The sequence below is a fragment of the Miscanthus floridulus genome, chromosome 14 (genome assembly GCF_019320115.1).
Source record: "Miscanthus floridulus cultivar M001 chromosome 14, ASM1932011v1, whole genome shotgun sequence".
Taxonomy (NCBI): Eukaryota; Viridiplantae; Streptophyta; class Magnoliopsida; order Poales; family Poaceae; genus Miscanthus; species Miscanthus floridulus.
In genome coordinates, this window is record NC_089593.1 from 65894240 (window position 1) to 65958720 (window position 64481).

The 64481-nt window shown below is 45.8% G+C and overlaps 3 protein-coding genes across 4 annotated transcripts; 1 reads left to right on the plus strand and 2 right to left on the minus strand.

Moving 5' to 3' along the window:
- The first annotated feature begins 17696 nt into the window (after nt 1–17696).
- On the plus strand, nt 17697–20522 carry LOC136504222 (uncharacterized). Its single transcript, XM_066499069.1, has 8 exons — nt 17697–18082; nt 18182–18454; nt 18738–18864; nt 19174–19235; nt 19325–19555; nt 19724–19845; nt 19933–20071; nt 20221–20522. The coding sequence occupies exons 1-8, from the start codon at nt 17777–17779 to the stop codon at nt 20380–20382; spliced, it is 1422 nt and encodes a 473-aa protein (XP_066355166.1). The 5' UTR covers nt 17697–17776; the 3' UTR covers nt 20383–20522.
- A 320-nt stretch (nt 20523–20842) lies between these two features.
- LOC136504221 (uncharacterized) lies at nt 20843–23898 on the minus strand. The gene is made up of 2 exons (XM_066499068.1): nt 23472–23898; nt 20843–23367 (listed from the first exon to the last, which is right to left on the minus strand). Exon 2 carries the CDS (start codon nt 23332–23334, stop codon nt 21046–21048), a length of 2289 nt encoding a protein of 762 aa, XP_066355165.1. The 5' UTR covers nt 23335–23367; nt 23472–23898; the 3' UTR covers nt 20843–21045.
- Nucleotides 23899–26926: 3028 nt separating this feature from the next.
- LOC136504247 (TNF receptor-associated factor homolog 1a-like) lies at nt 26927–35286 on the minus strand. 2 transcript variants are annotated; one of them, XM_066499105.1, is made up of 13 exons: nt 35140–35286; nt 34395–34629; nt 33157–33268; nt 31942–32030; nt 31786–31854; nt 31552–31681; nt 31282–31440; nt 30825–31188; nt 30109–30221; nt 29623–29770; nt 28946–29388; nt 28743–28878; nt 26927–28559 (listed from the first exon to the last, which is right to left on the minus strand). In XM_066499105.1, the coding sequence occupies exons 1-13, from the start codon at nt 35149–35151 to the stop codon at nt 27135–27137; spliced, it is 3435 nt and encodes a 1144-aa protein (XP_066355202.1). In that variant the 5' UTR covers nt 35152–35286; the 3' UTR covers nt 26927–27134. The 2 variants fall into 2 exon arrangements, with proteins under 2 accessions (XP_066355202.1, XP_066355203.1); XM_066499106.1 differs by lacking the exons at nt 31942–32030; nt 33157–33268; nt 34395–34629; nt 35140–35286 and having other exon boundaries at nt 31552–31689; nt 31786–31826.
- Between the last annotated feature and the right edge of the window lie 29195 nt (nt 35287–64481).

Genomic DNA, 64481 nt, shown 5'->3' on the forward strand with positions numbered 1-64481 from the left:
TACAATTAAGACGTCCGGAGGGTCAGGACGTCTCCCTCCACTCACTCCCGCACGTGCCGCTCGTCCAACGACCCTATCCGCTCGTCCCGTTCGCGCGCCTTGATGCTCGTTGCGCCGTTTCCTCCTACGTTGTTGTGCCCATCCGCCCATCCTACTCCGCCTCGCCGCCGCCGCGCCCCATCCCTTGCGGCCTCCTCCGCGTCACATTCCCCATCGGGCCCAGTATGCCTCACCCGCCTCCACCGCGCTGCCTCCTCGCCACGGCTGGCCCACCCGCCACGACCACCTCCACCGAGCCGGCGAGCCTCCACGGCGGATGCTCCAGCAAGTAGGCGAAGGGGACAAGATTCGTGCGACGCCGCGCCCGCCGGCGAGTTGCCCGTGCCGCTGCCGCACAGCGAGGTCCATGCGCCGCTGTCGACCCCCGCACCGGCATGCCTCCATTCGTCCAAGCAAAGCCATGTTGTAAGAGTATGTTTCAAGTGTTTCAGATGTTTTATCTGGATGGTGCAATTGTTTCATCTTGATGTTGCAAAAGTAGATCGGAATGTTGCACATGTTGTAGTGGCTATATACGTATGTTTTTAGTGTATGTTCTAAATGTTTCGTCTCGTTTTCTATATGAACGTTTGCAGGTGTTTCATTTGGATGTTGCATATGTTTTCACACATATGAAGTGTTTTCAGGTGTTTTTTTTGCAAATATTTAATACGCATGTTTCGAGTGTTTCAGTGGTTTCGTATGTATGTTGCAAGTGTTTTATCTGGATGTTTCAAAAGTAGATCTGGTGTTGCAGCTAGTATTTCAGATGCATGATTCATTTATTTCATGTGCCTTCAGATGTATATTGCAAGTGTTTCATCTTGATGTTTCAAAAGTAGATATGTCTTCGCTTTTCTGCTGCCTCACCTTCGCCTCGGTGTCTCCTCCCGGCGTCAGCTAAGCATCCGTTGTCCCTCCCTCTCTTCTGGATGTTGGCGTAGCCACCGGCTGCATGCATGCACATGAGAAGTGGAGGGAGGGGGAGCAGAGACTCCCCACGTGCCGCCACTGCCACCTGTATGCGGTAAAAATATATTGTGATGTGACGCATGCAACAATGATGTCACTACCACCTTATGGCATTTTTTTAATTTTAACACTTTTTTAAAACTAATTTTAAATCTAACACGATCGGGTTTTTTTAATCTAACTTTTGGCCGCGCCTATTTCCCTAGTGCGGCCAAATGCCTGTGCCGCGCCATGTATGGTGGCGCGATAGAGGGCTGACGTGGCGGCGACCGGAATCGCTGACCGCTGACGGGACAGGGCCTGCCACGCCACCGATCTTGGTGCGGCACTGCCACGCCTTGATACGTGGCGCGACAGAGCCGAATAAAACCGACTGTCGCTGCCCGCGTCCGCCAGCGGCCGAGCAGCCGTCGTTGCTCGAGCAGCGTAGCAAGGCCGCCTGGCTGCTGCGGCCGCGTCCACCCGCCACCAAGCACGGCATGGCCGCCGGCCGCCCGGTGCGGCCGCCGAGCCCCCACGCCGGCATGCCACCCCCTCCGACCACACACGGCGGCTGCCCGCCGAGGACTGCGCCCGTGCCTCCTGGCTCGGTCTAGCGCGCTGCAGCGAGGTACTCCCCTAATAGGTAGTAAAATTATTAAAGTATAGTTAGTAGAGTTAGTAAAGTTATTTAGTTTAGTTAGTATAGGTAATATAGTAAGTTAGTATAGGTAGTAAAGTTAGGTAGTTTAGTTAGTACAGTTATTGAGTCTAGTTATACATTGGATTTAGTCTAATTAGTTGTTGTAGTTAGCCTTGTATAGATGTTAATATTAGATTAGTTAGTACAGTTATAGTTAGAATATGTATTAATATTACTATGGACACTACGTACGATGATTTCGACGACTTGATGAAGTTTCTTGAAATATTTTTGCAGATGGATTGTTGTGTTAGAGTTTTGTATGGAGGAAGTGTTAGGAGAGAAGATGGTATGTTTGAGGATATGGAAGAAGAATTGGAATGGTTTGATGAACTCCTAGCTTCAACGACCTTTATGTCCATTTGAATGCAAAGATTGACGGTGATTTCACACTGAAGGGGAGGTTTGATACTGGGAAGACTAGGGCACACTATGTCCTCATGTCCTTACGCGACCCTGCTCACTAGTCCCGTTACACTAAGGTTCTCCAAGGTTCCAATGTGGCCATGGCTGAGGTGGTGGTGGAGAATGGGTACATGATGCAGGGTGGTTAGGACGACCTGTCCATTGATGGTGTTGGAGGCAATGAGCAAGAATTGGAGATCAAAGGGGAAGTGTGGGGGATATACCCCCGGGTACCACAAGATGGTACATGGGCCGCACCATCCCGAGGTGGCCCGGCTCGTAAGATCAAGGCGTGTGCATCAAGATTACAAGTTGTACTAGATATTGTAATAGTACCAAATTGGATACTTTACTTGTAACCTTGTCTCTTCGGAGTATATAAGGAGAGACAAGGGTCCCCTAGAGGACAGGTTAATCTGTATACATCTCAATACAATACACCAAAGACACAGGACGTAGGGTATTACGTCGACCAGACAGCCCGAACCTGTCTAAATCGCTGTCTCTGCGCCTTGTGTCACCATCTGGCTCCTGATTACGCGCACCGTCTACCGATAATCTACCACCACGGGCACCCCCCTCGGTGGACTGCCGACCATATTTCGTCGACAGTGGCGCGCCAGGTAGGGGACCCTTTTAGGGGCTCATGCGCGCTGATCCTTCGGTGAACCAGATGGACCTCAAGATCAACATGACGTTGTCCGCAAGATCGTTCTTCGGTCTTGCATGGAAACCATTATCATCTGCAGTGATTCGGCTACCTGCAGAGCACCTCGATTTACGGCGATTCGACTACCCGCAGATTCCAGCGTTCAACTTCTGCTGAATCCACGCCGACTCCGACACGTGGGCAACCTGCCTTGACCGGCTCCAACTCTCCGAGAGAGCCTACAAGCACCCCACGGAACCTAACAGACTTCAGGGTCACGTCGTATCAACAAGATATACGACAAGCCAATAAGGAAGGAGCAAGGCATGCAAGCTAATCATGCATATACGTGTATATGTATCACGTACAGGCTAGCTGTTTTCATCCAATGACTACTCGATCCAGAGGCTACCAGGATGTTTTTGATCAACTTACATGTATATATGCATCACATGCAAGCTTCACGTACTTGCATCTACGTACATGACCACGCAAGCGACTACTCGTCCCTGATCAAGCAGCGACAAGCAAGCAAGAGTTCCGAGTCTGACGAACACGTAACCTACACGGCTGCACCGACTCCAGTTGAAACCTTCAACATCGTGCGCCAACCACCGCGGCCAAGCCGGGAGCATCTCATCTCATGACCACAAGATCTCCGACGGCGACATCATCGCCGAGATGAGATTCCAAGCCATCGAACAAGCTGTCCGAGCCGTTGGCGAGCCGCAGCGAGCCATTAAGCGAGCCACGCCGAGTTCCGACCACGTCGACCACGTCTCGAGCGGCTCTACCAAGCTCCGACCACCTCGACCACAAGACTACGTCGCCATGATGATCGCCGCGAAGAACGGCGCTACGACAATCGCGACCACAGTCATGACGACAGGTTGAAAAGCTCGAGGACCAGACAACTTCATCGCCAACGACACGTCAAGCCATCTCTCGAACATCGCAACACGCCGACTACTCCCACCGGTCGTCAATAAAGCTAAGTATTATTTTTAATTGAAAATTTCTTCGATCATCGTACACCTCCGTCGACCACCCTAAGGGTGCGCTCCGCGTCGAATTTTCTCCATACATACAATCCAAAACATGTATAAGTTTTTATAACGGTTCGCCGATACGTTTTCCTTCCTGCTTGAGAATCCCAGAGCCGGCACTGTCTCCGGCTCCACCCCACGCGTGCATGAGAGTCCGCCCTCTGCGCTACGGGTAGTCGACAGTCGCTCCCTGGTAACACTGGCACTCTACGCGCGGCAGCGTTCCGTACCTCGCGCTACGAGATGTTGGTCAGCCTAGGGCTGGCGCATTCTTCAGGACAGGTTAATACATCGCGCTACGCCTCTACATAACAAAAGGGCTAAAAACAGCTAATGTTATTTTTCGAATATTACACCAAGTATAATTCATCGCCAACCGAACACCAAGTGTTTACTTCACCTCCTATAGAGAGGTCAATATATTTTGTACATCATCATGTACTACCGTTCTCCGTGTTTATTTTTCAGGAACACAGTTCGGTCAGCGAGCTCATGCTTCAGGGTTCGCCAAGACCACTACGGTGCTCGAGGACTCTGGCCAGACCACGCTCGTGCTCGGGGACTCTGGTCAGACCACGCTCGTGCTCGGGGACTCACCAGACCACTCCGTGCTCTGGGACTTCTCGCTAGACCACTCCGAGCTCCGACCACCAGACCACGTCGACCATGTCCCGAGCAGCTCCGCCAAGCTCTGACCACATCGACCACCAGACCACGTCGCAATGATGATCGCCGCGAAGAACGGCGCTACGACAATCGCGACCACAGTCGTGACGATAAGTCGAAAAGCTCGAGGATCGGACAACTTTATCGCCATAGACTAGATTTCTATCCAAAGGTTTATATTGCAGTAATTTCGAGCTATGCTCGGGGACTTCATCGCTCGTTTCTTGACCTACGCTCGGGGACTGCCTCGATCACTCTCCGACCACCGCTCGGGGACTTCGTCGGTCGCTCCTCGACCTGTGCTCGGGGACTTCGTCGCTCGCTCTTCGACCTGTGCTCAGGGACTGCCTCGATCACTCTCCGACCACGGCTCGGGGACTTCGTCGCTCACTCCTCGACCTATGCTCGGGGACTGCCTCGATCACTCTCTGACCACGGCTCGAGGACTTCGTCGCTCGCTCCTCGACCTGTGCTCGGGGACTGCCTCGATCACTCTCCGACCACGGCTCGGGGACTTCGTCGCTCGCTCCTCGACCTGTGCTCGAGGACTGCCTCGATCACTCTCCGACCACGACTCGGGGACTTCGTCGCTCGCTCCTCGACCTATGCTCGGGGACTACCTTGATCACTCTCTGACCATGGCTCGGGGACTTCGTCGCTCGCTCCTCGACCTGTGCTCGGGGACTGCCTCGATCACTCTCCGACCACAGCTTTGGGACTTCATCGCTCGTTTCTCGACCTACGCATGGGGACTGCCTCGACCACTCTCCGACCACGGCTCGGGGACTTTGCGTCTCGGCTACATGCGACTGGCAACTCGCATACAGTTGGGATATTTTTTCGCACTTAGACCTTGCTACAAGGCTCATACCTCGCCTTCCAGCAAGCTCGGGGACTACATCGGTACGATGCACCTGTCGGTGCATCTCGTATCGCCTGTACGACGATTGGGTTCTCAATTTAACTAGGAATTCTTTTTAGACCCTGGCACCACGTGCCTAAGTCACCTACTATCAGGCTCGGGGACTAAGTGGGCACACTTCACCTTGCGGTGAATGTGCTTGTTTTTCGACCACTATGCCTCTGATGATCAAAGATGCTACGCTTCAAGACGCACTTACATTTCTTTTTAGAAATATAAGTGGGCACACTTCCCAGGACGGAAATATTTTTCTTTCTTCTTAAGAGCACCATACATTCTTCAGACAACCTACTTCTCCGGCGACAACGGTGGTCGAAGATGTCAAGAACTCAAGCCTCACTGTTCGGAGAAGGTTGAAACGGCGTGTCGCATCAGAATACATGGCGCTCGGGGACTAGCTGTGGGGGATATACCCCCGGGTACCACAAGATGGTACATGGGCCGCACCATCCCGAGGTGGCCCGGCTCGTAAGATCAAGGCGTGTGCATCAAGATTACAAGTTGTACTAGATATTGTAATAGTACCAAATTGGATACTTTACTTGTAACCTTGTCTCTTCGGAGTATATAAGGAGAGACAAGGGTCCCCTAGAGGACAGGTTAATCTGTATACATCTCAATACAATACACCAAAGACATAGGACGTAGGGTATTACGTCGACCAGACAGCCCGAACCTGTCTAAATCGCTGTCTCTGCGCTTTGTGTCACCATCTGGCTCCTGATTACGCGCACCGTCTACCGATAATCTACCACCACGGGCACCCCCCTTGGTGGACTGCCGACCATATTTCATCGACAGGAAGCAACTCAGGGTAACATGGATTTTGATAGTCAATTGATGCAGGAGCAGTTTCATTCAACTGCAGTAGGTTGTATAAGCAATGACTTCGATGTGAATGATTTTGAACGGGAAAAGGAGGAGCAGGAGGAGAAGGACATGATCGGTGATGTAGTTAGCAGTGATTTAGATGATTCTAATGATGACCAAGGAGGTACAGATGCTACGCCAACATCGGCTGATGCCATGCCAGTACCGGTTCATACTATGTCATTACCAGTACCAATTGAGGTTTTGCATGGTGTCCAGGCTCAGAGTAGACTAGTCACAGATTTGGCTACAGATGATACCCCCTATGATTCATGGGCTAGAATTAGCGAAGCGCAGCAGTATGTTCCACCACCACCTTACACAGCGACTGAGCTTAAGCAACTAAGGTCCAAGAACGTATGTTTTATAGGCGTTTCGAACTATAAGGATGTCAGCATGACGTATATGGTAGTTTGTCACACCGGTCTCCAGTTGTGTAGGAATTCATTGTATAACCATGAGAAAGAAACCCTTAGGAAGGGGATGATATTCAACACAATGTCAGAGATGAAACTCTTCCTTTAGGACTATGCTGTGTACCACCATAGGCCATACACCGTCACTCATTCGGACCAGAAGTTGAGGTACCACGTGATATGCAAAACAGTTGTATGTGGAGGTTAAATGCACGAAAGACACAGAGTGATGGCAAGTGGAGGATAACTAAAGTTGTCGAACCCCACACTTGCCTAGACAATAGGGGAAAGGAAAATCATCAGCAGCTCACTGCACGTTACCTTGCTCGTCGTATATTGGGGCTCGTTGATGATAATAACAACATCTCGGTGTCTTCTTTATAATAGTCCATATCTAGATTCGTTAGGTATGATGTTGAAAGGGTCGAGATGGCGGACTAGAGGGGGGGGTGAATAGTCCTTTCTAAAATTAATCGTGTCGGCTAACCGAAACAAGTGCGGAATTAAAACTATCGGTCTAGCCAAGACTACACCCCTCTATCTATATTCTCTAGCACCTTCCAAAGATACTAATCAAGCAATAAAGGTGCCGGGCTAGCTAAAGCTCACCTAACCAATTCTAGGAGCAAGATCACACAAACCTATGCCACTAGTACTTTAAGCAACAAGGGAGCTCCTACACATGCTAGTAAGCAAAAGCACGAAGCCACCTAATGCTCACTAGCAATGCTCAATAACAAGGCAACCAATACCAAATTAGAGAGCGCAATTACTTAGCTACACAACCTAAGCAATGTGACTAACAAGGTTACACAAACCAAATTAGTCACGCAAGGGAGCTACTTCTATGTTACACAAGCAAGAAGGTAATTAGCAAGCTACACAAGCTAACTAATTACAAAAGCAACAACACAAGCTCAATGTATATGAAAGTAATTGCAAGCTTGTGTAACGGGAATGCAAACCAACGAGAAGAACAAGGTTGACATGATGATTTTTCTCCTGAGGTTCATGTGTTTGCCAACACGCTAGTCCCCGTTGTGTCGACCGCTCACTTGGTGGTTTGGCGGCTAATTGGCATCACCTGCCAAGCCCGCACGTTGGGCGTCGTAAGAACCTACCCCATAAGTGAGGGTAGCTCAATGACATGCTTTACTAAAGTTACTCTTCGCGGCTCCCGTGGGGCGAGCACAATGCCCCTCACAAAGCACTTCTCTAGAGCACCGCACAAGCTTCTTACGGGCTTCGACGGAGACCACCACCAAGCCATCTAGGAGGTGGCAACCTCCAAGAGTAACAAGCACCACCGGCTTGCAACTCGATCACCTAATGCCACTCGATGCAACCTCATGATGCAATCGCACTAGAATCGCTCACTCACACAATCGAATGATCATTATCAAGTATGTGTGAGATAGAGGGCTCCCAAGCACTACCACACAAGCCACCAAGGCTCTAGTGTTCTCTCCTTGTCCAAGCTCTCGGTCAAAGGCTGACCACGGCTTCTATTTATAACCCCACGAACAAATAGAGCCGTTACCCCTTCACTGGGCATTTTTTGGGTCGACCAGACGCAACACCGGACGCACCGATCATGAATACCGGACGTGTCCGATCGCTATACCGGACGTGTGAAAGGTCCTTGTTTGATTTTGGTAATTGAGTGACAACTTAGGTGGACTAATTGTGTTTATGTGAGATACACAGGTGATTAGTCCACATGTACATGTGTGTGAGCAACATATGCCATGGAGGTGAAAATGGGTTGGAGATGTTGCAAAGCTCACACATGTGATAATGAAGGAGCTTATTGCACATGAGACATGACATTGAGTCATGTGATCAAGGTGGAGAAGATCAAGACAAGACTTGGCTTGATGGACTGGTTGCAAGCATGAAGGGCAAGTCGAAGGCTTTAGAGTGATGGACCGCGTGGCGGTGAAGCTTGAGCAAGACTTGGCGCTGATGGACGATGGCAACGGTGAAGAGCAAGTGAAGTCAAGATCGATGAACCAATATGATCACATGATGATATGAAGTGGATCATATCATTGTTGATCATGTTGGTGCATGTGTTGCATCGATGTTGGAGGAGATGGAATGGAATGCGCAAGGCAAAGGTATAACCTAGGGCATTTCATTTCACCGGTCATAGGAGTGTAGAGAAGTTTATGACTAGGTTTAGGATAGATGGCCGTACTATCAAGAGGAGCAAACTTGTTTGCATATCGGTCATCTAAATGTCACTCGAGTAATCTAACTTTACATCGTCGCTAGGATTGAGTGGCGTGGCAAGTTGAGTGGCTAACCCTTTGGGAAATGATTGTGAAAAGCTAACACACATACACATGGTGGTGTACACTTGGTGGTGTTGGCACATTTACAAAGGAGATAAAGTTGGAGTTGATGTGGATCAACTTGGTGAAGAAAAGGAGTGAGTCGCGCTGGTCAGAGAGTGACTGGACGCGTCTGGTATGGTGACCAGACACGTCTGGTATTAACCAGCGAACTCAGCGACCGGTTGCGTCCGGTTGCCACACCGGACGTGTCCGATGTGAATCTGCATGGTCAGTGTTCTGTGAACGGTCGATCAGACATAGGCAGCATCCGGTCAGGGGTGATCGGATGCATTCGATCGGACCTGGGTGCTTATTGGACTCGACCGGATGCAGCGCCTCAGCGTCTGGTCATGTCTGCTTCTACGTCCAGTGTGAGCGTCCGATTGGACATGTCAGAGAGCCGTTGTGGCAACAGCTAGTTTAAATGGGACATGTGGCGATCAGGCGCTACCAGACATGTCTGGTATTGTGACCGGACACGTCCGGTATGTATGTCCGGTGCGTCCGGTGCTGTGTCCGGTGTAGTGTTCGGTCAGCCCGAAAAACGCTCAGTGAAAGCGTAACGGCTAGTTTAGCCCTTGGGGCTATAAATAGAAGTGGCCCTCGGCCATGGCTGTTGTTGAGCACCTAAGGGGACTTAGTGTCCATGCTTGTGAGTGCTTGGGAGCCCTCCATCACAGATATACATGATAGTGATCATTCGATTGTGTGAGCGAGCGATTCTAGTGCGATTGCATCATGAGGTTGCATCGAGTGGAACTAGGTGATCAAGTTGCAAGCCGGTGGTGCTTGTTACTCTTGGAGGTTGCCACCTCCTAGATGGCTTGGTGGTGGTCTCCGTCGAAGCCCGCAAGAAGCTTGTGCGGCGCTCCGGAGAAGTGCTTGTGAGGGACATTGTGCTCGCCCCGCGGGAGCCGCAAAGAGCAACTTTAGTAAAGCGTGTCATCGAGCTACCCTCACTTCCGGGGTAGGTTCTTGCGGCGCCCGATGTGCGGGCTTAGCGGGTGATGCTAATTAGCCGCCGAACCACTAAGTGAGCGGTCGACACAACGGGGACTAGCGTGTTGGCAAACACGTGAACCTCGGGAGAAAAATCATCGTGTCAACCATGTTCTTCCCGTTGGTTTGCATCCCCATTACACAAGCTTGTAATTACTTTTATACATATTAAGCTTGTGTAGTTACTCTTGTAATTAGTTATCTTGTGTAGCTTACTAGTTATCTTCTTGCTTGTGTAGCATAGAAGTAGCTCCCTTGCGTGGCTAGTTTGGTTTGCGTAACCTTGTTAGTCACATTGCTTAGTTTGTGTAGCCAAGTAATTGTGCTCTATAATTTGGCATTGGTTGCCTTGTTATTGAGCATTGCTAGTGAGCTTAGTTGGCTCTGTGCTTTTGCTTACTAGCATATGTAGGAGCTCCCTTGTTGCTTAAAGTACTAGTGGCATATGTTTGTGTGACTTTGCTCCTAGAATTGGTTAGGAGAGCTCTAGCTAGCCCGACACTTTTATTGCTTAATTAGTATCTTTGAAAGGTGCTAGTGAATATAGATAGAGGGGTGTAGTCTTGGCTAGACTAATAGTTTTAATTCCACACTTGTTTCGGTTAGCCAACGTGATTAAGTTTTAGAAAAGACTATTCACCCCCCTCTAGTCATCATCTTGACCCTTTCAACATGTCCGATAGCTACTGGACAGCCACATGTCCCACTGTTGCCTCCAACGGCTCTCTAACAAGACGACCGGACGCACAGTTCGAAATGACTGGATGCTCAGCCGCTGTGTCCGGTCAAGTCCAGTAAGCCTCTAGGGCCGACCGGACGCGTCTATTAGAAACTGACCAGATGCTGAGCCTCATCGTCCGGTCGAGTACAGTAAGCACCCACTGACGACCGGACGCGTCCGGTCACACCGGACCGCCAATCAACTAAACTGCCGAGTACTGCGTTTGCTGATTCACACCGGACATGTCCGGTATGGCGATCGGACGCGTTCGGTCGCACTATGCAGTTCAGTCCTGAGCCACATACCGGACGTGTCTGATCTCCATACCGGACGCGTCCGGTCACTCTGTGACTAGCGCGACTAACTCCTTTTCACCTCTAACTTCTTTACCCTTGCTCAAATGTGCCAACCACCAAGTGTATCACCTTGTGCACATGTGTTAGCATATTTTCACAAACATTTTCAAGGGTGTTAGCCACTCAACTTGCCATGCCACTCGATCCTAGCGATGATGCAAAGTTAGATCACTCGAGTGGCACTAGATGACCGATATGCAAACAAGTTTGCCCCTCTTGATAGTACGGCCATCTATCCTAAACCTGGTCATAAACTTCTCTACACACCTATGACCGGTGAAATGAAATGTCCTAGGTTATACCTTTGCCTTACGCATTCCATTCCATCTCCTCCAATGTCGATGCAACACATGCACCAACACGATCAATAATGATATGATCCACTTCATATCATCACGAGATCATATTGGTTCATCGATCTTGACTTCACATGCTTTTCACCGTTGCCTTTGTCCATCGGCGCCAAGTCTTGCTCAAGCTTCACCGCCACACGGTCCATCACTCCAAAGCCTCTGACTTGCCCTTCATGCTTGCAACCAGTCCATCAAGCAAAGTCTTGTCTTGTCTTGATCTTCTCCACCTTTGATCACATGACTCAATGTCATGTCTCATGTGCAATGAGCTCCTTCATCATCACATGTGTGAGCTTTGCAACATCTCTAAGCCATTTTCACCTTCATGGCATATGTTGCTCACACACTGTACCTGTGGACTAATTACCTATGTATCTCATAGAAACATAATTAGTTCACCTAGGTTGTCACTCAATTACCAAAACCACATAAGGACCTTTCAGATGTGATGTACGGAAAGGCTTGGCGTGCTAAGCAAATTGCTTTGGCGATTTGATGGGGTACTTGGGAGGAAGTGTACAACAGGGTGCCCCGCATCTTATGTGCAATGCATTACTACAACCCTGGCTTGAAATGGTTTGTGGACATCGGAGGGATGTTTTTTCAGGACCCATTGAGGCATGTCCTCCATCATGTGTTCTGGTCGTTCGCGCAAATGGAACATGCATTCCAGTTTTGTCAGTCAGTTGTACTTGTTGATGGCACTTTCCTAATAGGAAAGTATAGGGGCACCTTGATGACGGCTGCTGTTGTTGATCCTGAGGACCAGATAGTATCCATGGCTTTTGCTTTGGCAGAGGAAGAGAACAATGAATCATGGTTCATGCAGCTTCTACGTGTGCAAGTGCTTGGCCCAACTCGCACTATATGTTTGATCTCGGATCGTCACGTAGGGCTTCTTAATGCTACAGCTGAGCATATAGATGGGTTCCCGCCTCTAGTACATAGATGGTGCATGAGACACTTTGTCGCTAATTTCTAGCGACGTCAGCGGAAGTAGGAGGTATGTGACAAGGTAAAGGCTCTATCTTGTGTACATACAGAGCACCAGTTCAAGGAGACAAAGAGAGAACTAGACAAGATGGTAAATACGGTGGGAAAGGCCTGGTTAGAGGCGTAGATGGAACAGAAGGCTCAGTGGGCGTTAGCATATGACGAGGGGGTTTCAGGTATGGCATCATGACCACTAACTCCTCGGAGTCCTTCAACCGTGTATTCACCGGAGTTCGATCGTTGCCTGTGTCTGAAATTGTTGAGTTCTAGTTTCATAAGTGCAACAAATATTTTGTGAAGAGGTGGGAACTTGCGCAGAGGAATATAGCTGAGCAGGGGCGTTTTGGAAAGGCCGGAGCTGAACATTTGAAGGAGGCCAAGGAATTGGCCAAGCAGCACACCACCGAGCCGTATGGACCCCGCCACCATATCTTTAGTGTACGGGGCAAGGGTGGCACAAGCTTAGGCGGCGAACGTTATGGTGGACGAAACTACTGAGTTGATCTTGAAAAGGTAGAGTGTAGTTGCAATGTCCCTCAGATCATGCATGCCCCTTACTCTCATATGATCACGGCCTATAGGGTTCGTGGATACAACTATGAGGATCTGTCATATATGTTACCCTTGTATCTCCGTTCGAACACCGTTAGTATTTGGGAGATGAGCTTCGAGCCATACCTTGACCTGACACAGTGGCCACCTTATAATGGTTATGACTACGTACCGTATCCGGATCTAATGAAGGTAGGAAAGGGTAGGAGGAAGAAGAAGCGACTCAAGGGGAACATGGACACTATGAGAGGGTACAACGAAGACATGTACGGCGGGGGAGACTTCAACGAGACCTGTGGCAGGAATCTTTGCTCCGTTTGCAAATAATCTGGTCACAAGGCTAGTCAGCATAGAAGACAAGGGCAGCAGGTGATTTCATATTGTGTTCGTACTGCATAACAAGTAGTTCAAATTTTACAATGCTACATAATGTTAATCTGAATATTGTTAATTTGAATACTCTAACCCTTTTTTATCAATTTATAACAGGATGGCCCCTCCCATGCCGCACCAGCTGTACCCCCTTCTTGAGGTGGAGTACGACGACCCCCTTCTTCCACTGGACGATGAGGTTTCCAAGAGGCGTTCGAGGGATCCTTACATTCTAGGGACTTAGTTCATTACGTCGAACTTATGTCGAACGAATATTGTCGTCGAAAACTTACAGACTCATAAACCAATGAAAATGTTATGTGGAAACTTGTCATCCATTTATTTGCTTCATATTCGTTTCAACTTGCGCACGGTCGCGGCACTACTTGTAGTTTTGTACAGCACCGACAATAACTCAATTGAAGCTGGATGTTGTCTGTCCGCGTCACTATCGCGCCGTCATCTATGGCGCGGCACTGACGCGCCATTTAGTATGGCACGGCACTGACGCGTCGTGGACTCTGGCGCAGCAGAACCTAGGCTATGGCATGGCCGAATCAGTGGGCTATGGCGCTGTATTCGAGATAATTTCACCCAATTACGTTTATTTTAGAAATTTTGAACGCATGATACAAACAGATATGATCACTTAAGATTGATCATGGGTAATCCGAATACATGATACATGGGTACAATACATCAGTAGTTCAAATGGAATATAAGACAACATAATGGAATTTCTACTACATAGCTACATTGATCATTAATAAAGCATGAAACTAACAGTCAGCGCAATTAAAAACCCTCAGTTAGAAATATACTGAGTAAGCAACTCGTCGTCCAAGTACCAATCCTCAACCACAACCCTGTTGTTGTGGCTAGGCTCACCTGCATTGCTCTGATCTACCTTTCGCCAGTAGTAAGCGACCTCTGCTTCATCTGTGGCATCTGAGACCTGAGTGAAGAACACATCGTCATCCTCCTCTACCTACAAGCCCGCCTCTGCTAGAGCGATGAGCTCGCTCAGTCTGTCAGTGTCGTTCTCAGCCTCCTCCGCCTACAAGCCCGCCTCTGCTAGAGCGATGAGCTCGCTCAGTCTGTCAGTGTTGTCCTCAGCATCCTCTGCCTGCAAGCCCTCCTCTGCTAGAGTGATGAGCTCGCTGAGTCTGGTAGTGTCATCCTCATCCTCGTCCCCCTCATCAGACGACATAATCGATGATTCAACGGTGCGACCAGCTCGCTTCCTGTGCTCATCTAACTTCTTTTTCTCATACCTTGCACGAGCCACCTCTACAACATGATCCTTGCTGCATCCAATCTCTTCATGTATAAAATGCAATTAGTTAGCAACGCGACTATATTACATTTAAAATCAGGCAACGGAAAAAAGGCTTCGAAGTACTCACTGTCACATAATGAAACAACATACTCGTTCAAGATCTGCATCTGTATTCTTATCTCCTTCCTTGCCCTCTCCTCTTCTAATATCATCCGTCTCTCCAATCCCCATTTGACAAGCCCAATGTTGATCGGGTTATAAATACCGCGTTGTCTAACAAACTCACTCATCTTGTCTTTATGATGTTTAACGAAAAGGTTGACGTAGTCAGGTCTATATCCCCTCTTTCGTGCAATTACTTGCTTCCCCTTTAGTTCATCCAAGAACTTAGCTTGACCATCATAACATTCCCACCTGCATTTCCTAGTGCTCTGTTCAAACGATAAATTATATCATATATGTCTTAGTAAAAGAAATAAAATACGATTCTATGGTTACCACAAAAATAATCAACCCCATCATAGTCAATCATATGGCCGCAATAATAGCCTATTCCAAGCTCCGAAGGGACTAGACCGTAGTTGGATTTAACACCACATTCGCACTTAACTGGCGGTGCTTTGTAAATTAACCTTTCTTTCTTCTTTTGCTTTGCTTTTGGAGGTTCTTCGGGCCATTTATTCTTAGGACCATACAACCACTCCTTGAAATGACACTTTGCCATTGAATACACCTAAATAACGTGATATTAGTATACGAAACATATAGCTCAACATTTCAACATATATACTTTGCACTTACTTCATACTTGTTCGGACATACAAACTCAAATGTATTGTCAGGGTTTATCACGGCTCGGTCTCTGCAATGGCACAGAGGAGGTTCCTCGAGTCGTCTAACTGTGGCTAAGTGCTTCTCCTTAGCCGTCATTGGAGGGGGGTTAGGGGGAGGTGGAACCCACCGCTCGAAGTGCTCTCGTGGAGGTCGTCCTCTCCACCAATCGTCGAAAAGAAGGTACCTGGGGTCAAACTTGTCTGCACCATCGATCCACTGAAAGAAAAAGCACCTCTCATGGGCCTACACAATAAAATTCCAACAAAATATTAGTAACCTAGTAATACAATGAAGAAGAAGAAATATACGGAAACAATTACTTACATTAAAACGACTGCACGTGTAGAAGTAACGAGCCGCTGTGTCCGGATGTCTCGATTGAAACACGTCGGCCAGACGACCACAGTCACAATTAGGGACAGGAAGTTCAGGAGGGATGGGGGCATCTTTGCTAGACTCGTCGGGGTATAATTCTCTAGGACGACCCCGTTTTCACCATAACTGCTCCCGAAACATGTTTTCCATCTAATAAAATGGTTCAAATTAAACATCAATCAAAACAATGCAAATTAATGTAAAATATAATCATTTGTAATGTAACTAAAATAATATAACCGACAATTATAACAACAAAAATATACATAGTAAACATACTTCTAACTAAATAATTAACCATAACATTGACAAAATCAAACTAATATCTTCCTTCAAACCGTAGACCATAGTTCCCAAATATATTTTTTCCTCCTAAACTTAGCTCCCATTCATAATATACTATCCACCATTCAAACGAAAATAAAATGTGCGTTATTACCTTGCACAAGGACGAGGAGAGAGGGAGGTGGCCAAGGAATGGAAGGGAAGGGAGGCGGCAATGGAGGGCCGAGCGGGGGTTTTATTCGGCTCTGCCGCACCACATATTAGGGCGTGGCACTGCCGCGCCAAGATCGGTGGCACGGCAGGCCCTGCCTCGTCAGTGGTCAGCGATTCCGGTCGCCGCCACGCCCTCTGTTGCGCCACCATGCATGGCGCGGCACAGGTATTTGGCCGCGCCAGGGCAATAGGCGCGGCCAAAAATGTTAGTTAAAAAAAACCGACCGTGTTAGATTTAAAATTAGTTTCAAAAAAATATTAAAATTAAAAAAAATCCCTATATGCCGAATGTCTAACAAAGATCAAAATACATCAACTTCGTAATCTTCAGAGCCAAAGAGCGAGTACTAGATACTGTATTAAATTAGAGAGGTGTAATCAGATACGCCCTCCGTCCAAAAAGAATATAATTTTAGACAATATTATGTTAAAGTATGATAAGTTTAACTAAAATTTATATTAGAAATTTTTAAATATGTTATCTACTAAATAAATATCATTACATTCGTCATAAAATATGTCGTTTACATAATATACTTATTTGGCGCTATAAAGATTAATATTTGGTCAAACCTCAAGTACTTTGACAAAGAATACATTTAGAATTTTTTTTTCGGACAGATGTAGTACACTGATGGTGCATATCCTCAAGAGGAAAAAATATTCGACATTGCAAAGAAATATTGGTCAAACTAAGAGAAACTATGTGAACTTTTATTGGTTGTAAAAAAGAAATAAGCATCCAAATCAAATTGATGAGAAATTGAACGTGGCACCGATAGGAGTCAGGACCAAAGAAAGCTAGCAAAAATGCTCTCCATCTTAAAACAAATACACTTCTAGGACGTGGGAGAAATATCAATACTACTATGAAATTGAAAATATACCCGTCAATACAGAGAGTAGTAAACCTTACTGGCATTTAGGTGATCTATAAACTAAAAGTACTTTTATTATTTTTTATCTTGAAAGTACTTTTAATGTTAGAAATGTAATTATTTTGGGATCGAGCAATGGATTATATCAGGTATCTGTTACAATCGGATGGTTCACTTCATCCACTGCAATCTGTCATCGGAAGAATAGAAATCCAACCCGTATAAGGCGTCTCGGATAAGAAACCTATATCGACGTCCAAATTTAAAATAGGTAGTAAAAGATCTAAAATTAGATTTTAATAGAGTACGTATATGGGAGAGCTATTTTAAATTGTCTAAGAGACAACTCAAATATGAATATTCTCTTTCATAGAAACCTATTTATAGAAATGATTCTTTTTTTTAAGATCTTGTTATCAAAAAAATGCCGAATCGCTACAAAGGACAAATCGATGCTATGTTTTGGGGGGTTTTGTCGTTGGAGATATAGCCTAATCAACAGATAACGGTCCGGTTCGCCGTTCGCGCAATAGCGCTCCCGCATTTCGTCGAGCAGTGTGATGCCGCCGCCTCCCATCGCCGCCGCTGCCACCGCGCTCCCGGTGGCCCACCTCGCCAGGGTGGTGGCCGCCTCCGGCAGCGGAGGCGCGACTCCGCCGAGGGCGGCCCCTCGGCGGGGGCGGCACGGCAAGCCCGGGTTCTCGCGGCGTTCGGCAATCAAGAAGAGCTTCCACCAGGAGCAGGTCGTGTTCTCCACCCCCGTCCCCGCCGACCCCACCGTTGCCGTCATCGGCGGCGGCGCTTCCGGCCTCTCCTGCGCGTCTGCCCTCGCCGCCCGCGGCGTCCGCTCCGTCGTCTTCGACACGGTTCGTATCGCTCCCGTTTGCCTCCCCTCCCCTGCCTCCACACCATCCACTAGCGCGGGAGGCTCAGTGGCTCACCGCACAGGCTCGCTGCTGATGCAGGGGATGCACGGCCTGGGGGGCAGGATGGCGACTAGGTTCGTCGACGGCGGCGAGCAGCTGGTGTTCGACCACGCGGCGCAGTTCTTCACCGCGAGCGACGAGAGGTTCCAGAGGCTAGTCGACGAGTGGCTCGACAGTGGGCTGGTCCGTGAGTGGAGTGGCTTGGTCGGCGAGCTCGAAGCCGGTGGCCGTTTCAGGCCGATACATTCGTTGACACCGAGGTACATCGGTGTGAATGGGATGCGCCCACTTGCAGATGCAATGCTGCCTGAGGTATATCTGATTAACTCCACCTTATTCAAGCTCCATGGAAGTGTTGTGTAGTAGTATGAAGTGATCCATATTCATTGCTATCCAGTTGCTTTAACCATGAATTCACCAAACATTGCACATCATATCCTCCTCTAGAGACTTGTCCTGATTTTGTTCTCAGAGTTCAATCCAAGTAGCATGAAGTTAAAACTCAATGGTTTGCTGAACCTTTGAGTTATGTTCAGTTCTTCACTTGGCTGATGAATGGTAATCCAATTGCTGAGTCGCATGATGCATTCTGCAGACTGATATGATTAAAGTTTTGAGGCCTTGTTGGATAAGCAAACTTGAGCCGTTCAATGGTTTGTGGCGCTTGTTTGAGAATGAAAAGCCTCGTGGTGAATACGATGCCATTGTGATAGCTCATAATGGTCAGTACAAACTTCTTTCTAATGGGGAAAATACTGTTTCTGTAGCCAAAGCATGGTTACATATTTTTGCTCAGTTTTTTAAAGTTAGGCAGTAAATTTCTGAAGTTCAGACTTTTCAATTATGTTCTTTCTCTATAGCTCCACATGTTTTATGCAACCCCGATGGCCTACATTATTGAATAAAATAGCACAAATGGTAAAAAAATATTGCCTAATTATCACATTGGTATGATAACCTTTTGTTTGGCGACACGTCCATATTTGTACATTCACCCTATCATTCTAAATGACATCTTACACATTGATCAGGGAAATGTGCCAACCGTCTGCTCTCTACATCAGGATTGCCATTACTAACAAAACAAATGAAGGTTTCATTGTTTTACTATTGCAAATAATTTTGAACTCATGAGACATATCCTTCCTATTTCTTACCATGTTTCATTCAATCAATGATCAGAGACTAGAGCTCAGTTCTGTCTGGGCACTCCTTGTGGCATTTGAAGATCCTCTTCCAGTTCCACGTATTGATTCTCATGGAGCATTTGAAGGAGCATTTGTGAGAGATGTCGATTCTCTCTCTTGGATGGGCAACAATACCCGCAAACTTTTTCCAATGCAGACAGGCACACCTGAGTGCTGGACACTTTTCAGTACTGCTGCTTATGGAAAAAGAAACAAAGTCCCACAGGTCTTGTTTGCTGAAAATTTTCAATTTGTCTTGTCATGTCATTTTGTTGCACTTGCACCCCCCCCCCCCCCCCCCCCAGTATTGATTGCTTGACAGACAGAATAAAGATTCCAAGTTATTTCAGCTTTATCAGTTGACGTCTCAAATGGGTTAAGCTGTTAATTTCAGGAAAATATCCCAAAAGTCACGGCAGAAAAGGTGAAGGAAGACATGCTTGGAGGAGTAGAACATGCTTTAGGGTTATCCAAAGGATCTCTTCAGCAACCAATTTACACAAGAGTGCAGTTATGGTATAACAAATCCATTCCTTATATCTTTTATACTTCTACTTCTCCATTAAGTTAAAACACGAGTATGAATTATCGTTGAAATCACAGGGGTGCAGCTCTGCCCATGAACACTCCAGGAGTTTCATGCATATTTGATCCCCTAGGGCGAGCAGGCATCTGCGGTGACTGGCTTACTGGTTCAAGCATAGAAGCGGCTGTTTTAAGCGGGATGTCGCTCGCAAACCATGTAAAATTCAGATATCCTTTGCTATTTTTAGAACATTCTATAGCACATCTTTGTCGCTGATAAGAAGCTTATTATAGTTGACTAAAAGAAAATAAATGTTAGTTCAATTGCTAATGCAGATAGCTTTCTTTTTTGCGATGATAATTCAGATAGCTGACTACTTTGTGAGCAACGGAGATCGACCTGAAGAGTTTGCTATTGGTCTGCACGAGGACCTAAATGCAGTTGAAGGACATGATATCGGCCAGTTTCCCGGGTTAGACACTCAGACACCACAAGTAGCGGAAGCTCAGCTGACCCCGAGCATATGATTGATTTTGTACTGATCGTTGATGTAGTTTGTAAATGGTGAGCTGATTTTGTTCTCTCCTTTTTTTGGTTATTACAAGAAACTTGTGTATTGTAACATGCAGAATGTACATGTATAATCGATGTAGGAATTTTGTCAGAATCTGATGTTGCTGCGCTTACGTTTTGTCTTAAGTTTTCTCGTCAGGGATTAAATACAGCATAACAGTAACCACAGCTATTTGAAAGATCTGAGCAAAAGAAATTTGGTGACAAAATTGGAAGAACAAGCAGCAATTATTTTGACTTATTTATTATTTATACCAGGCCGCAAACGACACGTTGCTCCTCCCCCGGAACCGTTTGCCAAAATTGGGATTTGCTAAACTGAAGACAATGCCATCTTTGGACCAGTATTTTACACAGTTTCTTTTGATGTTATTTAAAAAAAAAGTCATTGCAGATTTCCAGTGCTATGAAACAAACTTGAAATTGACATTATTCAACTACTAATGCTAGAACAACAGCAGCAGCCAAGTATAATAACCAAAGAAGACCATCTGCAAGCAAGAAACTTGCACAAGTAGACACTAACTTGTCACAGGAATACTGCAGCTATAATTAATAATAACAAAGAAGTTCTCAAGTGGTTGCAGTGGTATTTTGCACCATCATCATGCCATTGTTCATATTGGAGCAGCACATGTGGTTCTGAAGTGTCCAGTCTGGTTGCAGCGGCTGCAGTGAACGACCCGCTTGACTCGCCCGCGATCCTCCGCTCGTACCCTCTTCTTCCTCGGCCGTCCTGGGGGCCTCAGCGACTTCGGTGGGTTGATGATCATCTGCGCCTTGATCTCATCAGCCTGTCCTTGATCTGCTGTTTCGTGATCTGCTGTTTCATTCCAGAGGGTCTTGTCTGGGATCGGGTGTATGGTCTGCGAGTATGTCTTGCGGTATGTTGCCACCGTGAAGCAGCTCTCGGTGTAGCGGTGGACGTTCTGCCTACAGGAGAGGAGCGCCGCCACACCATGGGCACACGGCACGCCATAGAGCTGCCACCCCCGGCACAGACAGCACCTGTTGCGGATGTCCACAATGTTTGTTCCCTCGTGAGCTGAGATGACCTCGAATTCCGCCTCGTTGGCCCGGGCCACCTGGTAGCCCCGTGCACGCTTAATGGCCTCTTGCACCCGGCGCTCGGCTGCAGGCACAAGGATTGTGTTCCACTGCATGCTTGCTTCGCGTCGCTCGTTGAACCAAGTCATCAGCTGGCGACGGATGCATTCCATCATCTGAATTAGAGGAAGGCCAGAGGCATCCAGTATCCAGGAATTTAGCGACTCTGTGATATTTGCTGTTAGATGACCGTACCTTGTCCCCTCAAAGTAAGCTGTGGCCCAAAGACGAGGAGGTAAGTGCCTTATCCAAACAACAGCTTCTGGTGACGTGTCCTCTATCTCTAGCAGCTTAGTTTCAAACTCTATCACAGTCAGTGCATGAGCAGCTTCCCAGAGAAGGTTGACAAGCACTGGATTGTTGAACTCCTTTTTGAAGGTTTCACTAACATGACGCATACAATACCCATGGAATGCAGTTGGGAAGTTGAATTCAACTCCATCAGTAATGCCCTTCCGTCTATCTGACAGGATGGTGAGCCTTGGCATGTTCTCTGTGTTCTTCTCCAGCAACTCATGCAACTCAGACAAGAACCACACCCAGTTATCATCAGTTTCCTCATCAACCACGCCAAATGCCAAAGGAAAGAGAGCACCATCCCCATCAAAACCAGTGGCAAGAAACAAGGTACCAAGATACTTGTTTTTCAGAAGGGTCCTATCAAGCCCAATAAGTGGACGGCATGCATTGACGAAACCAAATATTGATGCATTGAATGATATGAAGAGTCGCCGAAAGCAATTGTCATCTGGGTTCCCATAGATTCGAGCTATACTTCCTGGATTTGTTCTTTCCACCTGCCTGCAGTACTCAGGCAGGAGACGGTATCCTTCCTCAAAAGACCCTCGAACCGCAGCCATGATCCGCTCCTTACCTCTCCAAGCTTGCTTGTAGGATAGTGTGATCCCATGGGCCTTGTGGATTTCTTCCAAAATTTCCTTGGGCTTGCATTGTGGGTTCTCACGGAGCCTCTCTTCAACAGTGTTTGCAACCCACTGAACAGATGCCTGCTGATGGCCAAGATGGTTGATCCCCACACAGCTGTGGTTGTCATGTATGGTTCTGATGGAGAAGGTGGGCACACCGGGGAGTTTTGCTGCATGTATACGCCACGGACAGCCCTCAGCAGCACACTTAGCGGTGAAGCGGCTCTTGTCAGACTTCACCGTCTGTATCTCAAAGTGGCAGGCGATGGCAGTGTTGCGGATGGCCCTGCGGCAGCTCATAACATCTGGAAACTCCTGCCCCACTGTGAGCTGAAACTCAGGGCTCACAACCATGGTCCGTGACTGGACAACAGGAGCGACCGCAAGAGGACCCTGGGAGAGATCATGTGGCTGCAGCGCGAGCTCATGAGCCTGCTCGAGTGAGAGCTGGTCAAGATTCTGATCAACGCCCAGGTGGTGCGTCTCGGCAAGCGTCAGCTCGTGGCTCTCCGACAAGTCAAGCTCGTCATGGTGCTGGCCCTGCACTTCCAGTTCCAGTGCCCCAGAGTCCCCCTCATGGCCCTGCCTCAGAGCCAGCTCGCCGGCGTGGTGGCCGTGGTGGTGGTGGTGGTGATGGTCGTGCCCGAGGACGAGCTGGTGGTCGTCATCGTGGTGGTGCCCGAGGACGAGCTGGTGGTCGTGCTCCTGCGACTGGCCCAGGACGAGCTCGTGGTCGTGCGCGTGGCCGCCGAGGTCGAGGTCGTGTGCGTGGCCGAGACCCAGCCCGTGGTCCTGGCCGAAGTCGTGGTGGCTCGACCCCAGCGCCAGCTCCGCGTCCTGCCCGTGCCCAAGGACCAGCTCGTGGCTCGCCATATCTGCGTATCACCGCGCCAAGAAACAGAGTGCCTGACACAGCAAAGAGCATCAACCAAACGAGTCGAATTGAAAGGCGATGAAACCCATGGGGGACAAGATCCAGGAACAAAGGCAGGAGCATCGCGAGAGCTCACCGGAAAGGAAATCGCAGCGGCGCCGGCGGCTATCCAGTCCCAACAGACACAGCAGCAGAGCAATTCGGCTTCTGGAACCTCGCCAAGATCCAATCCCGTCGCCGACAGGAGACAGACCCAATCCAACCTTCACGCAGCCATCGCACCGGGAGTAGCCACAGCCATCAGCAAGCAAGCAATCGGAAATTCGGAATCGCCGCGAGAGCGACGGGACCGACGGGCCAGTCGGTCCCGCCCGAGATCCAAGAAGCAGAGCCCACCCACCGCACGGCGCCGCGGCGCCTGGCGCTCCGGAGCTGCGCGCCAAGGGGAGGGCGGGGAAACAGCGGGTGGATTTGAAGGCCGCGCAGGGGCAGGGAGGGGGAGCGGCTCGAGGGCAAAGAGAGGAAGAGGCGTGGAAAGAAATTGGGGGAAGGCGAGGCGAGGCCGCGAGGGGCAATGGTCGAAGACGGGGGGCGGCGGGGGAGGGGTATTTAGGTCAAAGCCAGGGCGCCTCCGGGCTGCGGATCGCTGGGTCATTTCCCGATTTGCCATCCATGGAGTTGGGCTTTTTGGGTACCCAACTTGTGTTGGGTAACTCCGTGCCAAGTATCAAAATTCTCTTGGTTCTCGATCTCGGCTCAAACAAATATATTATTGTCCTTCTTTAAAATTAAATAAAAGAAATAGAAGTTTGGTTGGTTTATCTATTCTAAATTTTTAGGCATTGGCTAAAAGTTTATTCTTATCTGTCGTCTAATCAATGCCACACTATATGTTAGATTTTAATTTCTTTGACGCCATTGTTAATCATATATTGATAGTCTTGGCTGTACATCAAAAATATCATTTTGTCTTCCAACTAAACGCATGATATAGATTAGTTCACTAATATGCAACCTTAGAAGTTGGAACTTCAGACAAATCTATTCAGAGGCCTAGTTACTCCCTCAGTTCCCTTTTATCTGGCAGGCAACCTTCTTTTTTTTCTTTTTTGGTTTGGCCACAATAACACAACAGGTGCGGGCTGACGTAACGACGGTAGTAGTCATTACTACGCCTAGTCAAAACACGGAGCGTTGCGTGCGTGCATGCATAGCTGTTTTATGCACTCGCTGCTATATTTTAGTAGAGAACAGTACGGAGGAAAAACATCAAAGTGTTAATTGCAACGGACAGTAAATAGTATCTTGGTACCTGAAAACTCTCCTCTCACGCAAGATAAAAGGGAACGAAAGGAGTACGTGTGAGTAGTATCGGGCAGACTTGCCCTTAGTGCTGGAGAAAATAAAAGTGGCCCGTCAATTCGCTCGACTCATGTCCGGCTCGGCTCGCCTCGGTTTGGCTCGTTTTAACTTTTTCATGAGCTAAGCTAGAAATCTAGCTCGCTGTTTTAACGAGCCAGCTCGCGGGCTATTCACAAGCTTAAACGAGCTGAGACCCATCAGCCCACAACCATGAATCCAGAAGATGATGATGCTGACCTAGAAATGTACACTTATTCCATTGATATGTAATCCTTATTTTCAGCCGTTTCATATAAATTTTAATTTTATAATTGTTGTGGTACTTAAATGTTGATTTATGAATTGTTTTCCAGGGAGAAGATGATGATGCTGACATTAAATTTGTGGATTTTTTTAAATATGCGGTGGCAAGCCACTAGTATGTATGCTGGAACTGTATGGATCATGGATGGACCAGCTATGTTGCATGGTTGATATTTTTGATGAAACTGATATGTATTAATCATGTATGGTTGCATAATGGTGGACGTCAACTTCTGAAATTATTATGGCATAAACATTATAAACATGTATGTCCTATTTTTTAAGTAGCTCGCGAGCTAAACAAGCCGAACTGAACTGTCCCTCTAACTCATAATATTAACGAGCCGAGCCGAGCTGACTCGTTAGCATAATAAGCCAGCTCGAGCCAGACCGAGCCAAGCCGAGCTGGCTCCCTGTCCGGCCCTGCACAGCCGTTGCCCCATTCCTAGTCGAGCAGTAGCACGTGTGCAGCCAGCTAGCTCACCAAGCAATACCAGCCAGCAACCACGCAATCCACATCACCCACACACAGAGCAACACACACAGCAGACTGCATGCACCATCCGTTTCTCGATCAAAGATCCATCGCCGCCACCTTCTTCCTCGCCGAGCCTCCCATTCGCTTATTGTTGATCACCTCTATGATTTGAGAATAACTAGTAGAACAATACTAACATCTCGATGTTCATATGCTTACTCAATCAATTACCTATGGAAAGGATTACAGTTTAGCACAAAATAGTATCTATGGGAATAACGTTTTTTTAGGTGGTCAATAAGGGATTTAAGTTCATGCCAATTGCATGTAAAGAATTTTTACTATAGAAAAATTTCCATTGGATATTATTGTGCTCAAGTACAATGCCAGGCCCTCATTGCCAATGAGTCAAGACCTATCCTTGGATTGGCTCGACTCCAGATGGTGAGGACACGAACACGATGCGAGATGGAAGTCGATGGGATTCAGAATCAATTTGATGAGTGCCGTATTTCTCCTGAGGCTAGATCTAACTCCAATCTATTTGCTACTAGCAAAAGATCAGCGTCAGCCTGCTGCAGTACTTTCTTCTTCTTCTTTAGATTCAACAAGTATTCTTTTTTATGTCCGCTGCAGATTTTTCTTTCAAGCTCGATGTAGGTCATTTTCCCCGTCTTGCCGATCTAGTTACAAGAATCAATTACAATCACTATTTTATGCCCGATAGTGGGAATTTCTCCGCTATTCCTGGGTGGCTGGTGTTGCTCTCAGTTTATGTCAGTTTATGTGGAACACACAAAGCATCAGCAACACCAATTGTACCGTACACCAGATTTGGATACGCAAGCAATAATGAGTCCCCTAAATTGGAACAAAAATTATGTGGCTGGTGTTGCTCTCAGTTTATGCGGAAGAGGAACACACAAAGCATCAGCAACACCAATTGTACCCTACACAAGATTTGGATATGCTAGCAATAATAATTCTTTCTAAACTGGAACAGAAATTATGAATTTACACGTCTTGCTTGTTACAGCAAAAAAAAATGTACATTGTACCCAAAAAAAGATGGCATGATCATTCAGAAAAAAAAAAAAAAAAGATGGCACAAAACAGTTCGAGAAAATAAAAAGATGGTACAAAACGCAGTGACCCTATCACATTTTACTTTATAGCTTATCCATCCATGGCATAATCAACCATACCTTCAAAAGTTCAGAATGAGCAACAGATATTTAGTTTATATCCATGGGCTATTCCCAGAATTTACTCTGATATATACAAAGAGAACACGAGACGATCAATAACACCTCGTCACTCGTCTGAGGAAGAAACAAGAAATACTCCCAGTCAATGTAGCATCAGCTCAAGCAATGGCATGGCTTAAAAACACCCTACCATTTGCTTGCATCATACACATTTCAGAACACGATTGACTAGATTAGCCAGATCATTTTAACAGACTTAGATTTATTACCATTGGGCAAAACTGAACTATAGAAAAGGGGTAAAAGGATATAACTATTGATTTAACAAGGAAACTGAGGAACCATTCTTTATATCACTGCTATGGGGAACTATTACAATTACACTCAGCTCAGAAGCGAACAGCATGGACTCGACCACACATTATTATCAATGCAGTCACTAAAACTCTCAATGCCCATTGGCAGGGCGGTACGATGGGTACCTGCTTGCTCCATTCGCTGAACTCGGGAAATCCTGCGCCTGGTACGGGTAGCCACTTGTGTCTGACCCAAAACTAGGCATGGCGATGTCAGTGCGGCTGTATGGCCACTGACTCATCATCAGATCATCAAACTGGCTGCTGCTGGAGTATGAAGGGAGATCAAAGTGTGAATAGCTCCGGTCTCTCAGCCTCCGAGGAGCACTGCTCAATGGACTATAAAACCTTGGAGGCTCCTCGTCAAAGTATTGCTCGGACTGGTCAAACAAGTACGGCTCACCAAACAAGCCATAATCAGGTGTGCTGGCACCATTAGGCACAGAGAATTGTTGAACAAAACCAGGTTGAAGAACCCTTCTCCTGTCACTCTGCTCTTCATCCAACAAGTCGTTGATGATGTCTAGGTGTGGGAACTCGTCAGCGACCAAGCCTTGTGGCTGATAGGGAGTAAATCTGGTAGAAATTTCTGACAACAGTTGCTTGCTTCGTGATCTTCCATTCAAATTGAGCTTCGCAATCTCGCTTCTGATGTTCGAACTCGATGGCGTACAATCACTACTGTTGCTGCTGCTGCTGCTCGCTTGCTGTGAGTTCTCTTCTCTGCCCTGATATGGGTTCAGTGACTCGGGCTTTACAGTCCCAAATGTAAACCCAGGTCTCAATGATGTTTCCTCTTTCCTAGACAAGGTCTCTGATGACAGAATGGAAGGTTGCGATGTAAACATCGATTGCGATAGTGCAACTGTTTGCTCGGATGAACCTTGCTGATGTGTGAAACTGCTTCCACCACCAGAACTTTTCTCCATCATGGCATTGCGATATGTTCGTGAACGGGGAATGAAACTAGGAGCATTCGCAGAGGGTTCATTTCCCAACCGCCCAACAGCACTCATTGAACGAGAAAGAAGAGGTGCATTCTGAGCTGTTGAAGTGACTGGTGCACTTTGTTTTGCTGCAGGGACTTGTGGGGCACTCAAGGGCCTTGATACTGAAACGACCTGAGTAGTTGCACTGCCAGTTAGGGAAGCCTGTTTCTGCGCTTCCGATTTGGATGGTACAAGCACCTGCAGGGGTCTACTTGTAACTGGAAGTGGCTTCTCATTCTGGGTTGCAGCACTGGATACAGGTCCTTTATTCGAAACTAACTGAGCTGCCGGGGTTGAAGAGGCGCCTGCTGGTGTAGTGGCAGTCACAGCGCCTGAAACTTCGCTTGCGCGGTGATTCAAACTATTGGTGCTTTCTAGCAAAAATTTTGGTTGACGAGACAAGTTAGGTTGCTTCTTAACAGGGCTCACAGAAGAAAATGAAGAGTCAGCCATTCTTGACTTGGAGGGGCTAATGACATCAATGTGCCGTTGTGCATGTTGCTTCCTCTGCAAGACAACTTTATCATCCTGCAAAGAATTAATTTTTATGCTTATTGAACCAAGTTGAACACAAATAGATGATGCAAAAAAAACCTGGATGAGAAGACTTTTCTACAACACAAGTTTATCTTAAGGAAGAATTAGGGGGAAAAAAAGGATTGCTTCATGGCACATTTTAAATCCTCGATGAAACAAGCATTATATGTATACCTCAGGTTCATGTCTTTCCTTTGAGTGGCCAGAGGCATTGCTGCCAGATCCTATAAAACCATTATGCGCCGAACTTGATCCACCTTGTGCAAATCCTGCCCGTGCTTCAGTATCCTTATTCCTACGGTTGTTTCCCCTGAATCAACAATACAGCATGATCAATACCAATCTATAGTAAGATAGAGGAGCTCATGAAGATATACCTATTGGATGAGGATCTGACGCTTGTCCAGGCACCTCCTGTATATGATCCATTCACGGTAACTGAAGGGACTGAGTCTGATGAACAAGTCGATGAGCTATCATCCACAGTAGAGGTCCTCTTCCCTGCATGGTCATTTTGCACCTCACTACTTCCAGGAACTGTAGCTTGAGTTTCTGAAGCATCTGTCTCCCAATTAACAGGGCTAGATTCACGGTCTTCAATATCAACATGAAGCACATCTGAATTATCGTCTCTGCTGTCAGATATATCAGAAACTTCTTCAGGGTTGTCAGCATTTGAGGACATTTCTTCCGTTTGTCCAGAAAAATCATCCAGGATTCTATCATCTGAAGGACTGCTGTCCATAAGTATTTCCTTATTGATGTCGAACTTGCCACTTTTTCCCTTGTTACTTTTTCGACTATTTTTCTTCTGTTTTGCCTAGAGAGATATAGAACATTATAAAACTCCTCAACAAATACAAAAAGGATACTACATAACTTATCATCATTAGTACATTCAAAAATCAAACTAAAGACAAACGTGAGGACTAGGAACAACGAAATCACTAATCTCACATACAAAATAAATAAAACATGCCAGAAAAGAAAGTGTAAAAGGAGTATTATTAATAGGATGGGGATGACATGCTTGCACCAGAAAATAAATGTTAACCTGTTTTTTCTTGGCACGTTTTTCCTTTTCAGCAGCACTACGCTTTGCCTTAAGTTCAATTTCAGCTAGCCCAGCGGCTTCCTCTTCACGAATGAGTTCCTCTTGACGCTTCAAAGCCACAGCCTCTTGATGCGCCACTTCTATTCGGCTGTTTCAAGACTTCATAAAGTAAGATGCGTATGCACAACCATAACTGGAGTGGGATTTGAACTCACAGATTTCATAAAGAAGATTTATGTTTACCCAAGAAAAATAATTTTAAAACATACTATCATAACCTGATACAACAATTTACTTTACACAAACGGGAGTAGAACTTCTTCAGCTATGTGCTAACATATAAAACAAGCAACATAAAAAAAAGGCATCTCAAACAAACCATGCACCACTGAGAATCAACAATTTATGTTGCTGACATTAACATATGACCAGAGTATGCATTTGTGGACCAAATATTGGAACAATCATCTAGAAAAGTTTGCTTACCTGAATATATGAGCTAAGGCAAAAAGCTCCAATGTCTTCCAGCCTAGCTCTATAAGCCGTCTATCATCACGCTCAATAGAATCTTTGCTGAACTCCTCACCTGAGTTGCCATCCTATAACAAGAGCATCTGTTAGGGCTCCATACATCAGTAGGATAAAATTCATGGAGAGATAAATTGGGTAAGGAAATGGAGATTATGCATGCTCTTCTTTTTCAGTTCATAACTCGTTAAGATACAAATCATAGACGATTCCTAAGTCCTGGCCCCATTTGAGAGCAATACTGCATAGGAGTGTGTGCTTTTTTTCCTCTCGAATAGGCAGAAGAGCTGCCGGTCATTATATCAAGGAAGAAAACACCAACACAAACACAAAGCAGGAAAACACACACAACAGTAGCAGCAGCAGTAACTCAATCAGTAAACGAAGATACACGCCATGACTGAAAGGTGTAGGAATGTTAAGTTCATTTTGTGAAAATAATTTTTAATTTAATATGAACAAGATCTGAAAAACTGTGGACCTTTGCAGTCTGCACAACATAAAATGCCCACCATGATGAAACTGTTTTCAATTTTGAAATTGAACATGTAAAAAAAAGCACATCAGTAAATAGCTGTCCTAGTCCACTGCTTACAAGTTGGAAACCCCTAGGATTGACGTTAACCTTAATACCTTATAAACCAATGTGCAAGGGGTCAAAGAAACAAGCCTACCTTCGTGCGATTTTGTGAACTTTTATCATCCTTTGTAGGCAATGGTTGGTGTGGCAGTGTGTCCAATGCAGCTCTTTCAAGCAGAAGTATCACATCATCAGCCAAAACAAACATGTCCTGATCAATAAGTACCATTGGAGTGCTCCGAGCATCTGTCTCTGTTAGTTTAGGTATCCCATTTTTGTTCTTGCTCTGGTATTCAAGTGCCTTAAGTCCGCTATATAGTGAGTCAATTACCAAGGTTGATGTAACTTCTTTCTCTATAAAGAATTGTTTCACGAGAACTTTCAATATAGTTTCAGTCTTTTCCCTTGTCATGTATCGACGCACACTTGGATCCATTGCTAGCCAGAATCCACTGAAACTACAATACGCCAAAGAAACAAAAATTAAAAAAAAAGGCTTGGAAATGAGACTGGTCATAAAACACTAACGTGTCATTCAGAAGTTTTCTAACCTGGACCACCCCAGTTTATCCTCAATCAACCTGCTAAGCTTGCTTCTTCTTTCATCAATAAAGCGCCGGCATATTTGTTCCACATTTGATAGATACACCCTAATTAGTTCCCTTCGGTACTGGCCATCAAGGCAACGAAATGGACGGTCTGTCTTCTCCCTCAAATATTAGAATGCAGAAGCAGACATGGTTATGCAAAGCAGACAGATACCTCCCACTTGAAAATAATTGATGCTTGCGTTGAATGTAAGACGCAAAGAAAACAGATACCTGATAACTTGAACTTGGGCTTTGATGGTAAGAACATCTTCAACAATAAAGCCATCATGTAATTTTGACAGCTCCATAAACTTTTTCCACCCCCAATCATGCTCTTTCTTCCAAAACCGATGCAGTGTATCTGAAATGCTACTTTCCATAAACTACAGTTGCAGAAGGCAAGCCAAAGCTTCCTTTTTTAGCTCTAGGCACTAGGAAAGCAAGATAGTAGTTCATTGAACTCACCAGAATACTTAGATTTCTTAGGGTCTCTATTAATTACAGCTATTGTAAATTGCGCAAAATGACTCCATCCTGAATAAAAGCAAATCATATTGAAGATATATAGAGGAATGACAGACTGAAGTGAGTCAAATACAATGCATCAAATTATGCATCTACCTGGGAGTAGCTTATCATGGTTGGCAACACAAAGAAAGAGTGAGAGGTGATTGCAGACATCACATCCTTGTGGGTAAATTAAGATATACCTGAAAAACACCTGATAGATCTCAAAATATGATGCAGAAACTATATAAGCATAAAAACTAAAAGCAAATTAAAATATCAAATTGAAAAAGATGTACCAAACAAAAAAAATGGCAACAAAATTATATGCATAACTGCTCAAGTCCCCAATTGGCTTATTCCATGTGTACTTAAATATAAAAATAAGACAAAGAACAGCACTTTCTTCTTTTTTCTATTCAGTATGTAAGAACTAAGGCAACATGAAAACGAACTTTGTAAACACAAACTGAAAAGGAAACAGAATACAGTATGCTCAAGACTCCAAGAAAAGTAACTTTGGCTTTGGTGACCCCAAAAAATATTCACATAGGAAACATGTCAACAGAAATGAACACCAGTAGAGAAAATGCTACTTTTGCTATTACAATGGTTCCATGACTATAAATGATAAAATTACGATTTGCTGGCAAAATGCATCACCATGAGAAGGCAGAACACCAATTACAGCTTAATTGATCAGCTGCCAGTGAGTTCAACTGTTGACAGATGCAGTCTGTGACACCAAATGAGACTATTCAACAATCAGGCAACTCACAAGGTTTACCTGTGCTCAGGACTAGTTTCTTTTCAACATAAGCTGTTCAATCACTTTTCAAATGGATGGTCAACCTTCAGAATTTATAGTTCAAATAAAACATGCAAACAGTGGAAACTGTGCTGAAAATTAAACAAACTGGTTGTGTTCACACCTTCTCTGATTAACAGCTATATCCTTGCAAAGACACTAAAAACAACTCCCTCCGTCCCTAAAAGAAAGTCATTCTATTTTGTCCTAAACCAAATCATCTTAAGTTTGACCAAATTTATACAACAGAAAAATATCTATATTTATAGTACCAAATAAGTATTATTATATATATATCATGAAATATATTTTCGTGGTATGCCTATTTGGTGTCATAAATGTCGATACACTTCTCTACAAATAGGATAGGATATTTGACTTAAGTCAATCTATAATGACTTTCTTTTAGGTACAGTGGGAATAATAGCCAAATCACAAATAGCAGGCAAGTAAGAAGCCCAGACACAGCACAGTAGAAACATAAAAAGGAAACGGTCCAATTAATGACAATAAGACCATACCACTTAAATCCACCAACATCAAAGGAATTACTTCTTAGCTCTCTCTTGTTGATTTGGGAGAAATTATCAATTCTCCATGTAAACTTCCCATAAAGCTCAGAAGGCCTAGGTCCTATACAAGACAAATACACAATGGAATTACTAGGTCAAGCACCAACTGATGCCAAAATCTTTAATATTGCAAAGGTTGAAATGCACAGACCATATAAATCAGCTCATCAGAAACAGTAATCCAGTAGAATAAAAACTAGGATAATCATCATCTCATTTTTACAAGCCAACTTTAAGAAAAAATATGTCCAACTCAGTAATGTTCACACAAAACACAAAAAGCTAAATACTCCCTCCAGTTACAAATAAGGGGTGCCTTTGGGGTTGTCCCAAGTTGATCTAAATAACTGATATTGGGATTGTTGGAAATCTCTTGCACACTAGACACAGCTTTTGGTGCTGCAACTCACAAGGCAGCCTTTTATGTTACACTAGCTTATAATTATAGTGCAGAGGATTAAGTCGGTTTGACAAAGCGACTTGATACTACAAACCTAACTCTGCCACAATAGTTCAGTGGATTGTACTTAGCCTGCTGCTGTCAACACCTGCTGCTGACTTACAGGATAACAGGAAAAAAATCAACTTGACTTCAAAGTCTCCTGCAGCAGGACTATTTTAATAGGTAAGAAAAAGCATTTAGTGATCAAGATTTATCTACCACAGACAGACCCCACGACCAAACAAGTCACAAGTCAGGACAGTCTCCCTATACACACTCACTTTTTTAGACCATTCATGACAAGTATCACAGCTATCATCTTTTTAGTACATCTCTACATCTACTGTTCTTGAGCGTGCGAAACCAATGAATGATCCATTGGTACAAGGCTTCAACAATGCTCCTGATTCCTCAAGAAGCTTGTTATCCTAAACCTAAAAAATTGACCCAAACAACTGCAGTGAAAAACTAAACTTCCTAAGGGCGATACAAGTATCTAAAGGTATCATCTTATTGCATGGGCAAGTAATTAGACATTTAGACTGCACTGAATCATACCTAAATGGGTTAAGTAGTACCTTAACCGATTTAGTTGAGACTCCTCATGGAACAAACTACCTAGGAATAGATAAATCTAGCTGGTCCACATAATATCATAACATCAGAAGGAAGATTAGAAAGATCTAGCTAAAAGCATTTGCAAGGAAGAGATACTGACAAATGTGAGAAGAGTTGGAAAACATACCACAGTCATCATCATCAGTGTCTGAGTACGCTGGTGAAGTGGATGGTGTTCCATTCTCAACTTGCTCACTTGACCTCCACTCAGCTAAAGAATCCCCAGAATGACTCTGTTGATCACTTGGCATCTCTTCAGTTGATGAGGATCTAGCATCTGCACCATTGTCCTCAGTCAAAGTGCCAGCCATTATCCTGTCGCCTGAACAAGTACAGCTTCGTTGCACTTGTCGTTTTCCTTCCTGCAGTTTCAAGAAACTAGAATGGTAAGTTTCTGTTTTGCTAGACGACCAGAGATTAAAAAAAGGAGAAATCCAAAAGCGAGGCTACAGAGATAGGTCCCAAAAGTAATAAGCTTTGTAGACAGTACAAACAATTGCTAACTAGCCAGTCTACATAAGTCATTGATCCATGGATCTCGTGCCTAGTGGCCGCAAAAGCATGCAAGGTTCCAAGCAGGCAATGCAGACAATGAGACAACAAAAAGGAAATGGCAATCGAACCCCTGGAATCACATACATATTCAAGACACCATTGGAGCAAAAGTGACATCCAAAAGAGTGAATTCATGTCTCAGGAATGCTTTCTAATCCCCGTAACACCATTCCTGACCGCAAAACCTCCTCAAATTTCAAGAGGAAGTGGCTAGTCTTATCCAAAAGCAATAATCTAGCGTCAAAAGAGCTGAAGAAAGCCTCCAGGAGATCAAACAATACATAAAAACTGAAAGCCTCCACGGGATCAAACCATACATGATAAATCATAAATCGGAGCTGGATTACTTTCCGAAACCGCAAGAATTACACACTGCAGCTGCCTCCGAAACCACCACCGAATGAACGAACGAATTGACTGGGAGCCTGGAACAGGGCCCGACTAACCCAATCCAATCCAAGCGCGCGCCGGACCCGTTCTCGCGAGGGAACCCAGCGTACCAGACCGAGCGAGCCGTCTCTAGATCGGGAGGGGCCGCGATGCAATGCTCACCTGGCCGGGAAATCTCCCCGATTCAGCTCGGATCTGACCCCCGACCGGGGAGGCCGCCACGCGCGCCGTGCGTGCGCCCCCACGGCCCGCGCGGAGATCGAGAGCTCTCCCTGTTTCCCGTCCGCTCGTCGTCGTCGGCTGCGGCGGCGGCGGAGGGGGGCGGCGGCGTGCGCGGGCGCCCTAGTCGAGTCGGAGAGAAGGGGAGGGGGGAAGAGGTGTGGTGAAATGGAGTCGGGGAGGTGGCTGTGGAATAATCGGATCGGGTTTAGGTTTAGCTCCCCTTCCCCTCTCCATAGAGCTAGCTGTCCGTCTCTCCAGCCTACGTTTGGCTCGTTTCTTTGTCTCGGCTATATTCCACGGTTGTTTACATTTTGGCAGTCGTTTACGGCCATCGATGATTATCTATCTCACGGTTTGGCCATGATTTATGATGATGGTTGTATTTTTAGAAGTTATTTGTGGTGGTAGATTACTTCTTTTGCAACGAGTCAGCGATGAATAGTTATATTAAAAAGAAAATAGATTATTGTATATACTGATATTATGGATCAAAACGGCCTCAATCGTGGGGTCAAAGCTGTTAAAATAGTTGTGAGCGCTAATGTCACATGTTTGTAGAACGTTAATATCATCATGTGTTGGCTCATATTATTGTGGAATATAGTGTCAATAAGAGAGCAGTTATCGAAACTAAAGATGCTATCCCGTGCAACGAGTTATTTAGTGACTATGGTTGCAAAGTAAGATGACCATCGCTGCTACGATAGGGCTTATTTAGATCTCGTAAAGTTATGGTACTGGGGTGAAAAAATTAAAAAAAAAATCCAAACATATAGATTGAGAGGATTCATATAAGCTAACTACCAAACTATGAGAATCCAGTTATCGACCTCCACTCTACTATTTAGAGATATTGGGTGTTAAACATCTTTCACCACTATTCTAGGGGGATCTTTTTTTATCTATAGCTAGATTCTACAAATACTACCTAGAATCTAGATTATCGTAATCTTTAAGTGGTCCAGAGTCAAACGGCTTAGTAGACAAGGCAAACGACATCATTCTCTTAGGCATTGCCAGAAAAAAACTATCTAGGCTACCAAAGGGAAAATGGCCAGAAGAACTCATAGTTGTGGTTTGGTCACACAATATCTCCGAGTCAAGAGCCACCAAGTTCACACCATTTAAGCTTTTGTTCGGTGAAGAAACAATCTTACAGAGGAAATCATTCATCACATCAGCTACCAAGAACTTAATTTCCAAACCCTCCTTAGAATGAATCCATCAGCAAGGACACAATCAAAGCTATCTAGTGTGAAGCGGTACAAAACCTTCAAAAAACCAGATTGAAACCCAAAGGTGGGGAACCAGAAGGTGGTACCAAGAGAAATCACTCCACATGAGTTTGCCATCCTTCGCAAAAGCAAATGCAAGAACAAAACAACCGGAGTGGTCAGTGCCAGACATAGTCTTCAAGTCAACAAGACTTAGATAATTCCACCTCTAATGCCTTGAAGGCAACACCATAGACCACACGAAACATTTACGACCTCCAAAAATACTGCTATAGCGATGCCCGTAGCAATGCTCGCATATTATAATTTTCCATTTAAGGCCAAGGTGAAACAATGTCACCCAAATTCTCTAGTGTACCACCGGAGTTCTCGCTGGATAATGTATGTATAGTAACAGTTTGGATTTGTGTCTATTAGAGGCCACCTGAATTCTCTAGCGTACTCCACTAGAGAAAACTAGTGTTTGTTTTTCAGCTAAGTGGAGTTCCAACCGCTAGTTTTGGGCGCTTGGCTTATATATACTCCCTCTTCTTGTGCATTGAAGCTCTTTTGGAAGCAAGGGCAGATAGCTACACATACTTGAGTCCACAAGAGTGATTTGGCCTATTGGAGTGATTAGGAAGTCTTATTTGAAGATTAAGGACTCCATTAATGTTTAGAGAGCAAAAATTGTGCATCTACTTTTCTCATTAAGCTTGGTTGGGTCAAGTGAGAGTCTGTGCACCTAGACTGCTTTGGTGGTGGTGTGGCTTGATGAACTCTCTATGACACTTGCGATATGCCTAAAAAGGTGTACATGATTGTGCAAACTTGTCCACGATGATAGTAGAAGGACAACGGTGGACACTAGTACGTAGAGGCGGCCCTGCTCAAACTAAGGAGGTCTGACGAGTAATAGCGCACACTAAACAAGATTGGCCTCAACCACTCCTTACCTCACCGCATAGCTCCTGAAAGGGTTATTGGTGTCAATTAAGCATAGGAGGCGATGGAGTGCTATGGTGACAGTGCTACTAGGGTTTCATGAAAAGAAACAATGCGACACGAGGCTATGGCCCTATATAGGTTGGGGGAGGGAAGGGGAGAGATCGTGGGGTGCACTGTTGTTACTATTGCATCCTTCAAGGAAAAACATAAGGCCCCGTTATGATGATGCCATCTAACGAGATCCTAACATATGGGTATGTTAAGCCTCGAGATCTATGGTTCCCGACTGAACAGACCCCAACCGATCCCTCTAGGATCGCCTAGGGGCTCGAGGCTATACCCATCGGGTACGCTCATGCGAACCCTCAAACTAAGGAACTTGACCGAGCCTAAGCACGCTAAGGCCTCTGCTCAGGGCTCGAGGGCTAGCCTGAGCCTTAGGCTCCCGATCGATAGGGAACCTGAGCCCGATCCCTGGCTCCTACCCGTCCTACGATGCCAACCAAGGCTTGGGCACAAGAAGACATGTCTTGAGCCATCAAGGCTCGAGGGCTCCTCGACGCAGCACTTTGGGTGCGGCCTTGCCGACCTCTCCCCCGACAAGGTCACGCACGGGGCATGACACAAGAAGACAAGCTCTCCTCGGCCTCTGGGGGCTTAGGGGCTTCTAGGCCCGCATGTCAGCCCCTCGAGCCGACCTCCCTCACCACCAAGAAGACTCCAGAAGCTACGCCTAGGGGAGGTCGGTCCAAGCCGACACAGAGGCTAGCCAGGCGATGCTCAAGGCTTCTTTGGCTCCACGACATCGCCGTGGTCCACAGAGCGCCGCTGTAAGACCTCCTAGACTCCGACGCATGTAGACCATAGGTCCAACCCCCCAAACCGCCATGTACCCTACCTATCTCGATATATAAGGGGTAAGGTTGGATCCTAGAGGGGGGAACAATCCCAGACAGATCATTCCATTCCTCATTGATCCGCTCCTGCTCAGCACCGAGAGTAGAGCAACCTAGAGAGGGGCACCGAGAGCTCCTCCACCGTACCTATCATCTCCCTCCTCTCTGACAAGGGGAAGGCTCCACCGGTGGCGAGGCAACCTCATGATTAGCACCAAGCTAACCCCCTACTAAATCTCTTTTCCTCCTGTACACCCTGCTGTAACCCCCCGATTGTGGGTGCTCTTGAGTATAAGGATCATCAGCTGTGGGACGTAGGGCACCGATCAACCTGAACCAGGATAAACCGTTGTCTCTCTCTCTATGTGATTCTCATGTTCTTGAGTCCACCCGAGTCACCGGAGATACGTACTCTGACACCGACTTGAACAATAATGTTTGTCGTGGTTTCGACCCTGCGACACCATTGAAAGGATCAAGATGCCCAAGAGGGGGGTGAATTGGGCTAATTCTAAATTTCTTTGTAATAATTAAGTCCTATGGTTAGCCCAATTAACCCCTTATGCCTAACAAGTGTATCTAATTGTTCTACAGCACAAAAGACTTGTAACCTAAGTTCTAATCCTACTCTAGCATGGCAATTCTAAGAATGTAAAGACATGAAATGAATTGCTCAAAGTAAATGCTCAAAGTAAATAGAGAGGAAGGAACACGATGATGTTTTGCTAAGGTATCGGAGAGTCGCCACTCCCCACTAGTCCTCGTTGGAGCACCCGCGCAAAGGTGTAGCTCCCCTTTGATCCGTGCAAGGATTAAGTGTTCTCTATAGGTTGATTCTTCGACACTCCGTCACGATGAATTACCCACAACCGCTCACAACTTGAGTTGGGTCACCCACAAGCTCCGTCGGGTGATCACCAAACTCCCAATCACCACCAAGCCATCTAGGTGATGGCGATCACCAAGAGTAACAAGCATGAACTCTCACTTGACCGCGACAAGCCTAATGAGAAGATGGATGTACACTTTGCTACTCTTGATCTTCACTAATGAGGGCTCTCTTTGGGATTCTCAAATCTCAATTATCTCACTAGGACCTTGCTCTTCTTGGCACTCTCTAAGGTGTTTCTCAGCTGTTGGAATGAGCAAAAGTACCCCCACACACGAGCGGAGGTGGTATTTATAACACCGGCTGAAAAATAAACCATTATGTGCCTCTGCGAGGTGACTAGATGCTCCGGTCAGTATACCCCGAACTCTAGTGTTTACAATGTGACCGGACGCGTCCGGTCATGATTTTCCCTCCCTGGAACCTTACTGGAGTCGACCGGACGCTGGCCCTCAGCATCAGGTACCATGACCTAGCAGCATCCGGTCACTTCCAGACGCTTTCACCTTGGTCAAATGAACCTACCGGACCCTAAGCCAGCGTTCGGTCACACCGGAGCCAGCGTCCGGTCAGTATTTGACCCTCCATTCACTTCCAACTCTCGAACATATGTGAATGAAGTTTGCTCCATTGGATCATAGGGCTATTTTGGAGCTACCTAGTGCTAGTTTTAATAAGTGTGCACCACACCTAACTCACTAGACTCACCTAGGTCAAGCTACCCATTCATACCCCCCTTAATAGTATGACCAAAGGAAAAACAAAGTCCTAAACTACTCTAAGTGTCTCTCTAACTCCAATCGACACTTAGAACTAGTCCATCATTAACCTTGTCGTCCATCCTTTGAAAACCGAAACGATTTCCATCGTAGGGGCATGACAACCATGATTGCCCAATCAATCTCCATTACCGTGACCTAACTTAATTGTTTCTGCAAAATACACATTAGTCATAGTAATCACGTATTGTCATTAATCACCGAAACCCAACAAGGGCCTAGATGCTTTTAATCTCCCCTTTTTGGTGATTGATGACAATACTATCTCGAGTATGTGAAAGAGATGAGGTTTTTAACATGCTTGGTTCATATAAGCTTTAGGCAATAAGAACAAAGGTGTTAGACAAGCTTATGTGATCCAAGCCAACAAGATGTACTCAAAAGATATGAAATAAGCATTGAGTACAAGTAATAAAGCTCATTTGCATCAGAGTAAAACGCGGAAGTAAAGGCAAATGAGCAAAACACAAGTGATATGACATATAAAGAATTCAAAGTAGAGAGCACACATGTCATATATCACGATCACGTAGATATCACTGTCACATAAATATAGTAAACATGTATGCATAATGTATCTCACACATAAAAACTCCAAATGTCAATATATAAGCTAATATAATAACTAAGCTCCCCCTAAGCCTAACATACTCAAACCATATCCCTCTTTGGCGTCAAACACCAAAACCTATGGGTCTGTCGGCGGGGCTACAGCGAACGAGTCGGGTGCTGAGGTACGAGGAGCAAGGTGGAACTAGGTGCCATCATCGTCTGATCTAGAGCTCTGAGCTATCTGACCCTCTATAGCTGGTACTGACACTAAAGCAGTCTGGGTCAGATCAAGAACTGGTGCTGCTGGAGGCTGAGATGGTATAACTGAAGTAGCCGGCTCAGATGATACCACTAAAGAGGGGAGCATCTCTGTCATCGCTGTGATAGGTGCAGCCATAGAAGGTCCTAGAACATGCAGGTATGGAGGAGTGGGCTGCCCTATCAACTCACTGAAGGAAGCACCAAGGCTCCTAGACACTGTGGTCTCTGGCTCTAGCAGCGATGACATCTCAGCTGGTGTGAAGCCCATACGAAACGGTGTGAACTACGGGGCTAGCACTAACATAGCAAACCACTGGGACACCTGCTCTATCGGTGAAGCATACTGTGCTAGTGGTTGTCCCTGACTCTGAAGCCCACTAGGCTGTAAGGCTGGAGTCATAGAAGTGGTGGCAGGCTGACCAAGATGGGGCATAGGTTGTGATGGTGGAGCCCCAATAGCTATCACTACATGCTGCATAAATCCAAGAAGCTACTGCTGCATGAGGAGCTACTACTGATGCATGGCCTGCTGCTGTTGATGTAGTGCCTGTGTCTGCTGCTGAATGACTACCTACTAGCGCTAGAACTCGTCCTACCGAGTATGGAACTGTGCAAGTGTAGCAGCTGTCTCCTGAGCCTATCTGGCCTAGTCCTACCTCATCCGCTCAAGTATAGCCAAAAGAGCAAGGTCAGTCTATGGGGAAGGTGGCGTTGAACTGGAGCTGCTGGCCTCAGCATCATGTCGTCGTGGAGGTATCTGTGGAATGGGCTGGTAATCATCATCAGAACTATCACTGAGCTCGCTAGTGACCAATCCCTCTTGCTGAGCAAGCTCCTCCTCCTCTATAGCTGCAATACCCCTGATGATATCATCCTGCTGGGCTACAGTCTCTGGCACCTCTAGACAATGATGCGGCTGACTTGGTGCCTGTGGTGTATTATGTCAGATCATCTAAGACAGGTTATAAGCAGGGAACTCTATCGTTGCACCACTGTACTCAGCAATCATCTTAGGCGACTTAACTGACATAGCTCTATGGATAAGAAATGTGACCTAGTGAGTATAGGGTAGCTGCCTGTGTCCTCTAAAACCCTCAGCTATAGTATCCTCCATCTCTGATAGAAGGAGATCCTAAATGTCGAAGACTGTCTACTACATCAGAGAGTTGAGAAGCCAAAGCTGAACCCGAGTCAATCCCTCTCTATATCCCATCCTCGGGAGTAAAGTCCTCCTCATAACAGCCTCAAGCATGTGAGCAGTGAGCGTGAGATCACTGGGGTTCCTCCTCGAACCCTCGCTAAAAGGCTCTGTAAAGCAGTGACGTACCAAGTCTGTAGGGGGTACCATGCCACCATGAGAACATCCGGGGGGTGTAGTCTGTCCATAGCACACCTCTTGGAGCCTGACTGGCTGCTCCTGAAGCCTGAGAATCTCCCTGGCCCTAGTGCTCGTCAACCGATAGTCTCTGCCACCGAATGCAAAGTGAATAAAGTTATGGTGTGGGTCAATAAAGAGAGAAGCATAAAACTGTTGAACCCAAGATGGAACATATAGTCTAGTCCATCCAATTAGATCTGTTAGCCCTAGCAGATATGCAAGGTAGGGGTGAATGTGCTCTCTAGCTGCTGCAACAATAGACTCTATGTTGCATACTCTCTGTGGTCTGAAGACTGCTCCACTGTTCAGATAGGCATTATAGAAGTCCTCCTGCAGGGGTGTATAGAATCCCTCTAAAGCTCTCTCATCCCTCCTGGGTGGAAACCATACCTCAGAGTCAACAAACCTCAACTACTGCACCTGCTTAGCCATGGTGGCCCTCAGGTCAAGATGGGTCACTTAAGGCAGACCCTGTGGTCGAGGCGGTGGACGAGAACCCCTATGCTGAGTGACTGGCCTCGGTGAAACTAGGACACAAGTACGACTAGAGCGGCATAACTATGGTTGTGGTGCTGGCTCTATCTCCTCGGCCTGCTGGACCTGCTCACCCTCCTAAGACTGCTGTGATGGCTGTGCCTCCTGAGTCTGCTCTACTGGCAGTGCCTACTGCTGTGACTCCCCCTAAGGCTGAATCTCATCAATAGTATGATGCCATCCTGCAACCATGATGGTTCCAGGTGGACCACCATGAAGGCGCTCAACACGCTCAATTCCCTCCATCGCTCCTGGTGGAAGCGGATCTGCAATAACACCTCCACTGCGTGCACCTCCTCTCTCGGCACGCTCTGCGGCCTCTACAACTGCTGCCGCTCTCACTGTCTCTACATCTGGATATTTGCGCTTCCAGGTTGCTAGCTTCTTCGTCGCTTTGCCTTTAGGATCTGTAGGCTAGTGAGGCAGGGGCCTCCGATCCTCGTCACCGGGACCACCTCCGATAAAGAAACAACTACCTCTATCGAAGATCAACTGCCGCTAACACTTTCGAGGCTTGGCCTCGATTCTTACTCGCGAGCTTGACCCCGAGTTAACTGACAACTGCCACACGATCTCAATGGCACCGACTCGCTGCACGATGGAATAGATAGGATATACAAATAAATACAATGTATCGAATAGATGCGAAACCCTAGGAAGCAAGCAATTTAGATACGAAATTGAAACGATGGGCTTTCTACCTGACGAACCGGTGACCCAAGGAGAAAAGAGACGACGCGTGAGGAACCACTGAATCGCGAGGCTACGGTTTGCAGTGGTGGATCGATGGCACTAGATGCAATTCAAGTCAGTGGTTGCAATGTGAATGCAGAGCTAGGTCAAGTGCGACGACGTTAGGGCAGGGTGTTATCGGCGCTGGACGTGGATGGCACTGCTGCTGTCGATCTCGGTAGCTCGGGCAGAGCACAACGCGGTGGCACGCGGAGCAACAGGGAGGTGCTTGGGTAGTGGCGCAAGGAGTGGCGCGGCTGTGCGGCGAGCAGGGCGCAGCGCGTGGCGGTGTGGTGCAGGGCGAGGCTGTGCTGGCATGGTGGCTAGGGCACGGCTAGTGCGGTGGCTCGGCGAGACTCTAGAGGCGGCGATGTCGGCGCTAGAGGCGAGCTCAGCGGATTGGGAATGATGGGTGAGCTGCTAATGAAGATTAGGTTAACTTGCGGTGGTGATCAGCATATAAGGTGGGCCCCCCGTCATAACAGAAAAGGAAACAAGAAAGAGACAGAATCGCGCATGTTTCCTATTGACCGGACGCTCCGGTGGTAGCGATCGGACGCTACCACCCAGCGTCCGGTCGATTCCAGAGAGGACCAATTCCTCTGGAATCATGATCGGATGTGTCTGGTGGACACCGACCGGACGTAGCCAGAGTCCGGTCACCTAGCCTTGACGTCTTCATGATCGATCGGACGCTGAAACTCCTCCTGACCGGACGCTGGAAAAACACTGTTTTAGCGTCCGGTCACTCCTTCGGCAGCAGGTTCACCTCCTGTGAACTGACCGAACACTAGACACCAGAGTGTGGTGTAGCATCCGATCACTTCTTCTTCAGCAAATCTTCAAAGTCCTTCGCGCTGCCTGTTCCCAATCAAGTCTCAACTCCAATAAGATCCAAATAAACACCAATTGGGACTGATGTGAGTGACCTTTCTCAAACCCTCAAGTTTTTCAAAATATTTTGCCTTAGGCTATAATTCTTTTTAAGAAAATAGACAAAAAGAGGGCAATTTGAAGACAAACGACAAACAACAATCATGTATATGCAATGCAATACTTGAAAGTAAATCTAGTTGCTTGTCAAGTTTGATCCAAGGTTAAGCTTCTTCACACGCTTTTCGGCGGTTATCTTAAACATGTTAGACAAGCCCTATATGCATTATAAAGCATTAAACATGTTGTATATTACAATGCAATGCAAGGGACAACACAAGCTCAATTTTTAGTGAAGTTACTAAAATCAACCACATTTAGTTCATTCCGCAATCTAAAAAAAGTTGCCTCATCTAGCAGTTTAGTGAAGATATCCGCCAATTGATCCTCGGTCCTTACACCTTCTAGTGATATATCATTTTTAGCCACATGATCTCTAAGAAAGTGATGATGGATATCTATGTACTTGGTGCGAGAGTGTTGAACCAGATTATTTGCAAGTTTTACCGCACTTTCATTGTCGCACAAAAGAGGTACTTTATCTAGAACTACACCATAGTCTAGCAACGTTTGTTTCATGTAAAGTATTTGTGCACAATAAGCACCCGCGACAATGTATTCCGCTTCGGCGGTGGACAAAGCCACACTATTTTGCTTCTTGGAGGACTAAGACACAAGTGATCTACCAAGCAAATGGCACCCTCCGGATGTGCTCTTTCTATCAACTTTGCAACCGGCATAATCCGAATCGGAATAGCCAACTAATTTAAATATAGCTCCTTTGAGATACCAAAGGCCAATGCTTGGTGCGTGCTTAAGATACCTAAGGATTCTTTTTATGGCAATTAAATGAGTTTCCTTAGAATTAGCTTAAAACCTAGCACACATACACACACTAAACATAATGTCGGGTCTAGATGCGGTCAAATATAACAAGCTACCAATCATAGAGCGATAGAGAGTTTGATCAACCGGGTTACCTCCCTCATCTAGGTCGAGATGTCCATTGGTTGGCATTGGAGTCTTGATTGGCTTACATTCACCCATCTTGAATCTCTTGAGAAGATCATTAGTATATTTCTCTTGAGAGATGAAAATCCCTTCTCTCATTTGCTTCACTTGAAAACCAAGAAAGAATGTAAGCTCTCCAATCATTGACATCTTGAACTCCTTCGACATCAATTCACTAAATTCTTTGCATGAATCTTCATTTGATGATCCAAAGATGATATCATCAACATACACTTGACAAATGAAGATATGCCCATCAAGCTTCTTGGTGAATAGTGTGATGTCGACCTTCCCAATGGTGAAGCCCTTCTCAATAAGGAAGTCCCGAAGGCGCTCATACCAAGCTCTTGGGACTTGCTTAAGCCCATATAGTGCCTTGAACAACCTATAAACATGATTAGGATATCTAGGGTCTTCAAACCCGGGAGGTTGATCAACATAGACTAGTTCATTTATAAAGCCATTTAAAAATGCACTTTTCACATCCATTTGATAAAGTTTTATTTCATGATGTGATGCATATGCAAGGAGGATACGGATGGCTTCTAATCTTGCAACTGGGGCAAAGGTCTCTCCAAAATCCAACCCTTCAACTTAAGAGAACCCATTTGCAACTAGTCTTGCCTTGTTCCTCACAACAACACTTTGATCATCTTGCATATTATGTCTAGCGATGAGCTCTTTGTGCACCCACTCAAGTTTATCATGTTTATCTTTGAGCTCTTTCTTAGAAGATTTGTGCTCCTTGAGTTTGAATGACATAGCATCATTTGCTTCTCTAAGCTCAACACTAGCCTTTTTGGCTATCTCACATTTAGCTAAAAGAGAATCATTCTTAATCTCAAGCTTTTTATTTTTAGCTCTAGTCTTTATAATGATCTTAGTGTATTTCTTTAGTAATTTATCAAGATCATCATAAGTGGGTGACTCATATTCATCATCGCTATCACTGTCACTATCATCATTATGAGCATGATCATCACCACTACTATCATCATCATGTGATACCTTGCGTTCACCCTTGGCCATAAGGCATAGGTGTGTAGAGGATGATGGCGGTGGAGGCGGTGAAGATGATAGGTCAATAGTAATGGCGGCCACCTTCTCATTGTCACTTTCATTATCGGATGATCCACTAGATGAATCAATGTCCGTGAGCCAATCACCGATGATGTAAGCCTTTCCACTCTTCTTCTTCTTGTGGAAGTCCTTCTTCTTGCCATCTCTCTTCTTGTATGGCTTGTTCTTATTCTTCTCATCTTCATCTTCATTGCTTGAGTCATCTCTCTTGCCCTTGTTCTTGTTCTTAAACTTGTCTTTCTTGGGCTTTGTGCATTTGTGAGCTAGATGACCAAGTTCTCCACAATTGTAGCAATCCATTTCGGAGATTGGCTTCCTTCTAGAGCTAGTGAAGAACTTCTTCTTCTTGCCATCAAACTTGATGCCACTCTTGTTTAGCTTCTTAAGCATCTTGGTGGTCTTCTTCACCATGAGAGCAAGACTTTCATCATCAACTTCATCTTCACTTAAGCTCTCATACTCAAGTCTTGCCTTGCCCTTCTCTTGGCTAGCTTTGAATGCTAAGTCCTTATCTTTCTTCTTGGTAGAGGATGAGCCATCTTGTGGCGTGATGTGCATGTACATCTTATGAGCATTGATCTTCCCCAAGATTTGTGTCGGTGTAGCGATAGAAAGATCACATTGATGTAGTACGGTCATAATATGCCCATATTTGTCAATGGAGAGGACACTTAAGATCTTTCTTACAACATCGGATGGTTGCATTTAAGTGAGTCCAAGCCCATTGACTTCCTCTACAAGAACATTCAAACGTGAATACATTTCATTAGCACTTTCCTTAGGAAGCATTTCAAAAGAGTTGAGCTTTTTCATGATAAGATAATAGCGTTCCTCACGCTCACTCTTAGTTCTCTCATGGAGCGCACAAACGTTTGACCATAGTGCATGGGCGTCTTTGTGGTTCCTCACCCGATTGAACACATCCTTGCAAAGGCCTCTAAAGATGGTGTTTCGAGCCTTTGCATTCCACTTCTCATAATTCACCTCATCGTCTTGTAGATTAGTAGCATCCCGAGGTTTTGGGAAGCCTTATGAGGCGGCTCTAAGTATACCAACATCTAGAGCCTCTAGATATGCCTCTATGCGAATTTTCCAATCAGGAAAGTCATCTCCCTCAAAGATAGGAGGAGGTCCATCCTTGTGAGACATCTTGCTCTAGGCGGTTAAGCCTAAAAACGTGAGCACGAGGCTCTGATACCAATTGAATGGATCAAGATGCCCAAGAGGGGGGGGGTGAATTGGGCTAATTCTAAATTTCTTTGCAATAATTAAATTCTATGGTTTGCCCAATTAACCCCTTATGCCTAACAAGTGTATCTAATTGTTCTACCGCACAAAAGACTTGCAACCTAAGTTCCAATCCTACTCTAGTATGGCAATTCTAAGAATGTAAAGACATGAAATGAACTGCTCAAAGTAAATACTCAAAGTAAATAGAGAGGAAGGAACACGGTGATGTTTTACCGATGTATCAGAGAATCGCCACTCCCCACTAGTCCTCGTTGGAGCACCCGCGCAAGGGTGTAGCTCCCTCTTGATCCACGCAAGGATCAAGTGCTCTCTACGGGTTGATTCTTCGACACTCCGTCGTGGTGAATCACCCACAACCGCTCACAACTTGAGTTGGGTCACCCACAAGCTCCGCCGGGTGATCACCGAACTCCCAATCACCACCAAGCCATCTAGGTGTGGCGATCACCAAGAGTAACAAGCATGAACTCTCACTTGACCGCGACACACCTAATGAGAAGGTGGATGCACACTTTGCTACTCTTGATCTTCACTAATGAGGGATCTCTTTGGGATTCTCAAATCTCAATCATCTCACTAGGACCTTGCTCTTCTTAGCACTCTCTAAGGTGTTTCTCAGCTGTTGGAATGAGCAAAAGTACCCCCACACATGAGCGGAGGTGGTATTTATAACACCGGCTAAAAAACAAACCGTTATTTATAACACTCCGGTCATGTTGACCGGATGCTCCGATCAGTATACCCCAAACTCTAGTGTTTACAGTGTGACCGAACGCTGGCCAGCATCCGGTCAGCACTGACCAGACGCGTTCGGTCATGATTTTCCCTCTCTGGAACCTTACTGGAGTCGATCAGACACTGGCCCTCTGAAAGGTCCTTGTTTGGTTTTGGTAATTAAGTGACAACCTAGGTGGACTAATTGTGTTTATGTGAGATACATAAGTGATTAGTCCATAGATACATGTGTGTGAGCAACATATGCCATGAAGGTGAAAATGGCTTGGAGATGTTGCAAAGCTCACACATGTGATGATGAAGGAGCTTAAATGCACATGAGACATGACATTGAGTCATGTGATCAAGGTTTAGAAGATAAAGACAAGACTTGGCTTGATGGACTAGTTGCAAGCGTGAAGGGCAAGTTGAAGGCTTTGGAGTGATGGACCGCGTGGCGGTGAAGCTTGAGCAAGACTTGGCGCCAATGGACGATGGCAACGGTGAAGGGCAAGTGAAGTCAAGATCGATGAACCAATATGATCACGTGATGATATGAAGTGGATCATATCATTGTTGATCATGTTGGTGCATGTGTTGCATCGACGTTGAAGGAGATGGAATGGAATGCGCAAGGCAAAGATATAACCTAGGGCATTTCATTTCACCGATCATAGGTGTGTAGAGAAGTTTATGATTGGGTTTAGGATAGATGGCCATACTATCAAGAGGAGCAAACTTGTTTGCATATTAGTCATCTAGTGCCACTCGAGTGATCTAACTTTGCATCGTCACTAGGATCGAGTGGCGTGGCAAGTTGAGTGGCTAATATCCTTTGGGAAATGATTGTGAAAAGCTAACACACATACACATGGTGGTGTACACTTGGTAGTGTTGGCACATTTACAAAGGAGTTGGAGTTGGAGTTGATGTGGATCAACTTGATGAAGAAACTCCACCGGCGGAGTGTCCGCCCGTAGAGTGCAGACAGTCTGACGGTGCCACCGGCGCCCTATACGGAAAAGACAGGGTCTCACTGAGTGCATCGAACACCGGCACTGGAAGTGACCGGACGCTGGCAGGGCGCGTTCGGTCAGGCTGACGCATGGTGACGTAGGAGCTAGAGTATGACCGGACGCTGGGCTGTGTCCGATCACGTGCGACCAGACGCGTCCAACCAAGGTCGGTACCTTACTGTAAACGACCGGACGCTGAGGGTCCAGCGTCCGGTCAGTTGAAGCTGCTACGTCCAGTCAGAAGATGACCATTGGGATTGGAAGAATGCCATTGAACGTAGGTGACACGTGGCTGTCATCAGGCGACCGGACGCTGAGGTCTAGCGTCCAGTCAACACGACCGGAGCGTCCGGTCGACCTGACAGTTGCCCAGTGAAGGGGTAATGGCTAGTTTATCCCTTGGGGCTATAAATAGAAGTGGCCTTCAGCCATGGCTGGTGCTGAGCACCATGGGGGACTTTGTGTCCATGCTTGAGAGTGCTTAGGAGCCCTCCATCTCACACATACTTGATAGTGATCATCCGATTGTGTGAGTAAGCGATTCTAATGCGATTGCATCATGAGGTTGCATCAAGTGGTACTAGGTGATCGAGTTGCAAGCCGGTGGTGCTTGTTACTCTTGGAGGTTGCCACCTCCTAGATGGCTTGGTGGTGGTCTCCATCAAAGCCCGCAAGAAGCTTGTGCGATGCTTCAGAGAAGAGCTTGTGAGGGGCATTGTGCTCGCCCCGCGGGAGTCACAAAGAGCAACTTTAGTAAAGCGTGTCATTGAGCTACCCTCACTAAAGGGGTAGGTTCTTACGGTGCCCGACGTGCGGGCTTAGCGGGTGATGCTAATTAGCCACCGAACCACCAAGTGAGCGATCGACACAACGGGGACTAGCGTGTTGGCAAACACATGAACCTCGGGAGAAAAATCATCGTGTCAACCTTGTTCTTCCCATTGGTTTGCATCCCTATTACATAAGCTTGCAATTACTTTTATACATATTAAGCTTGTGTAGTTGCTCTTGTAATTAGATAGCTTGTGTAGCTTGCTAATTACCTTCTTGCTTGTGTAGCATAGAAGTAGCTCCCTTGCGTGGCTAATTTGGTTTGTGTAACCTTGTTAGTCACATTACTTAGTTTGTGTAGCTAAGTATTTGCGCTCTCTAATTTGGCATTGGTTGCTTTGTTATTGAGCATTGCTAGTGAGCTTAGTTGGCTTTGTGCTTTTACTTACTAGCATGTGTAGGAGCTCCCTTGTTGCTTAAAGTACTAGTGGCATAGGTTTGTGTGACCTTGCTCCTAGAATTGATTAGGTGAGCTCTAGCTAGCCCGACACCTTTGTTACTTGATTAGTATCTTTGGAAGATGCTAGAGAACATAGATAGAGGGGTGTAGTCTTGGCTAGACCGATCATCTTAATTCCGCACTTGTTTCGGTTAGCCGACGCGATTAATTTTAGAAAAGACTATTCACCCCCCCTCTAGTCGCCATCTCGACCCTTTCACCCTCAGCGTTCGGTACCATGACCTAGCAGCATCCGGTCACTTCCAAATGCTTTCACCTTGGTCAAATGAACTGACCGGACCATAAGCCAACGTCCGGTCACACCGGAGCTAGTGTCCGGTCAGTATTTGACCCTCCATTCACTTCCAACTTGAAAAGATCAAGATGCCTAAGAGCGGGGGATGAATTAGACTAATTCTAAATTTTCTTGCAATAATTAAATCCTACGGTTAGCCGAATTAACCCCTTGTGCCTAGAAAAGTATTTCTATTAATCTAACACACAAAGGACTTGTAACCTATGTTCCAAACTTACTCTAGCATGCCAATTCTATGAATGTAAAAATAAGTATTGAATTGCTCAAAGCAAATGCTCAAAGTAAATGCTCAAAGTAAATAGAGAGAGAGGAACACGGCGATGTTTTACCAAGGTATCAGAGAGTCGCCACTCCCCACTAGTCCTCGTTGGAGCACCCGCGTAAGGATGTAGCTCCCCCTTGATCCACGCAAGGATCAAGTGCTCTCTACGGGTTGATTCTTCGATACTCCGTCATGGTGAATCACCCACAACCGCTCACAACTTGAGTTGGGGCACCCACAAGCTCCGCCGGGTGATCACCAAGCTCCCAATCACCACCAAGCCGTCTAGGTGATGGCGATCACCAAGAGTAACTAGCACGAACTCTCACTTGACCACGCGAAGCCTAATGAGAACGGTGGATGCACACTTTGATACTCTTGATTCACTAATGAGGCTACTCTCTTGGCACTCACAAACGTGTTTCTCAGCTGTTGGAATGAGCAAAAGTACCCCCACACACGAGTGGACGTTCTATTTATAACATCAGCTGAAAAATGAACCGTTATGTGCTTCTACGGGGTGACCGGACGCTCTGGTCATGTTGACCGGATGCTCCGGTCAGTTCAATCTGCACACCAGTGATTAAGTGTTGACCAGACACGTTCGGTCGCATTTAACCCTCACTGGAACCTTACTATACTCAACCGGACGCTGAACCCCTAGGGTCCGGTCAGTACTGACCGGACGCGTCCGGTCGCAGATTTTCTCTTCTGGAACCTTACTGGAGTCGACCAGATGCTGGACCTCAGCGTCTGGTCGCACCAGACGCAATCTCCTTGATCAAATGAACTGACCGGACCCTACAGCCAGCGTCCAGTCTGACCGGAGCCAGCGTCCGGTCAGCATTTGACCCTCCATTCACTTCCAACTCTTGATCATATGTGAATGAAGTTTGCTCCAAAGGATCTTAGGCATATGTAGGAGCTACCTAGTGCTAGTTATGACAAGTGTGCACCACACCTAACTCACTAGACTCATCTAGGTCAAGCTACCCATCCATACCCCCCTTAATAGTATGGCCAAAGGAAAAAACAAAGTCCTAAACTACTCTAAGTGTCTCTCTAACTCCAATTGACACTTAGAACTAGTCATCCTTAACCTTGTCGTCCATCCTTTGAAAACTAGAATGATTTCCATCATAGGGGCATGACCACCTTGATTGCCCAATTGATCTCCATTACCATGACCTAACTTAATTGCCTCTGCAAAACACATGTTAGTCATAGTAATCTTGTATTGTCATTAATCATCGAAACCCAACTAGGGGCCTAGATGCTTTCAATCTCCCCCTTTTTGGTGATTGATGACAATACCACCTCGAGTATGTGAAAGAGTTGAGGTTTTTATCATCCTTGGATCATATAAGCTTTTGTTAATAAGAACAAAAAGGTTAGGCGAGCTTATATGAACCAAGCCAACATGATGTACTTAAAAGATATAAAATAAGCATGAGTACAAGTAATAAAGCTCATTTGCATTAGAGTAAGACGCAGAAGCAAAGGCAAATGAGCATAACACAAGTGATATGACATATAAATAATTATGAAGTAGAGAGCACATATGTCATATATCACAATCATGTAGATATCACTATCACATAGATATAGTTTAATGCATGAAGGTAAACACACGAATGCATAATACTAATAGTGTATCACACAAATAAAACTCCAAATGTATATAATAGACTAGTAGCTAACTAGGCTCCCCCTAAAAGTCGCTCCCCTTGAGTCTACATACTCAAACCCTCTCCCCCTTTGGCGTCAAACACCAAAAACTAAGGGTCGGTCGGCGGGACTGCAGTGGACGAGCCGGGCGCTGAGGTACGAGGGGCAAGCTAGAACTGGGCGCCATCATCATCTAACCCTGAGCTCTGTACTAATTGACCCTTTGTGGCTAGAAACGTCGCTGAAGCAGTCTGGGTCTGAGCTGGGGCAGGTGCAGCCTATGATGCTACTGGTATGTCTGTCGTAGGATCTGAAGATGCGACAAAAGAAGGGAGCCTCTAAGTAGTCATGGCAATGGGAGCTGCTATAGAAGGACCTAGGGCATGCATATATGGCGGTGTAGGCATCCCTGTCAACTCGCTAAAAGATGCTCCAAGACTCCTAGAGACTGACGTGTTAGGCACAAATAGCGAGGGTGACTGATCTGGTGTGAAGCCCATCTGAAGTGGTGTCAACTGTGGGGCTACCACTAGCGAGGATAACCACTGGGACACCTGTACCGTGGGAGAAGCAAACAGAGCTAGAGGCTATCCCTAACTTTGAAGCCCACTGGGCTATACTGCTGGAGTCATCATAGTGGTAGTAGGCTGACCAATCTGGGGTGAAGGCTGTGGCTGTGGGGCCCCAATGGCTGTCACTACATGCTGCATGAATCCTAAAAGCTACTACTACATGAGTAACTGCTGCTGATGCATCTACTGCTGCTGCTGCTGGAGGACCTACTGTTGTCGCTGGAACTCATCTTGACGAGCCTAAAACTGTGCAAAGTTGGCAGCGATCTCCTAAGCCTGTCTAGCCTGATCCTGCTGCATCCGCTCAAGGATAGCAATCAAGGCAGGGTCCATCTGCAGTGTAGGTGGAGCGGAGCTAGAACTGCTGGCCTCTGCATCATGTCTATGTGGAGGCATCTGAGGAATAGGTAGGTAGTCATCATCCGAACTATCACTAGACTCGCTCACCTCCTGCTGTGCCTCAAGCTGCTCCTCCTCAGTAGCTGCTATGCCTCTAATGATCTCATCCTACTGAGCTACAGACTCTGGTATATTTGGACGACGGCGAGGCTGACTGGGTGCCTGTGGCATGCTATGCCTGATCCTCTATGCCATGTTATAAGTAGGAAACTCGGTGGTGGCACCTCTATACTCTGCAACCATCTCTAGTGATCTAACTATCACTGCCTTGAGGATAATGAAAGTGATCTTATGAGTATAGGGTAGCTACCTGTGACCCTTGAAACCCTCAGCTATCGTGTCCTCCATCTTAGACAGAAGAAGATCCCAAATATCAAACACTGTCTACTACATCAGGGCATTGAGGAGCCATAGCTGGATACGAGTCAAACCCTCTCTATATCCCATCCTAGGAAGTAGAGTCCTCCTCATAATAGCCTCTAGTACTCGAGTAGTCGTAGTAAGGTCACTAGGGTTCCTACGCGAGCCCTCGCCAAAAGGCTCCTTGAAGCAGTGGCGAACCAAGTCCGTAGGGGGCACATTGGCACCATGAGGACGCCTGGGAGGCTCTGTCTATCCATAACAGACCTCATGTAACCTAACGGGCTACTCCTATAGCCTTAGTATCTCCCTGACCCTCTAACTCGTCAGTTGGTAGTCTCTGTCTCTGAATGCAAAGTGAATATATCTATGGTGCGGGTCAATATAGAGAGAAGCATAGAACTGATGAACCCAAGATGGAACATATAATCCTATCCATCCTATCAAATCTATTAGCCCCGGCAGATATGCAAGGTAGGGGTGAATATGCTCTCCAGCTGCTGCTGCTATAGCCTCAATGCTGCAGACTCTCTGAGATCTAAAGACTGCTCCACTATTCAGATATGTATTGTAGAAATCTTCCTAGAGCGGTGTGTAGAATCCCTCAGATGCTCTCTCATCCCTCCTCTGAGGAAACCATACATCAAACTCTACAAACCTCAGCTACTGAATCTGCTTGGCCGTGGCGGCCCTCAAGTTAAGGTGGGTCACTGGAGGCGAACCCTGTGGTCTAGGCGGTGGACGTGATCCCCTCCGCTGTGTCGGTGGCCTTGGTGAGACTGGAACACGGGTATGACTAGAGCAGCGTAGCTATGGCTGGGGTGCCTACTCGGTCTCCTCGGCCTGCTCATCCTCCTAAGTCTGCTCTATTGGCTCTACTGGTGGGGGCTACTACTGTGGCTCCTGTTGTGACTCCCCCTAAGGCTAAGGATCCACAATGGGAAGACGTCATCCTACCATCATGACAGTCCTAGGTGGACTACCATGAAGACGCTCAATACGCTCAAGTTTGCCCTACACCTCTGGTGACAGATGATCTGCAATAACAACTCCACTACGAGCTCCTCCTCTCTTGGCACGCTCTACGACCTCAGTGACTGTAGCTGCTCTGGCTATCTCTGCATCAGGGTACTTGCGCTTCTTTGATGCAACCTTCTTCGTTGCCTTGCCTTTAGGACCTATAGGTAGGCGAGGCGGAGGCCTCCGATCATCATCTCCTGGACCACCACCAACATTCTTGGTGCAAGCCATCTAATCTGACTAGAACCACTGCCGCTGACTAGATCAACTGTCCACTAACACTTTTGAGGCTTGGCCTCGATCCGTACTCGTGAGCTTGGCTCTAAGTTAACTATCAACTGCCACTGACACCTCAATGGCACCAACTTGCTGCACGATGGAATAGTAGGATATATGAATAAATACAATATACCTAATAGATGCTAAATCCTAGGAAGCAAGCAATTTAGGTACAAAATTGAAACACGGGCATGCTACCTGACGAACCGGCGATCCAAAAAGAAGAGAAGCAACTCGCGAGGAACCACCGAATCGACTAGGGTAAGGGTCCCGACTTGACGAAGATCGGCGACGCAATGTGAGTCGACGGTGAGGATTTGGAGTGGATGCACTGGCGTGGAGCTATGGAGCTGCCCTAGGGTTTGGGCAATGTTGGAGTAGGGGCACGGTGGAGGGCAGCGCTGGTGAGAAGCTTGGCGCGGTGAGGCTTGAGCAGCGTGGGACGTGGAGGCTAGGGCACGGTGCGACGGTGAGCACGAGCGTGGCACAGGCTAAGGCGAGCGGGGCTTGGCTTGGGTGGCACAGGAAGTCACGGGTGACGGCGCTAGGCACGGGAGGTGGTGATGCAGCACTTGTTGCGCGGCGACTGGTAGTGGGGTCGTGTGGTGGCGCTAGCGTGGCGAGCTCATGGCTAGAGACAGCGGCCTGGGCACAGGAGGCGGCGGCTGCGATGGCTAGGGCACGGTAGATGTGGGACAAGATAATATGGCGCACGGTTAAATAGGGTGGTCCCCCAAGTCAGAAAAGGAAACAAAGATAAGAATCCTGATGCTGCATGAAATCTACTGACTGGACGCTCCGGTGGTAGCGACCGGACGCTACCACCCAGCGTCCGGTCGATTCCAGAGAGGTCAAATTCCTCTGGAATCACGACCGGATGCGTCTGGTGGACACCGACCGGACGTAGCCAGAGTCCGGTCAACTTAGCCTTCGTCTTCTTCACATGACCGGACGCTGAGACTTCTTCTAACCGGACGCTGAAAGACAGGGTCCAGTCACTCCTTCGCAGCGAGTTCACCTCCTATGAACTGACCGGACGCTGGACTTCAGAGTCCGGTGCAGCGTCCGGTCACTCTTTTCCAGCAAATCTTCAATGTTCCTCCGTGCTACCTGTTCCCAATCAAGTCCCAACTCAAATAAGATCCAAATAAACACCAATTAGGACTAATGTGAGTTACCTCTCTCAAACCCTCATATTTTTTCAAAATATTTTGCCTTAGGCTATAATTCTTTTTAAGAAAATAGGCAATAAGAGGGCAATTGGAACAAAACGACAAAACAACATTCATGCATATACAATACTTGTAAGTAAATCTAGTTGCTTGTCAAGTTTGATCCAAGGTTAAGCTTCTTCACACGCTTTTCGATGGTTATCTTAACCATGTTAGACAAGCCCTATATGCATTATAAAGTGTTAAACATGTTGTATATTACAATGAATGCAAGGGACAACACAAGTTCATTTTTTAGTGAAGTTACTAAAATCAAGTACATTGAACTCATTCCGCAATCTACAAAATGTAGCCTCATCTAGCGGTTTTGTGAAGATATCCGCTAATTGATCTTCGGTTCTTACACCTTCTAATGATATATCATTTTTAGCAACATGATCTCTTAGAAAGTGATGGCGGATATCTATGTGCTTGGTGCAAGAGTGTTGAACCGGATTATTTGCAAGTTTTACCGCACTTTCATTGTCACACAAAAGAGGTACCTTTTCTAGAACTACACCATAGTCTAGCAAAGTTTGTTTCATGCATAATATTTATGCACAACAAGCACCCGCGGCAATGTATTCTGCTTCAGCGGTGGACAAAGCCACACTATTTTGTTTCTTAGAGGACCAAGACACAAGTGATCTACCAAGTAAATGGCACCCTCCGGATGTGCTTTTTCTATCAACTTTGCAACCGGCATAATCTGAATCGGAATAGCCAACTAATTCAAATATAGCTCCTTTGGGATACCATAGGCCAATACTTGGTGTGTGCTTAAGATACCTAAGGATTCTTTTTACGGCAATTAAATGTGTTTCCTTAGGATTAGCTTAAAATCTAGCACACATGCACACACTAAACATGATGTTGGGCCTAGATGCAGTTAAATATAACAAACTACCAACCATGGAACGGTAGAGAGTTTGATCAACCAGGTTACCTCCCTCATCTAGGTCGAGATGTCCATTGGTAGGCATTGGTGTCTTGATTGGCTTACATTCATCCATCTTGAATCTCTTGAGAAGATCTTTTGTATATTTCTCTTGAGAGATGAAGATGCCTTCTTTCATTTGCTTGAGTTGAAAACCAAGAAAGAATGTAAGCTCACCAATCATTGACATCTCGAACTTCTTTGACATCAATTCACCAAATTCTTTGCATGAGTCTTCATTTGATGATCCAAAAATGATATCATCAATATATACTTAACAAATGAAGATATGCCCATCAAGCTTCTTGGTGAATAGTATGGTGTCAACCTTCCTAATGGTGAAGCCCTTCTCAATGAGGAAGTCCCGAAGGCGCTCATACCAAGCTCTTGAGGCTTGCTTAAGCCCATATAGTACCTTGGATAACCTATAAACATGATTAGGATATCTAGGGTCTTCAAACCCGGGAGGTTGATCAACATAGACTAGTTCATTAATAAAGCCATTTAAAATGCACTTTTCACATCCATTTGATATAGTTTTATTTCATGATGTGATGCATATGCAAGTAGGATATGGATGGCTTCTAATCTTGCAATCGGTGCAAAGGTCTCTCCAAAATCCAAACCTTCAACTTGGGAGAACCCCTTTTCAACTAGTCTTGCCTTGTTCCTCACAACAACACCTTGATCATCTTGCTTGTTGTGGAACACCCACTTTGTTCCAATGACTCTTGCACCTTTTGGTCGCTCTTCAAGAGTCCAAACTTCATTGCGAGTGAAGTTGTTCAACTCTTCATGCATGGCATTGATCTAATCTAGATCTTTAAGAGATTCTTCTACCTTGGTAGGCTCATAGCAAGAGACAAAAGAGTGATGAGCAATAAATGAAGCAAGTTTTTGAGATCGAGTCATTACACCCTTTGATGGACTCCCTATGATGAGATCTTGTGGATGATCTTATAGGAGAGGTGTATTTCTTCTATTGACCACTTGAGGAGGAGGTTGTAGAGCATCAACATCTTATGCTTGTACCACCATTTGCTCATTAGAGACATGAGTATCTTTATTTTCTACTCTCCCATTTTTTCACCATCTTGTGGCACACTTGATGAAGAAGGTTGATCAATGACTTGTACATCATCTTCATCATCTTTTAGCTTGACGTCTCCCACCGGAATATTCTTCATAGCCTCCCTCAATGGTTCATCACCTACATCATTAAGATTCTCATGTGCTCCTTGGGAGCTGTTAGATTCATCAAATTCCACATCATATGTTTCTTCAACCAAGCTGGTGGCATGATTTAATACTCTATATGCTTTGGACTTTGATGAGTAACCAACAAGAAAACCAATATCACAACGTCTTTGGAACTTCTCTATGTGTTGTCTCTTTTTATAGATGTAGCATTTGCAACTAAACACCCTAAAGAAGGAGACGTCTGGCTTCTTCCCATTGAGCAACTCATAAGATGTCTTGCCAAGAAACTTTTGAAGGAATAGGCGATTGGATGCATAGCATGCAGCGTTGATTGCTTCCACCCATAGAGCTTGGGGGGTGTTGTACTCATCAAGCATTGTTCTTGCAAGAGTGATTGTAACACCCCAGGTATTTGCCACCAGTTAAGTAATGGGTTTGAGCTCAAACATGGCATGTTAAGTGATGATGAAGATGGTAAGGTCAAACCTATGGAAATGAGCCCCAACCTAAACTTGGATATTGCACCTTTGCTCGCCTATAGACCCCTTTTCAAGATATATGCTTGGGTGGTGTGATTGGGATATCTTCATGTGTCTCACATCAATACCCATCTATATTGGGCACTCGAAAAGTTTCATGAAGTTTGAAATCAAGAAGTCACATGAAATGACAAGTTATGTCCTTGCTTGAATTATTTTATAAAGTGAATGGAATTCTCGATCATCAACCAAATCTTGCAACCATGCCCAAATGACTCTAGATGAACTCTACAACAAAAGTCATGAAAGGTTCATATTGGGCAAATGCTAAGAAAATGCTCCAATGGATCAAAAAGGATAATTTAAGCTTCATCGTGATCCTACTTTGGTCAAAGTAGAACAGCGGGATCTATACTAGTTTTGAGATTGGACATTAAATGAAAGTTGTAGTCCATATCATGTAGAACAAACTTTGTTTTTGGACTAAGAGCTAGATCAGCTTGGAAGTAAGTCAAATTGAGGTCACAAGATCGAATTTGTTGTTGTTTTCAGCACTTATTCCAAGTCTAGAATTCATTGTCATTAGGTTGGCATGCCGCGTTCTCGAGTTTTTATTAAGCATCATGCTTGGACCCAAAAATAGAAGTTGGAGATATTTCATTAGAGAAGAGCATGTAAAAAGTTGGGTTAAGTTTGATCATGTTTTGACCAACAAATTGGAGTCCTAACCGAGCAAGGCTTAATCCTTATTAAGTTGTTGACAGTGTCAACTTTGGACTTGATTAACTACTAATCTACAACTCTAATGACTATACACTTTAAATAGAAAATATAGAGCAGTTCGCGGGCTTCAAACTTTGTTTTGGGCCCGAGGTCTAAATTGGCCTAGATCTGGATCAATCCGGCGCCCACCTTGCCCACACCGACGCCCGCCACATGCTCAGGGAAATGCCCGAACGGCGACACGTGTTGTGAACGTGGCCGCCATGCGCTCCCGCCGCTGCCGTGTGTCCCACCTTCGGCCACGCGCCCTGCTGCCGATGTGGAGGGGCACCAGCACGCCCTCTCCATCCCCCTCTCCACTCCCTGTTCGCTCCCTCTCGCGCTCTCCTCGCTCCCGTGCAGCCGTCCACCATGGCCGGTGACTCAAGCTCGTGGTCGCCGTGTCCTCACCGCTCCAAGCCCCCACGGCCACAGCCACATGCACCACTGCCTTTGCCTCGTCATGCTGCACCTCGCGCGCACGCTTGCCCAAGCCATCGGCCACCAGAGCACCACCGCCGGTAAGCCGCCGCCTCCGGTCGAGCTCCGGGCTGCCGCCGCATTTCCTTGCCTACGGCCTCCCTCCACCCAAATGGACCGCAGGACCACCTTCCTCTCACCACTCCGCGCCTCTGGACCTCCTTGACTGGCGCCTTTGGCCGCTGTTGCTCCCCGTCGTCGGAGCAGCTGCTGTCGCCGCCGCGGCTACTGTGGTCGCGCCACCACAGGCCACGTCAGGCCAAGCTGGGCAGCCTAGCGTGTGTGCATGGGGCCCCTGGTCCTCCCCACCACTCCACCGCCACCATCGACGACCATAGCCGACCGGAGCCGCGAGCCGGCCGCTCCTCTGCTCCACCGTCGGGAGGAAGAAGAAGAAGGATCACGCGTAGAAATAGAAGTTTCTCTAGGGGGTTAAGTGAATAGACTGTGACTCTTATGAATAGTGCAGTAAAGGATCTGTTCATTCGGGTTTTATTTGTGGAAACTTCCGGGACCCCAGTGCAAGATTTAGATTCCTTTTCTTTTGATTTTGGCAGATTTGAATGCTCCACTTTGAAAATTCGTAGTAATTTGTAGAAACATCGTAAAATAGTAAATGAGGACTTTTTGGAATCCTTGTGAAATTATATATGCACTAGATCTATAATAGGGCATGTTTTAGTTTAAATATTTTGCTGTAAAAATAGATCTATGCAGCTAGGTTCCTGTTACTTGCCATGTCTTGTCTTTTTCATAACTGCAGTTTTTATGCTCAAATAAATGTGAAATTTTTGTGGGGTGCTACTAAAGTGATTGTTGTTGTATGGTAAAAATTTCAGGAGTTTAGGATTTATAGTTTAAGAGTTATAAAAATAACAAATGCCCTGTATTGCTTTGCTTCTACTCTGAACAGTTCTGCATGTTTGAATTAATTGGCTCAGTTAAGTTATGAATCATGACTTGGTGAACATACTTAAGTTGTGGTACTTTTCTTAAGATTTCCAAAAAGTTAAATATCATGATTTTTGGCTAAGTAGATCTTGAGTTATACTTGCTTAAATCTCGGTGGTTGTTTCTGCCCAAAACCAGAGAGGGTTTCCTTGTTCTTATTGTAGGGCCTTCTTAGTAGTAGAATTAGCTTTAGGTGTTTACAAAAAGTTGTTTATAATTTGCTAAGCTTTCTAAAAAGTCTAGAACCACATTTATTGGACATGTATAACTCCATTTATAGCTGTTTAAAGTGGCATGTCAGTTTCTGTCTATGTTTTGGACAGAGATGCAATTATTGCATTAGTTGACCCTTCTAACTGTACAATCATCTTAATAGGAGAGTAACAAAGTTGTAGATAATTCATGTATCTAGCTTCTATTAAAATTTGGTGGTATTTGGCCTTGTGGTTTCTGAGTTATGCCTGTTTAAAGTTGGGTTTCAGAAATGGCTGCTTTCTATCAATTGTGGACCAGTTTCTATAAATGGGTATAATTGACTTAGTTAACTCGAGAATCATGCTAAGAGGATTAAAGATGAATTGTAGAAAATTTCATAAGATTTCCAGAATGTCTTCTTGCAAGTCATTTGGATTTGTGTAACTCTAGTTATAGCTAAATCTTGTAGCTCCTGTTTGCATGTCCAGAAATTGGCAGATTCCAATTATAGTGCTTGCTTGTATATTGTTAAGTGTGACGTATGCCTTGAATGATGACTGAGTTAGAGCACTTGAGATCTTGGGAAACTTTTGTCATGCTTGATGTTGTCGTCTTCTTTGCCATCTTAGCATGATAGATTGTGTGATGTTTAAGTTAAGCATCGCAAAGTACTTAAGTGTGTTAGTGTAAACTATGCTTGTCTTGCTTGCTATTTTGTGATGTGTCTCATGGTACTATTCTTCATATTTATGTACTTGCATATTGCATCTCATCTAGGTAAGCTAGATGAACCACGTGAAGGACGTGATGTTGGAGCTGAACCTGAAGACGGTGTATGGAGGATCTATCCCGAAGATGGAAGGACTAAGCGAGTGCTAGGACCTGAGACATCACCAGGACGGTGCAAGCTAACTGAACTGACTTGTGTCGGATCCCAGGCAAGCCCCGGAGCATTATTAGTCTCCTAATTTATAAAAGCAATTCTTTCTATATATATGAGTTTATATATTGTTGCATTAAGTTGTAGGAGTTGATTGAAACTGTTGATGCATTTATTACTATCATTGCCTACCTTATTACCTTTTACCCTGTTAGGTCAGGATCGAATAACTGCTTAGCCTTGCTTAGACCGGTAGCGATCGGTGATATCCGCTCACCTACATTATAGGTGGTTACTGGAAGAATTTAGCTATGGAAAGAATGATATCCTGGAATTAACCATGTGTGATGGATAATTGGAGACCAGACGGAAAAGTTGGAGGCAACCAAACAGGGTTCTGGGGTGCTATTAGTTTCCGTCTGGGTCGATTAAGGACCGACCGTTGTTGGGCCTCGGGTCATGTTGAACGCATGCCTTATATTTAGCTGGCCGAATAAAGTACCTTTCGACCGCAAAGCTAGGAGATTATTCGGGCCGAGTAGATTGCCCACAGCGCACTGTACCGGAGCAGGTGTGGTAGGACACGGGGGCGCAATGATAAGACCAAAGGGCAGTCGGTCAGCCCCCGGGTACATGTGGTTTCTGGCAAACTCGAGATTCCTGGATAGTTGACTCGGTGACCGATACCTCACTTTAGCGGGTGAGTGAGGTTTGTGTAAGGAATAAATCACCAGCTGGTTAGGAATCGATACGAATCGCCATTGCTCTTGGATAGTGAGCACTTGACTCGAGTTACGGCATCGTAGTAATTATTATAGAATAAGGATGGTTATCTGGATGATATGGGATATGCTAAATCTAAATTGGTAACTGGATGTTATTGGTTAATCAAGTGATTGCTATAGTATAGGTGCTTACCTAGATGGATAGGTCATAATAAAGATGATGCAAAGTACTTAAAATGGTTTCTTCATGATAGCTTATGCTTTTCGCAAACAAGTCAGCTAGCCCACTAAAGAAAGCCATGCATAATCCTTGGTGTCGCTTTATTTTGGTTTTAAGACGGGTAAGTCTGGCTGAGTACATTCGAGTACTCAGGGTTTATCCCACCTTGTTGCAGGTGATGTTCTCGACCTGTTGATGATAGTGGCTAACCGCCGGTGGGCTCAGTGATTCTATACTTACTTCTCATCTATATGCTTTTGTCAGATGATGTCACTTATGCTAGCAATATATTTGGAACTTATATTAATGTAATCATTTGAAAGCTATGTTGTTTTCACTAAGCAGTTTTGAAACCCAAACTCGTAATATTATTTGTTAACCCCTTTGTAATATTATTTCCGCTACAACCCAGTGTATGTGATGTGTATTTGCTTAATCACGCGATCTTGGTTGTGATGTTGATTTACCGAGGTCTTTCGGGACACTCGGCGGACTACCGGGTTTATATGAGTGAAAGTATGCGCGTGTCAACGTGTTAGCGGGGACAACCGTACTTGATCTTGTATAAATTGGGCGGTTCTGTCACAGCTGGTATCAGAGCGAGATTAAGCATAATACTGTCAGGTACATAGTTTTAAAAGCCAAGTTTTGGTTTTAAAAAGTCTATTTTAAC

Coding starts and splice junctions, on each gene's coding strand:
- LOC136504247 (XM_066499105.1), bottom strand. Junction 31,855..31,941: donor CCATGATAAGCTACTCCCAG/GTAGATGCATAA, acceptor GCTTTTATTCAG/GATGGAGTCATTTTGCGCAA. Junction 28,560..28,742: donor AGGAAAGACATGAACCTGAG/GTATACATATAA, acceptor AATTCTTTGCAG/GATGATAAAGTTGTCTTGCA.
- LOC136504221 (XM_066499068.1), bottom strand. CDS start 23,334: ATGGCGAGCCACGAGCTGGTCCTTGGGCACGGGCAGGACGCGGAGCTG.
- LOC136504222 (XM_066499069.1), top strand. CDS start 17,777: ATGCCGCCGCCTCCCATCGCCGCCGCTGCCACCGCGCTCCCGGTGGCC. Junction 18,083..18,181: donor GCTCCGTCGTCTTCGACACG/GTTCGTATCGCT, acceptor CTGCTGATGCAG/GGGATGCACGGCCTGGGGGG. Junction 18,455..18,737: donor CAGATGCAATGCTGCCTGAG/GTATATCTGATT, acceptor TGCATTCTGCAG/ACTGATATGATTAAAGTTTT.